Source organism: Pavona decussata, unplaced genomic scaffold (assembly GCF_977016875.1).
Source record: "Pavona decussata unplaced genomic scaffold, jaPavDecu1.1 SCAFFOLD_128, whole genome shotgun sequence".
Lineage (NCBI taxonomy): Eukaryota > Metazoa > Cnidaria > Anthozoa > Scleractinia > Agariciidae > Pavona > Pavona decussata.
In genome coordinates, this window is record NW_028145542.1 from 510,627 (window position 1) to 582,715 (window position 72,089).

General features: G+C 39.4%; 3 protein-coding genes across 4 annotated transcripts in view; 1 reads left to right on the plus strand and 2 right to left on the minus strand.

The window, feature by feature from the left end:
* The window catches only part of LOC146468819 (uncharacterized), a 349,521-nt gene extending 337,224 nt beyond the window's left edge, over positions 1-12,297 (minus strand). The window contains exons 1-2 of one of the 2 annotated variants that reach the window (XM_085123920.1): positions 12,202-12,291; positions 10,093-10,114 (exon numbers count right to left, since the gene is read on the minus strand). In XM_085123920.1, coding sequence (XP_084980046.1) covers positions 10,093-10,114; positions 12,202-12,285 — 106 coding nt within the window. In that variant the 5' untranslated portion in view covers positions 12,286-12,291. Of the gene's footprint in view, positions 1-10,092; positions 10,115-12,201 lie in introns of both variants that reach the window. The other variant, XM_085123919.1, reaches the window with a different exon arrangement.
* Positions 12,298-23,820: 11,523 nt separating this feature from the next.
* LOC146468834 (uncharacterized) lies at positions 23,821-58,747 on the plus strand. Its single transcript, XM_085124084.1, has 11 exons — positions 23,821-24,114; positions 25,140-25,256; positions 31,297-31,368; positions 32,617-32,688; positions 36,661-36,732; positions 38,731-38,802; positions 48,976-49,047; positions 50,585-50,656; positions 53,980-54,136; positions 55,196-55,253; positions 58,616-58,747. The coding sequence occupies exons 2-11, from the start codon at positions 25,196-25,198 to the stop codon at positions 58,745-58,747; spliced, it is 840 nt and encodes a 279-aa protein (XP_084980210.1). The 5' UTR covers positions 23,821-24,114; positions 25,140-25,195.
* Positions 58,748-67,486: 8,739 nt separating this feature from the next.
* Positions 67,487-69,436, minus strand: LOC146468835 (uncharacterized). Its single transcript, XM_085123922.1, has 2 exons — positions 68,644-69,436; positions 67,487-67,976 (listed from the first exon to the last, which is right to left on the minus strand). Exons 1-2 carry the CDS (start codon positions 69,014-69,016, stop codon positions 67,897-67,899), a joined length of 453 nt encoding a protein of 150 aa, XP_084980048.1. The 5' UTR covers positions 69,017-69,436; the 3' UTR covers positions 67,487-67,896.
* Between the last annotated feature and the right edge of the window lie 2,653 nt (positions 69,437-72,089).

Genomic DNA, 72,089 nt, shown 5'->3' on the forward strand with positions numbered 1-72,089 from the left:
ATAGTCCTCCTATCCTAATACGAACTTTATGCCCACCCCGTGGTCCGCAGTTCTTCGTCTGTGACTCGTGTTTTATAGCGACGGCGTTGTTAACGTTGCAATTTCTTTCAAAGAATACTATTGCTACCAAAGTGACCACGATTTGGGGGATATATATCTATAGTGGGATACCGTATAGAGAGAGGAAATTTTTCAGCAAACCTTTAAAAACCCACTGGAATCGTACTAAAATGGCCAAAATATGGCGCACAAAACCTTGGCAAGAGATCAAGGAGACAAGGTAAGCAATTTTTGTTCAATTCATGCCCTTTACTTTCGACTCCAAAACACATTCGTAAATTCCCATGCAAACCCTTATAATTTACGCCATTGCGTAACACTCATCGTGACATCAAAATATAAAGGTCAAACAAAGGTCATAGAGTTTCGGCTGCCTGTGATATATGCAGTAGACATTGCGTTTATACAGTGTCAATGAGATACCCGTGTTTCTGTTGTTGACATTCGACAAAGATAAATGCATTCCCTACAGCCAATGTGGACTGTAGGTAGAAACTAAGTTATTATTTTGTTAAACGGAAATTGGCACACAGGTTTTGAAGCGTGTATCCGTGCATGTGTGATATTTCATACCAGTAATTACGTTAAAATATGGCGTGCCAGCTGACATTGTTTTTCAGCCACTTGCGAAGGTACAGTATCAAACAACACGAACAGAGAGTTCTTTTGACTGACCCAATTCTGGGTGATCATTATTTGGAAGGCCACTGAAGAAGTTTGGACTAGCTATTTGAAAAAGCATGCATTCCAGTAAACAAACTTCATTTAATTAAAAATATTCACTTTGACCGACCCTATGTCCAACTTTCGCATCTCATTTGACAAGCATGTACTTTTAAACGTGATTCAAGTGTCATGTGAACGTTTTATTTTTATCAAAACCACTCATATGCCAGTAAATAAAGGTCTTTTTTCCAGTTGTTGTAATTGACAATTTCGCAGCACAAGTTGGTTTGTGGGCATTATATTCTAAGACTCATCGACAGCTACTGACGTGACGCAGGTAACGCAATAGCGAGTATCAGTTTGGCACTATTATTTAAAGGTTAAGATTCGACAATAATTGGTTAAAATCGAATTATTAAACGTTGTTTTGACTTCTTTTATGTGGGGTGTTTCGGTCAAATGGTCTCTTAACGAAACCTTCCCAATCAGATTCGTTTGCAGAAAGATTTATTGGAAGATTTGCATTGTGCAAATTTCCCACCAGAATTTGACGAATATTTTCTTGTCCGATCACGCATTTTTTTCCAGACCTTTTCTACCACGTTATTAAACAAGAAAGAGAAACAGACAAATGCAATGTGGGGTGAAATAACCATTTGAAGATAGCCTGGGTCAATGTTTTCACCGAGTCGCCACAACATAGCATTTTCTCAACCGGTCAGTGTAAAATGCAGACTGCAGACTGCAGACTGCAGACTGCAGACTGCAGACTGGGGGTAAAATGCAGACTCGGGGTAAAATGCAGACTGAACACTGCAGACCAGGGGTAAAATGCAGACTAAATTAAATTCGGTCAGTGTAAAATGCAGACTGCAGACTGGGGGAAATTTATGCGGGAACTCTGAAATCTCGTTGGCGATTTTGAAAACTGACATGTCGGAGACATGTAAATTTCAAAACTTCGTTCAAATTTGAAAAATATCGTTCACGCGTGACCAGCTGGGTTGACTGTAAAACACTCGAAGTGATTTTGGTCTGTATAGAAAGCTAATAAGTAAGTGTAGAATTCCAAAAAGATATATGTAGCGTTGTTAGCGAAAAAGGAATTTGAGGCTTGCGAATAGAACTTAGGATTTCATTGCATGACTTTTGGGGACGGCGCCCTACTTCTTCAAATACTTTCAAAAATTATTTCTCCAAGAATTCGCTTCGAAATAAAGAGAAAAACCGCTCAACAACATATTTAAATGTTTTAGTTTAAAAAAAAAAATGCATTTGACGATGGGCTTTCGAAATATATCGGTGAATTTTAAAGTATGCGGATGGATGTACCGTCCGCCGTGAATTAATTACGTTGTAAACAAACCGAGTACAGAAAACTCAAAAACTCGTATCTCGGTAAATATATGTCCTATCGAGCTCATTATTGTCTCTATAGAAAGCTGAGTAAATGTAGAATTCAAATATGAAAAGATTTCTGTTGCGCAGATAACGAGAAAGGAATTTAGCGCTTGCGAAAAAATCGTAGAAAATGAAAACAGTTCACACGGTTTAAAATGAATGAATACTTTCCGGGATACAACCTGCCCAACCGAACAAAATTTAATTTAATTTAGTCTGCATTTTACCCCTGGTCTGCAGTGTTCAGTCTGCATTTTACCCCGAGTCTGCATTTTACCCCCAGTCTGCAGTCTGCAGTCTGCAGTCTGCAGTCTGCATTTTACACTGACCGTTTTCTCAACAGTTGCGAATTATGCAAATTTGTTAACGAAGCCTCGCTAACTTTGGTTTTCGTCAGCGCGTGCATTGATTGCCCAGATTTTTTATTTCGTATTATTAAAGACGAAGACCCAAGCTTTATCACAATGTTCCTCTCGAGTCGATACCTGACATACCAAGATGCATTTTAAACCTTCAAACTTACTCAATTTTCGCCTCATCGCGAAGTCCTCAAAATGTCAATTTTTCAAAGAGCCATAAAACCCTCCAAAGTTCTACAAAAGTTTACATAGGTCCCATTAATAGAAAGTAGATGAGTTATGCTCTTATTCAAAACCGACTTCGCTTTCTAGCGTTGCGTACTGTTTCAACACAAGCGTATTGAACTTGGCTAATTTTGAGTGAGATTTTTGCATAATTAATGAGGCAAAACCCGTTATTTCGTTTTCTCCAAAATTCTCGAAAACTAAAAATTTCCAGAACATTCAAATAATATTTTCGAAGATAGTTCCCCAAAAGTAAACTTCAGGCAAATTATCAGGAGTTTCGATTTTTCAAGCTTGGCCAGCGATTCTCGAAAGTTACAGTCAGGCACTCTTAAAAACCTATTCACATTTCATTTCGATTAAAAAAAAAAGAATATTTTCAAGCAATAATGTTTTTGTAAAGAAAAAGAAAAAAACCAAATGTCATGAAGTTTAAAAAAAATGAAATTAGGCATTTTAAAATCAGTTCCACTTGATAAAAAGAAAAGAAAAAAAAATAAACAAAATACGCATCTCTCAAATGGCCCCTTCTGCAGTTTCAATGTTAATGTCCGCGTTCTTGATGTCACGTTGAATTCTTCGTAATGTCCTAGAACCTCTAAGACAGACGAGTGCAGACTTAACAGTGCGAATGAAATTCGGCTTCTGATCCATGACATGGTTTTAGCATATTGCTCCCCTTTCTTGATAGCAATCAGCTCCGCTAATCGACTATGGTATCTCAAGCATTCATTGCCCATTCCGCCGGTTGTAGTGAAGACCAAAGGTGTAAATGTTCCATGCTCAATGTCGAGAACTCTCCTTGAGAACAGGCGCTTTTTCTCATCCTCATGCGTACGATAGATCTGTTGCGGCTCCGGGTCCTTATACGATTCAGCATTGGGGTGGCAAACCCTTACATCAAAGAATGCCGATCGTCGTTGCTCCCAGAACCCACGTGCATGGATATCCAATCTCGCATCTTGGCTTTGTTGGATCCTCTTCTTAACTGTTCTCCAGAGATGTCTAGGAGAACTGGCTCAGTCTCAACGTCACTGCAAACTGTACTCAGGAGTTCAGCCTAAAGATCTCTGAGCTCATTGTGACGCTGAATGACGAAACCTCCTAGTTTACAGATCATGGAGTGGTCAACAGTAAAAACGTCCCCACAGGCACATGTGGAAGGGATGTCATCTATTGACCGTCATAGCGTAGTTTAACATCGTCGCGGAACTGCCTTTTATTGAGGTTAAAACCCAGATCTTTAAGAGAGAGGACTGTAAGCCACGCCGATGATCCTTTTTCCGCCGCCAGATTCAGTGCTCGCTTAGTCTTACATGGTGCCATCTCCTTAATACGCTCTGTTCTGTATACGAGTTCCTTTGATCTTTCCCTTGTTACTGCCTGTTGTGCTGATTTTACGAGGGAATCTTCTGGTAGCTCATGTGAATGAGATACGATTTGTTCAACGAGGGGTGTTGTTACTTTGACTGAGGAAGCGTACTCGCAGCTTGCTTCAAGGCATGGGTTTCCAAAACCAAGACCACCTAGGCGGACTGGCAGCGCAAGAATGGTCCTATCTAGCTGATTACACTTACGCTCAGTAATCGCAGGAATGAGCACCTGAGATATTGCATTCTCTAGTGGCTCTTGTAGATCCTGAATGTCGGGGAGAGTTCTTAAAAAAAACGTCCACCGATGTTTCAAGCCAAAGGTGTAGGCTGCGTAGCACGCTTGTGGTTGAGATAGAGCAAATTCTGCTAACGTCGACGCTACTTCATTGACCCAATTGGACACCTTTTCGCTGACATATTCCTCTAAATATCCTCGGGAACCTGTCACCGCCCCGAGATGTTTTTGCCCTTGCGCTGTGACATTAATGGACGTTTCCTTGAAGGCTTCTCTGACACTTTCTTCCTTGGCTGGTTTTGCGATAATCCAGCATTTTTTGTCGTTTGGAAAGTACCCAAAATCTGGACCAAGAGTGCTAAGGACATCCCACCACTTCTTAATTAATTAATTAATTAATTAATTAATTAATTAATTAATTAATTAATTAATTAATTAATAATAATAATAATAATAATAATGATTATGATAATGACGATGGCAACGATGACGATGATGACAACGAAGATGATAATGATGATTACGATAGTCTTAATTTGTATAATTAACAACATTGTTTGACAAGAGAGGATGAAGGTACTCTTGATATCATCCTCTATCCAAAAAATCTAGTGCAGAGAACTCTCTCAGAAGTGATTTTTAAAAATAGAAAACAGGCCCTTCAACAAAAACCTCGCACAAACAATAGAATCTTGCCTTTTGGCACGCAATACCACCCATCAGTTACTAACTTGAAACAAATACTAATGGAAAACTGGCATTTAAGAGTGGCCGTCTGTAATTTTCAACTAATGTGTTTTGGGTGAGAAAAAATAAAATTCCTCAAACTTTCTCAGGAGAAAGGACTAGATAAGTAATTCACATTCTTGTAACTTTCAGGTCAATCAAATAAATATTTTAGCTGTAGGACAAATAATTTGGTTTTTCAGCTCTCGGAAGGCACTCAGGGATCATTTTACTACACATCGGTAACTCCTGGGTTTGGATATAAAACGTAACTAGAACTAGACGCCAAGTTGGAACTTGAAATCAGAAGACATTTATGATTAATTCAGGACGGTTATTTCCAATTTTAATAAAAAGCTGAATATTTTATCGATTTTTTTACTCGTCTCTTTTGGGAGCTATTTCGGCAGGTACAAAAATCGGCTAAATTCAAATGAAAATATCGCCAATGGTACATTACTAGACTTCATAAAAGTACACCCCAGTTAAAGAGCAACGTCTTCCCTTCAAATATATGCAATAAAATTTTGGGGCCAACGTACCTACGAAATTTGACAGTTGAAATTACCAAGTGCACTTTTGTAAACAAACGCAATCTTTAATTAGCTCAACAACGACGAGTCAATGACATACGGAAGGAAAAACATTACAAAATCCACTTACATGCTGAAGATACTGTGACCTGGAGAAAAAGGAATGCTTTCAGTTACCTTCCCAGTGGGATGGCGGAATGGAAACATGTTTCCGCGGAATTTGTGGTGAAGTTTATACAGTCTTCGACAAAGAAGGCAAACTTTGACCATTCTTTGACTGTATCTCCCGCTGTTCGTCACGGAAAAACTGAATGTTTTGCGGTATTCGAAAGATCCAACGACTCTCGAGATCCTTACAATAATTGAGGTCGTCAAGCTAATGTTTTCTTTCCGACAATAGAAGTATCTTTTCTGTGGCGCATGAAGTAGCGAGAGATCTCCTGATCCAGCAGTTGGCAAGGCAAAAAAGATTGCGTTACATACACATTGTCGTCCCCAGATCACTCGGGTCGGGAATACGTGAGTGCCGAGCCGCGCAAATGATTATCTGATGTCAGTTTTAGAGAAAACGTTTTTTCATCACAGACATGTGAAGCGATATCAAATAAGAGGATATCAGATACAGACTACTTAGCTAAACAAGAAAGCAATCAAGCGCCTACTGCTGAAACTGAACATTCTATGTTTCCCCAAACCTGCGTTAATATATCGCCGATTTTCAGTCTGGATGTAGTCCGGCTTCAGCTGGATTTTACTAACTTTATTGGTAGCACCGCCTGGCTTTTTTTCTTTACAGGAGACTGGCAGCACATGTAGCAAGTTTCTTGGAAGGGGGTCTGAGTCATGACAAAAAATTCTGAAACGCCTTTGTTGTCTAATGATAGCCTAGTAGAGATATTCTAGTTCCGGTTCCTACATTCCGCCAACAAGTTGTCTACATCTCTCTACGTAATAACCATGAAAGGAAGTAAAGTACAACTCGAAGGCGTGGAAGACGTGAAAATACACCAAATGCTAACTGTTATATACCGTTTTGTTACAAGACTTATGCAAAGATTTTGCAATCATTTTTGGTGAAGTGCACAGCTGCACTCATGCACGAGACACCTTTGTAATTCGATGTACGGTGCCTTACATGCCGTTGAGAAATGGGTGACATCTATCAAATCAAAGTCAAGATTCACACATTTTGCGGAGCATGATGATGCTAAGCTTTTTGAATCCATTCGACGCATTTAAGTTAGAGAGGTTAAATGATTCGAAAGTGACTGGAAGGGATAACAGACACTGGTCAAGAATAGTTTGGTGAGTTAGTGAATAAGCAGCTTCGCCCGCCCTCAGCGGCAATTATGTCTTCTTCAGGGGTGTCTTCTTGGCTGTTCTTTAGCTTGTTGAGGAGTGAGGAAATCATCTACTGTAAACCTTCCATTTCCGCCTTTGTCCTTAGCAAACCTTATGTCACATGCTACGGCTGCTGCATGAAGCTTATGGCCGTTTTCCTGTCCAATGGGAAACTTTTCATCAAGGTAGCATTCTTACTTTTCGGTGAAACGTTTAGCCTGCTTTATCGTGCCCAGCCCGGCTTGTGTTTGAATCTCTTCAGCAGGGCCTCGAAGCGTAGATCTTGCCACTAGCTGGTTGAATATCAGAACCACGAAGAAGTTTGTCTCTGTAGGCGATTCTGGCCTTGTGGAATAAGTTCTCCCTTTCGAGGACAATTTCACATTTACCGTCCTGAAAATCGTTCTCTTAAGAACTGTAACGCTGGAAAAGTTTTACATATCCGTCAACCGGGCAAGTGAAGAGCTTTGTTGGTTGATCATCTTCATCGTGGGAATCGTTTTTCTTCTCTAATTCTACTGAGTGGAGCTTTCCTTAACCTCGGGTATTGCACAGCTACTAGCAAAGATATCAACGAAGTTGATGAACGAGCGGGGAAGGCTCGCGGGGGAGGGTAGCGAGTTAATGCATGGAGTGCTTAGGGGACCATAAAGTGCCGACTTTGGTTGTTTTTCGCCTTCCTCTCCAGACATTTTTCGTTCATTTCTCCTACTCCCTTGATAGGGAAACGACTTTTGCTTTTAAACTTTCCGCGCGCCCCATCATTTTGGAATTTATTGACGTCAAAGTAGTTTAAAATTCAGAAATATAAATCTTTAGGGCATTACCCTTACAATATTAAAGTAACCATTAAACATAAATCATTTTACTCTGAAATTGGTAGCCTACGTAGCAGTCGGGGAAGGCTCGCGAGGGAATGCACGGAGAGCGCATGGGACCAAAAATTTCCTACTTTAGTTGTTTTTTCGATTCCTCTCCAGGAGTTTGTGTTCACTTCTCCTGCTCGCCTGGTTAAAACTTTCCACACCTACCCGGGACACCTAAGACGATGAAACCACAGACCCTCCTCATCTCCCACCTTACCCTTTACCCCTCCCCCGGAGGGAATGGGAGTGCTACGTGAAAAGAAACATAACGCAACTCAAATAGCGGGCTAGTTTTAATCTTAATTCCTTGACCAAGTATTATGTTGGAATTGTCCTTTTTATCAAGCAGACTTGTAAATGTTTTGTTATAAATTGGGGATAGGAATAGTGTAACTTCAAACTATAAATTTTTTATTACCGCATTACTACTCTGGTTCAGTTGATTACCTGCTCTAGCTAGGAGTAACACTAACTGCGCCTCATTTTGCAAGGAAGCATCACGGACGTTGCATGATTTTAGACGTGCTTTTCTGTCCTTGACACAACTCTCTAGCGCTATACTCCTCACCACTGCAGGATTTGCTATTTTGCTGCACTAAAACTACATGTTCCACCGACGAAGGTTGAGTCACCGCATGTCGCCATGACCTGTATTAAGTAGTAATTGCTTTATGAAGGGGCCAATGATTGTCACGAGAAAAGAACGCGAAATTACTTGATCATCGATGGACAGACAGGTGGGCGGACAACTTTCTGTGCTTATGTCACGCAATCCAACGTGTTGACAGCTCGTAAATTTTTGCGAAACTCAGTTACGTGCGTTTCACAGATCCTCACCATCTGGCCTCAAAAGTACCATCCACTGCAAAGGTACGTTTCTCGTAGATAGCCTATGGCTCACGTATTGAATAGAAGTCAAATAATTTATCAATTTAGATTGTTTTTGAAGCGCGGATTTTGCTTATCTTTTGAACAGGTGGTGTGACAATAAAACAATACTTTTTCAAAACTTGTCTCGTTTCTTTCAAAATTCGCGGATGATTCATCGAAAAAATGTTTTTAATCCACAAAAAATATAACAGGAAGCAAAATATTTTGTTCACTTCGGGTATTTCATGACACGAGGGGATTTTAGATTGTTTTCCTCCGTATGTCATTGACTCGTCGTCGTTGAGCTATTTGAAAATTTAGTGTTTGTTTACAAAAGTGCACTTTGTAATTTCAACTGTCAAATTTCGTAGGTACGTTGGCCCCAAAATTTTATTGCATATATTTGAAGGGAAGACGTTGCTCTTTAACTGGGGTGTACTTTTATGAAGTCTAGTAATGTACCATTGGCGATATTTTCATTTGAATTTAGCCAATTTTTGTACCCGCCGAAATGGTTCACAAAAGAGACAAGTAAAAAAATCGATAAAATATTCAGCTTATTATTAAAATTGGAAATAACCGTCCTGAATTAATCATAAATGTCTTCTGATTTCGAGTTCCAACTTGGCGTCTAGTTTTAGTTACCTTTCATATCCAAACCCAGATGTTTACGATCTGTAGTAAAATGATCCCTGAGTGCCTTCCGAGAGGTGAAAAACCAAATTATTTGTCCTACAGCTAAAATATTTATTTGATTGACCCAAAAGTTATATAAATGTAAATCACTTACCTAGTCCTTTGTTTTGAGAAAGTTTGAGGAATTTTATTTTTTCTCACCCAAAACACATTAGTTGAAAATTACAGACGGCCACTCTTAATAGAACGACAACCATTGCTCAGAGAAATTTACAAGGAACTTCCTCTAATTTCTCTTAAGGATATACTCGTGAAAGCAAAACTCTAAAAACGGCTAAAGCACACACGTGAGAGTCACGCAGGCCTGTCACTATTTATAAAATCCTCTCTCTTGATCTCGACTGAAGTTTAATTCCTGTCAATTTAATATACGGTTTCGTCTGTAAATAAAGTATATGAAACTATGTATGGCATTTACATAATGTTTAAAACACGAGCGGAAGTGTTTAATCGGGATTTAAAACCACAAGGCGCAGCCGAGTGTTTTTGGACCCAATAAAATACGTGGTGCGCGTTTTTTGAACGGCTTGATATGCATTCCTGGAAAGGCTTGTGTCAGAAGAATTCAAAACAATGATGCTTTTGTGAACGTTGGATATTAGCATACTAGAAAAACATTAAACACCGCATACTAATAAGGAGGAGGTTTTATCGGGTTTTAAAACCTCTGCACGTGATGTTTTATCGACCATCTGATAGGTCAATGGGCTTATAATTTATTAATGACTTTTTGAAACTTACCATATGATCTTTTGTCTAAGATCTAAGAGAGAAAAGAACAAATAAATAAATAAATATTAAAACATTAGTGATGTATTTGTATTCTAAGCTATTTTCATGTCAGTTTTTTTTTACCCTGTCTACTTATTGATGGTAACATTCATCGCAACATTGTCCGTGGAGTGGATCCTAAACATCTTCAACAATGTATCGACCTGATATCGGCCAAAATTATTATTAACAAGAGAATAAAAGCACAAAAACATTAACATCAATTTTAGCTCATTTAGCAGTGAAGCTTACATTGGCACAGATCCGAACTACTGCCAATTATTATGTTTGGGGGAAATTATTAAAGTGGAAACTTAACACCCGAAGTTCATTGTGTTGGGATGGCTTGGAACTTTTCCTGGTTTTTCATTTGTTTTCATTCGTCGGAAAATATTCCAATAAAACGGGTATTGACTTATTAAGGGCGTGAATATAAGTCATGGTTCATATATTAAATTATAAAGAAACCAGACATAAGGAGGTTTTAACAAAATAGTTTTAAAATGATGCAGTTTATAAAGGGTGATTTGTGGGAGAAAAACTTCCTCATTCCTCATTCAATTTCCTCATTCAGAAAAAGAAATTACAAATTTTGTTGCCCTTGAATGGGACAAAACTAAAAACTTTACGATATTATCTGGGAAGGATGTGAAAATGTTTTGTATAACAAGCAATTTTTTTCAATACTGTATCCTGCATTTTTTCATTTTTTCTCGTGTGGTTGTTTATCAAGAACATTTCCACTAAGTTGGATTGCTTACTAGCGGTTTCACAACTTTAAAGGACGGTGCCTCTTTTTGCCGCTGCGCATACTTTCCGCGCATCCGGGATGGCCCGAGAACCAATAATATCTAGGAAGGCTATATACCTACTACTTCAAAATTGTTGATAACCATTTGTGAAAAGAAGATCTTAGCAAGTGCTATTGAAACTGAAAATGAGAATTGGGAGTAAACAAGCATTTGCTTGAGATAACGAAGCTTTAGTTTACAGAAAAGCGTCTTAGGCTCGACTCCTGTTGTGAAAACTTGAATTTCTTTTTTTTTTTTTCAGAGTATGCCTGTGTCACTGAATAAATAACAAATTCTTAATGCCATGCGTTGTTATGTATCTCAACGCCTTTTAGAATTATTGTTGCTTATTATCTCTAAATAATGTGTGGTTACCTCCAATTTCCTTTTACCATTTAAATAGCCCATGCTAAGATTTGCTTTCACACACAGTCTTAAACTGCGCAAAAATACTTTTATATTGGAAAAAAAAATGTTTAACTGTGATGTTACTAAATTTTCTTTCTTACGTATTGCCCAGATACACTGCATTGTGAACAAATATCAATAAAAGTGGTTCACGTTCTTGCTGATGTAGCAAGTTTCCTAGCTTAAGTAATAAACATTTCAGTAAAAGATTAACAATAATATTTACTCATGTTTTACACACCGACATTGCTACATGAAGATGTTTAAATCTGCCGAAACACTTAACCAATCAAAAACATCGTAACAAAAATATTGTGGTTCTTTATAAGTTATACTACCTATTGTACACAGAGGCTTAAGAAAGATTCGACTAATTTTGCTGTCATTAATTTGGTCGTTTTCTGAATACCTAACCAGTCAGTCGTTAATTTCTGTGAAATTTTTAAGGCTGGCCTCAAATTTTCGGAAATTCTTCTTGAACCTTACATCTGCATCTTAAAACGTTATCTCGGTGGAAATCTTTTCATTCCATGCCGAGGAATAGTCATTGCGGAAAATTCATCGTTAGAAATCTTTTTTTGAAGGTCTATTAAAATGCAGTATATATCTTACCTTCAAACGACTTTATTTTATCTCTCCACTAATGATTATGACACTGTTTTAAAAGTCAGTGCTAAAAATAAACTTTTTTATTCAGTTTCAAAGGCGGTATTCATTTCGTTTGGGGGAAATCTGGCCAATGTGTTTGCTCTCTGAAAATATGGACGTTCTGAACCCTCGTATTTCTAATAAAGTTCATCCGGAGGGTTCTTTTCTGTTCCAAACCCAAAAATATAGCAAAGAACTAAAAAAATGACAAAAGTGACTTAAAAAAACCAACCTTATGATTGATTCTGCCAGCAGATACATCTAGCACCGAAGCGGTAGAAATCAATAGAAACACGGCAAGGCTGTACACAACCATGTTGTCTCTTCGATTAACACAGTTGTGAGTTAGCAGTTATCATTAACCTGTTTTTAACACAAAAAATAATGAGATATTTCTAATTACAATCTATTATTATTTAAGAACGTCCATCACATTCACAGACAGTTTGACGGTTGAAAGCCATTCTCATTACTTGTTTTAAGCTGTCGTTTGAACAGTTGAATAAACTATAATGATACTTTTAGCTTCACGTAAATCTGTTATCATTTTCTGTTATTTGCTTTTCTTAATTTAATGACTGATTACCAAGAATTTGTCAAAGAATAATTTGAGGAAAATAGTATGACTTACGACTGTCTGATTTTCTGACTCTTTTATTCTAGTCTTAGATTTCATTTTTACGCTAATTTCAGACCTCATGTTGTAATTAAAATATTCTGGAAACAAAAATCATGAACTCATTTCCTTGACATTTATCAGTGTTTTCATTGCTGGCGGTATCGGCCTTAATATAATATTCTTTCCGTTGATTTAAGTGGAATTGTAAATAATGCGCGCTGGAAAATCATAAACGAGTTGCACAGGATATTGTTGTATTGGTCGTTCAACACATTTCCTATTCATCTGTGTCTAATTGATTAGATGTTGGAAATATCTGACGAATTTGATTCTTTGAAAAACAAATTTCCGTTTGCGCGGCTTCTATAACTGCATTATTGCTTCTAAAAGTGACTTAGTTTTAGATTCTCCTTTGACTTAATAATTACTATTGTGAACGTGTAACCGTGAGTCACGTGTTTAAAACAAATTAATATTCTCGCTAAAGGTTAATTACCATCACTACCATGACCACAAATTAAAAAACCCTTAAAATTGAAAGAAGCAGCTTTTTTTTACATTAAGCAAACAATTAAGGTATCCTTGAGAATATGGATAGATTTTGCTCGCAAATCATTTTTGCGTTTACGTCAAAGAAATCTAAACATTCGACATCCAATTAGGTTTAAAATTCATACATGTCCGAAATTGAATGTTTATTTTCTGTGTCAACACAATAGTGCTGGCCGCTTTTTCATTATTCGCACTGACGTAGGGTCTTTTATTGCTATTACATCTAAAGTCATAGTCTGGAATCACAAGTTATCAAATTTTAAAAAAGTATGTTTCGTCAGAATATTGCCGTCATTTTGGTGAAGATTTCCCACTTTTTGTTCGCTTACCTGCCATCTACACACACTCACACCTTTTCGTTTTATGTAAAGTGTAAGACACGAACAGCAGTGTTTTATGTAATGTTTAAAACACGAGCATCAGTTTTTTATCGGGATTTAAAACCACGAGGCACAGCCGAATGGTTTAAGACCTGATAAAACATGTGCTGCTAGTTTTTTGAACGGCTTCAAAAATATTCCTGGAAAAGCGTGTGTCAAGAGAGTTCATAACAATGATGCTTTTGTGAACGTCGGAAATAAGCATACGAGAAAAACATTAAAAACCGCATACTAATAAGGAGGAAATTTTATCGGGTTTTAAAACCACTGCACGTGATGTTTTATCGACCATTTGATAGGTCAATGGGCTTATGAATTGTTAACAAGTTGTTGAACTCTTCTTAAGGCATAGACGGAGTTCTTTTCGCAGAGTGGTCAGCATGGTTAAGAAAATAATAAGTCAAAATATTGTTATACTTCTAGTTCTCTCACATCCTGCGAAGAAGTACGTTAAACAAAAGATGTATAAAAAACTCCAATAATGGTGAGAAACATGGAAGATGATGTCTGTAAAATTTTTAGTGGTTCTCTGAATCAGTAGTCGAAATACAAAGACCTGAAAATACAGGAAGACCTGTAGATAGTTACTGACTACTCAAACTCTAGTGAGTATTGTTACTTTTGCAGTTGCAAGTATTTATTGCTAGTTCGCTATCCTGCAGATAAAAAGTGAGCAAGATTTTTACGATAGTCCTATAATTTGTGAAGAATAGAGGCATATGTCAAATTTAAGAATGAGATTGTGTGGAAAACTTGCCAAAAGCATTGATTGGATCACATTTGCTCCGCTGGATAGCGACTTATCCAGTGGAAAAAGTTATCCATTCTTTGAACAACTGGGGGCTGGTTTTCGTAAGTTTTTGTTGTTGCCAGTATCTCTTAGAAATAAAGTGACTAATGGCACTGCATCTTGTTATCCACTTGCTTGGTAAATACTAAAACAGCTTTTTACCTCAGTGTCTGACAACGAGGGTGAGTATTTATCTTACATCCTCACTCTTCCGCTCGTCTTCAACGAGCCTTACAGATGATTATGGTGTTCCACTGCTGAGTGTTTTGTTTAGTTCGACGTTCCGCTAACACGCAACACCCAAATCATGCCGAAGTTTGATCCCTTTTTCCAAAAATGAATTTTCAACTATTTGTCACAGTTCATTTTTAATCATGTTGAAATTGGAAAACGGTGTTATGACGACTTCAAAACGTCGTTCGATTTTATCGTTAATTTCGTTAATTTCCCTTTAACTTTATCTAGACCGGGGTTTTTCTGCCATGTGGGGCTGGGATGGGGTGGGGAGGGGGGGGGGGGGAGGTTGGCGTCTGGGATTCTGCCCCCTCCATAACTTTGCGAGAATACAAGCGCTATGACATTGAAACTAGGAGGAGAGATAGTACGTCCACAAAGGTCTCTTTAGACGTCCACAATGAGAAGTGATGACAGCACTTAGCGTTGTAATGACATCGTGATTGCCAAAAGGCGGCCGTCTTGAACTCGCTATCTTGGATTTTTGGAAATGGAAGTCAAGATGGCGTTCAATGACGCAATGCCCACGCCATTTGACGTCATCATACCATTTTGCGGAAGGAAACTGTTTTTACCTCTTAGGTTTTATTGCCATATCGTTAATGTGCTTTCAGTTTTGACGGCTGATCATAATGAAAGCAACAAAAGCCCATATTGTCAGGTTCGCTGTCGCCTTGCTGCTTCACACTTATACAACTGGAATTGGTTACAGTTTCCACGAGTAAAATGGAGTTGGAAAGCCCAACGAGGTCCTACCCACATGTTTGGCGTGTTCATATCGGTCTTTGAACCAATTTAGCTCCTTGTATGTTTTTAGCGGTTTAACATGATCATTTGGAGAATTGGGATGGTATGCAATCAACAAGAAGGTCGTGTCTGAAATAGGTTAGGAGAAATCATATATTTTGGTCTGAAATTTGGCAAGAGTTTCAAGAAGCGCGCTATCCCCGGTGGCAAAATACAAGTGTAGCCATTATTATTTGTCAGTAAATGACCCCTCACTGTCTCTGTGTCTTAACCATGAAAGAACTGTAAAGCTCTGTCTGAAAGCAATTAGAGCAAATTAGTAAAGAAACCAATTGGAGCGAGTGAAAGGAGGGACATGTGAAATGTAAGCGCAGCATTAACTTGCAAGTAAAGGAAGCGTTAGTGTTCCGGTGTGTTAACAATAAGCGAGCTGTTAGCTACGGGTTAAACACAAACTGTATTTTGGATGGCTTTAAGCTACACAAACGGTGTCCATTCTAGCAAAGGTACGTTTTGAAATCAGTTATTGATGTCCGAGTTTAAACAATAAAATTGAGGGTCTCTAGTGACAAGCAAAATATCCCCGTATATAGTATAGTTCGCTAAAATTCATGGCGGCTCGGTACCAAAAAAAAAAAAAACAAAACAAAGAAAAAGAAAAAAAAGGTTAACGGAGAATAACTTCCCACACATTTAGTCATCGACTTATTGAGAATATAATAACACGAGGTGTGATAATATCGGTGTACCTTATCAGAGTATGCTTAAAGGCGAGGAAAACAGAAAGGTCGAGGGAGAATGATTTCAATCTGCTCATAGTCATATTGGGAATATTTCAACAGATATTTCGTACTCAAATTAGAAGCTGATGCTAAAAAAGGAAAAGGTTTTCTTTACCAGAAATCACGATTTCGTTTAAGATTTACGCCTTAGTGATGATGCAAGATCTTTATCGCAGAAAAGACAGCCCCTTGCAATTGTAGTTTACTTGTATAACCTTGTACAAAAGGAAAGCAAGGTTCAGGGTGAATAATTTGGCTTGCTGCTGATCATTGGCATATTGGGAATATTAACTGACATTTTGTATCCAAATTTGAAACTGACATTCAGAAAAGGGAAGCATGTGTGGCGCAGTATTATGCTACATGCCCTCCGGGGATGAGGGCTTAGGTTCAAATCTACCTTGGAACCGAATCTCAAAGCGAAACCATCATTTTGGTAGAGCTTTGAATTCCTTATTGTTTCCTCATCGTTTGTCAGTTATTATCTTAAGCTTGGCACTTTCAAATAAAAAGCGGCTATGAACAATGGCCAATTTTTTTCTTCTCAAAGCGAAGCGAGTTTGTATTATGCTATTAAGGTTTTTTGAAGCGCTCAAGTGAACAACCTCGGCTTGTGGCAATCAGATTCCATCTTATCTAATATTCCTTACAGTCTCAGAGAGGAGTCATAAAGCTATTTACGTAAGTACCAACATAAAATTACAGATAAGCAATGGAGGACTTTTTCCGTGTTTACATAGCCTCATCTAAACACGAGGGGGTTGGGAGAATTCGAGACAGATATGCAAACCCGAGACGCAGTCGAGGGTTTGCATAACGTTCGAGAATTCTGCCAACTCCCCGAGTGTTTACATGAGGCTATGTAAACATGGGAAAAAAGTCCTATTGCTTTTGTAAAATATTTCTAAAAAAAATGATTCGACAAATGAAGGGAAATTTTATTTATTTATTTCTTGCTTGTATTAGATGTTCACAGTACACGCCCTGGACAAGCATATTTGCTACTAGCCAATGAAAACGCGCATCTCACAACACATGAACCAATCAAAATTTGCGTTTTAAAAGTCAACATCAAGTTGAAATTTGTGGCAAGCATCAGCGAGCCCCGTGTGGATGACGGCGATTTCAGCTTTGAATTCTCGTAAATCTTCCAGAAAAATACCGACCATTCGGTGAAAACTAGAAGAAATGTTCAAAATATGCGATTATGTAAGGAAAGAACTTCAAGATGGGGAGTTTATTGAAGCTTAAAATGAATGTCACTGTGCATGATCGCTCTTGAAAGTTACGTGAACTAGTCCGATGTGGCAGCCTGAGATGGCTGAGAAGTCGAATCGGTTATCGTGCCTTGTGAAGTTTTGCTGTTTAGGAATCATAGCACAAGCAGCGGATCCAGACTGTGAAGTTGATGCTGGTAATAGTAATCGTAACAGTAGATTATTACGGTGAAAAAGTCTCGGAGAAAATACATTTTATACAAATTTGACAGCCAAAACACGGCAACCAGCCGTAAAAAGTTTGATTTGAAACATTTATAGTCTGTTTTTGAAAAAAGAATGTCTTTTGGAAAATTAAATTATGGTACTCCGATGCAAAAATTACCTTGAAACACGTTTACTGCGTATTTGTTGTATATTTTGTCGTCTTCAAATGAGCTCTCTCGACGAGGTTGTCTAGCGAGGCAGGCAAAGCGCTGTGGTTCTTCTTTCCTTTGCTTTTTTCCCTCGGGATCAGGAGAAAGGAGATAGGCAAACCCGATCAAAATTTTGGGAAATTTTCTCCATTTCCTTAACAGTTGTACTGAAAATTTCTTTGCGAGTCTTGCGAAAGCTTTGAAATTGTGCCGGGAGACACAGAAAACGTGTCATCACAACCGTATTTACATACTCTCATCAGGAGCCCATTACCCGGAGCGTACAACTTTCATACCGAGTCTGTGAAAAGGCGTTTTCACAAGTAGAGTTATTTTTAAACTAGCCTTTCCCGTGAATTAGTTTTGGGTAACCAATCACAAGCGATTGTGTAAGAGACTGTTATTACGTAACTAGAATGACTCGTCCACATGTTAACAAGCCAACGCGACTCCTGCAGTTCGCAAATAGATTTGTAATAAAGCCTTCAATGGTAACTTAAAATAGCTTAGTGATGACGTTTATCTTGATCATAAAGGGAAAAACTCAAATATACTGAATGGAGGTTTTCTGAGCCATAAGGAGAAGTTTTTCATATGCCATTGGGTATGCTAGCTCTGTCGCATTTTGTTTAGGTTTACCGGCTCGGACTTTAAACTGCAAGATATCAGACGGCACATTAATAAATGCTATGAAGACATGGGATCCGTGGATTTCGTAATTCGTGATTTCATGCTTATCTGCAGTGAGATTGCAGGATGTTCGTTTATCACGTATATGAGTCCAATAAATCCGCGTCTTTAGGAGACAGCGCTAAATATATGTCATCTATGAAGACATAGGATTCGTGGAATTCGTTGCTCGTGATTTCATGCTCGTGCTATCTATCTACATTGAGACTGCAGGGTGTTCGTTTATCACGTATATGAGAGTCTAATATCTCCACGTCTTTACAAAGTTGATCATTGTTGTCTCTCGCTTTCGAGAGGTTTCGCCTCTTGCAGTTTTTCTTTTCAGCTCCGTTGCCTCCTGACTGAACGACAAGTATTATGTTTTATCTCCATTGTTTTGTGGGTAAGCTCGCATCTAGTAGATATTAAAAGCTAAGACAGTCGGTAACTGTCATGCGAGTCTCTAAGATGCTTCAGCGATTTCTTCTGACAAATGTTTAGTGTTTGTTTTTGCAAAACGATGCAAAACATTCTGGCAATCTGAATGTTCCACTTGTGATTTTACCGGCGGTGTTCCGGCGTAAATCGGACTATCCAGTCGCCACTCGCCGTCTGGAAAAATTGTAAGGCGAACAGCCTGAGCCAGTACTAGAATCGAACATAAGGGTCTTCGAGCGGTAATGAAAAGAGCCAACATCGGTTCATTTGTCGCGGGTCATTGTTCCACAAGAGATTCAAGGAAGGGGGACAAATCTGACACGAGAGATCGCACCTCGCAAAAATAACCCGCACTGCTTACAACTTGACTCCATTCCCGCAGCCGTTCATCTCTTTCCATAATTTTCTTCAGTGAAGATTCTTTCGATGCCGCCTGCAGAAATTTAAGTTCTTGTCTGAGCTCTAGGTTTAGTCGTTTCTTTACTGAAGCGCTCTTGTCGACTAAAGAATTGTTGTGACCCTCCGGACCTTCCTCGGCCGCCGGAGACGAACACGTAGCTGACTCTTCAACTTCTAAACGGGGTCATTTGTTTTAAAAGGATTTTCTACATCCTGATCGGTCCTCTTCATTGTTTTTGCAATACTATTTAAGGCCTATTTGACCATTGTGAAAACCGTCAGAGCAATATATCGAAGGGAGACTCGCGTATATTCGCACTCAGAGATAAGCTTATGCAAAGGTAGGCCGCAACTTCACATGTTGAAAGTGAAAATAAACGCATGGTATTGTGGGAAGGCCATCTGATAGAAGGGTGGATTGAAATGATGGAAAACGACAAGTGGAGAACGGAATAAAGTACCAAAAAAATCGTAGCTTCGCCGCCATTTTATTTCTAATCAGATTTGTTTCGATGCAGACGTCACCATAAAACAATAATTTTCGCAGGAAAGGCGTATCTAAAAATAAAACTACTTGTGAAAACGCCGTTGCACAAATATAAGGAAGTTGTACGCTCCGGGTAATGGTTTCCTGCTCTCATCTTAACACACCTATCGACCAATGAGAGCGCGCGTACTATCTCAAATATTTTATAATGTACTGTATTGTGAAACTATGTCAGTGTTTTTCTTTATCTTGGAGAGCGTTTTTCAAGTCATACTTTCTTGTGAGGTTCATACAAAGGTTGAGGCTACTAATTTGCATAATTGGGAAATGGTAGTATTTGGAAGAAGCGCCACGGTCTTGAAACCATTGACATATTGGGAATATTATGATAGACATTTCGTATTCAAATTAGAAACTGATACTAGAAAAGGAAAAATGTGTCTTTGCCAATAAACACGATTTCATTTAAGATTTCCGTCTTATTAATGATGCAAGATTTTTATCGCAGAAAAGACAGCCCCTTGCAATTGTAGTTTACTTGTATAACCTTCGGTACTAAAGAAAAGCAAGGTTTAAGGTGAATAATTTAGCTTGCTGCTGATTATTGGCATATCGTGAATATTAACTGACATTTTGTATCCAAATTTGAAACTGATATACAGAAAAGGGAAAAACTGTTTTCTTTTTCAACGAGCAACATGATTTCGTTTAAGATTCTCGTATCATTTATGGTGTAGAGTTTTTAATGGAAAAAGACTGAGCACTATAAAAGGAAAACAAGTTTGAGGGAGAATATAATTTGCGTAGCATGTGCTCGATGACATATAGGGAATATTGTTGGACATTTTTTGTCAAATTAAAAACGATGCTAATTATTTCTTTTCAGAGAGAATCATGCTTACGGTCTGAATACGTCTTTCATAAAATTGTGGGATAAAGTCATTTTTTAAATTAATAAATAGCTAAAACTATTTTGACGACTTGAACAAAAAGCTAAGCCTTTGTGGAAGTATCTTCAACTGCAGGAAAAAGGAACTATAAAATTTCATAAGAGTATTATTTCTTATCACAAATTTAACGCGGCCATTGTCATCCTTTGTACCATACATGGAAAGTTTTAATATCTTCTTTCTAATTCGCGACGTGTGGTCCTTTTTAATTACGAACCCATTAAAAATTTTAATATACAAGAGCTGAGTTATTGAGATCAAATGACCGAAATGTTGCCGGTCCAAACCACGACAAGTCCTGCGGCCATCTAGACCTAAAAAGCTAAATATTCATACCATTTGGCTAAACACACTTATAGCAAAAACGCTCCTATAGCTTATGTAGGAGAGTCGAATTTTGAAGTCCTACCCCTCCCCCTAGATCAACTGGCTAGCTTCCTTCGTAATATTGCTTTTTTGATATTTCATAATGGGAAGACACGTCTCTCAGAAATCGTCGTGTTTGACAATCTTTTAAGCTTAATGTCTCGGAGTCAGCGCTTTTATATTAAAATTAAATGCTAATACGTAATATACGTTCGTAATGAAAAACGAGCCCTCATGGTGAGTTGGAAAAAAAATATATTAAAACTTTCCATGCATGGCGCACAAAAGAACGTCTTGTTTAGATTTGTGAAGAACATAGATTTTGATCACTTTTAGCTGAATAGGGTGAGCCTGGTCTGGAATTGGTTATAGTTGTCACGAGTAAAATGGAGATGAAAGCCCTAGCGAAGTCCTACTCACATGTTCGACATATTCATATCGGTTGCTGAACCAATTTGGCTTCTCGTATGTTTGTAGCGGGTTAACATGATCATTTGGAGAATTTCGATGGTATGCAATCGACAGGATGGCTGTGTCTAAAATAGTTTAGGAAAAAAAATTTTGATCTGAAATTAGGCAAGAGTTTTAAGAAGCGCGATACCCCCGGTGGCAAGACGCAGTTGTAGCCATTATTATTTGTCAGTAAAAGACGCTTTACTGTCTCTGTGTCTTAACCATAAGCAAACTGTAAGGCTCTATGTGAAATCAATTAGGGCGAATTATCGAAGCAACCAATTGCAGCAAGTGAAAGGAGTTACATACAAAATGCAGGTGCAGCCTTAATTTGCAAGTAAAAGAAGCATTAGTGTTCCGGTGTCTTAACCATAAGCGAACTGTTAGCTACGGGTTAAACACATTCTGTATTTTGGATTGTTCGAAGCTTCACAAAAGGTGACCATTCTAGCAAAGGTACGTTTTGAAATCCGTTATTGACGGCCGAGTTTAAACAATGAATTGAGGGTTTCCAGTAACAAGAGAAATGTTAATGTATGTACGGTAAAAGTCATGGCGGTTCAGTACCAAAAAAAAAGAAGAAAAAAAGGTTCAGCGAGAATAATTTCCCACTCATTTCGCCATTGACTTATTGAGAGTATCATAACACGAGGTGTGATGTTAAAATATCAGAGCACCTTATCAGAGTATACTTAAAGGCAAGAAAAACAAAAAGGCTGAGGGAGAATGATTTCAATCTGCTCATTGACATATTGGAAATATTATAAAAGACATTTCGTATTCAAACTAGAAACTGATACTAGAAAAGGAAAAATGTTATCTTTGCCAAAACAAAACACGATTTCGTTTAAGATTTCCGTCTTATTAATGATGCAAGATCTTTATCGAAAAAAGACATCTACTTGTAATTGTAGTTAACTTGTATAGCCTTCTACAAAATGAAAGCAAGGTTCAGGGTGAATAATTTAGCTTGCTGCTGATCATTGGCATATTGGGAATATTAACTGACATTTTGTATCCAAATTTAAAACTAACATTCAGAAAAGGGAAAAACTGTTTTCTTTACCAAAGAGCAAAATGATTTCCTTTAAGATTCTTGTCTCGTTTATGGTTTAGAGATTTTAACGGAAAAAGATAGCACTATAAAAGGAAAACAAGTTTGAGAGAGAATATATTTGCCTAGCATCTGCTTGTTGACATATAGGGAATATTGTTGGACATTTTGTGTCAAATAAAAAACGATGCTAATTATTTCTTTTCAGAGAGCATCATGCTTACGGTTTGAAGACACCTTTAATAAAAATGTAAAATAAAATCAACTGAACTATTTTGACGACCTGCATCAAAATCTAATTCTTCAACTGGAGGAAAAAGGCACTATAAAATTTAATAAGAGTATTACTTTTTATAACAAATTTAACGTGGCCATTGTTATCCTTTGCACCATATATGGAACGTTTTAATATCTTCTTTTTAATTCGCCACGTGCGGTCCTTTTTCATTACGAACGCATTAAGAATTTTAATATAGAAGCGCTGAGTTATTGAGATCAAATGACCGAAATGTTGTCCAAAACACGACAATTCCTGAAGCCATCTAGACCTAAAAAGCTAAATATCCATACACTTTGGCTAAACACACTTATAGCAAAATCACTCCTATAGCTTATGTAGGAGAGTCGAATTTTGAAGTCCTCCCCTCCCCCCACCCCCCCCCCCCCCCCCAGCTCAACTGGCTTCTTTCCTTCGTAATATTGCTTTTTTTTAATATTCCATAATGGCAAGAAACGTCTCTCAGAAATCGTCATGTTTAACAATCCTTTAAGCTTAAAATCTCCGAGTCAGCGCTTTTGTATTAAAATTAACTGCTAATACGTAATACGTATTAGAAAAACGAGCCCTCATGGTGAGTTGGAAAAAAAAGATATTAAAACTTTCCATGCATGACGCAAAAAATAGCAACGTCTTCTATAAATTGGTGATTAACAAGGATAAGTCTTGTTTAACTTTAAGGGCGGTTTTGACCGCGGCAGCCTCCTTAGTTTGAAGAAGAGCATAGAATCTGACCACATTTGGCTGAATAGGGTGAGGCTGGTCTGGAATTGATTTTAGTTGTCACGAGTAAAATGGAGTTGAAGGCCCTAGCAAAGTCCTGCTGACATGTTTGACGTATTCATATCGGTCGTTGAACCAATTTAGCTTCTTGTATGTTTGTAGCGGATTACCATGATCATTTGGAGAATTTGGACGGTATGCAATCGACAAGAAGGTCGTGTCTGAAATAGGTTAGGAAAAATTTTGGTTTGAAATTTGGCAAGAGTTTCCAGAAGCGCGCTACTCCTTGGTGGCAAGATGCAGTTGTAGCCATTATTATTTGTCAGTTAAAGACGCCTGACTGTCTCTGTGTGTTAACCATAAGCAAACTGTAAGGCTCTATATGAAAGCAATTAGAGCGAATTAACGAAGAAACCAATTGGAGCAAGTGAAAGGAGTTACCTGTGAAATGCAGGTGCAGCCTTAATTTGCAAGTAAAAGAAGCATTAGTGTTCCGGTGTCTTAACCATAAGCGAACTGTTAGCTACGGGTTAAACACATTCTGTATTTTGGATTGTTCGAAGCTACACAAAGGGTGTCTATTCTAGCAAAGGTACGTTTTGAAATCAGCTATTGACGGCCGAGTTTAAATACTGAATTGAGGATTTCTAGTAACAAACAAAATATCCCTGTTGACTTCTTTCGAGAAACGGATTTTCCGCTGTCTTTAGTTTGTATGTTGTCCCGTGCGGAACTCTGTGAGCCCACGACAGAAGAATCTCCAGTGGAGATGTCGATGAGCAACTGGTCGACAACTTTCTTGCCGCCATTGCCGCCATGTGCTTCGGTCATGACTGATTGCAGCCTGTTGTGACCGTGTAATCGCAAAGAATAAGTCCAGTGGACTTTTAGTCGCAATGACAAGGATGTTACCTTTGCTTCTTTTCGCATTGATTTCTGGGATTGGATTGTGCAATCTCATGGGATCCCTACACTAAATGATGACGAAATAGAATACATGGCTGCTCAGTACCAGAAAAACAAGAAGAAAAAAGGTTAAGCGAGGATAATTTCCCACACATTTAGTCATTGACTTATCATAACACGAGGTGTAATATTAAAATATCAGAGTATCTTATCAGAGGGAGGCCGAGGGAGAATGATTTGAATCTGCTCATTGACATATTGGAAATTTTATAATAGACATTTCGTATTAATATTAGACACTGATACTAGAAAAAAAAATGTTTTCTTTGCCAAAAAACACGATTTCATTTAATATTTCCGTCTAATTAATGATGCAAGATCTTTATCGCAGTAATGACAGCTACTTGTAATTGTAGTTTACTTATATAACCGTCTACAAAAAAAAACTATGGGGAAACTATACATTGTTCAGGAAAATAAAGCTCCAAATTGGATAAAAATGCCATACATTACCTTGTATTTTACTGTCTTTTAGAATAACTGTTGCTTAATTATCTCTAAAAATTGCGTGGTTACACCCAATTTAATTTTTGGATTTCAAAAACCCTTGCTAGGATCTGCTGTCCCCGCATAGTCATAAACCGCACAAAAATACATTTTTTTTTATTAGTAGGCACCGTTCTTAGGGTATTTGCCTGTTCTTCTTTGCAGGTTTTCCTTTCTTTGCCAGGTAATACCAATGTTGTGATAATCAGTGTTTATCAAGGATGGACGAATGGTTTCTTAAAGCCCTTATTTTACACGTTTCCTTACTGTGGATAAGAGGAGGTAAGTGTCAAGCCGATTTTTCTCATGGGATAAAATTAGAGCATACATGATATTACCATTAAATTATTGTAAGTAAATTAGTAAACACAGAGAATATGCAGATTTGTTGAACTACTGCGGATAGTACAAAAAAATGAAACCCAGGGAGAGAAGGATGGGTAAAGCTAGGAAAGAAAGACCGCAGCTGACCTTTGAGCAACACTGTCACACTAAATAACCGAACGAAGAAACTTTACAAGATAAAAACCACGCAAGGGGGGTTGTGTCCCTTAATAATTGTTTTGACAAAGCCAATCCGATAAATTAAAAGACTGGCTAAGTCCTCAACGGCAAACGACTTTGTGTCATAAGATGTCAAGTAGTATCATGTGATGTAATATGATTATTGATAAGACATTATATCGATGACAAATGGTTGATCACATTGCTGTGTCTGGGAAGATTTGGTGTTATGCTTTTATTGCACTCCTTTGATGATAATCTTATAATCCAAAAAGTACGAGGGTTGTAGTTGTTTTGTTAAAAACAACAAGGAAATATATAAGGGTTATTGACCAAACGCGAAGTCAAGTTTTTGCAAGATTTATTATCGGTGGATTGAATTATTATGTAGTCATGAAAAACTGGGAATCATAGATTTTCTTCAGGATCTAGTTTTACAAAGGCAAAACCCCTTCTAGACTGGTCTTTTTTCCGTCTCCCTCAAAATATTTTAAGTTAGAAAGGTATGACAATTAACGGACAGTAACAGTAACGGACGATATCAAAATTGTTACAAGATAAATTTCCGAAAAAGTCCTGAATATCCTGGCCGTTTGCTCAAATGTTAAGAAAAATGAAGCTATTCAGGTTCCAAGTCACCGCAAGCAGATTCCAAACATCCCCTCCCCTGGTCTAGATACGGTTAAAGGAAGTAAACAATTATGAAGGTCGCAAAATTTTGATTTCATTACAACCCGTAAAACTCGTCATTTTTAGCCGATCGCGCGGTGGCGTAGGTAATAAACATTTTTGAAAAGATTTCGGCCTTCAATTAATAATTAATTAATAATTAATTAATTAAATAATTAATATTTGTATGGCGCAAATTAGCCTGTGTATATGATCAAAGGCGCCTAACAAATTGTATATGTAAAAAATAAAAAATAAATAATCAATAATCAATAATCAATAATTCTTAAATGAAACAATACATTTCGAAAACATTCGCAAACTGATTATTTATAAATGGAGATGATAAATTAGGAAACTACGCAAAACTTTGTGTTCCAAAGACTTAAAGTATTAAACAGAACTATGTCAAGGCCGCTAAATTAACATAAAATAGCAAGTGACATAGAGAAAATCTGGAAAGGCCTTCAGGAATTTTCGAGAAAGTTTTTAAATTTTCAGAAAAGTACGTGAGTGACGTCGACGTTAAGATCTAAAATTACCTATTGTCATCTCAAAACTCGGAACGTAATAGGATTACGTAATCTGTAGCACACTATAAGAAAAGACAATGAAACAGTTTTGCTGTCGTTATTACTGTCGTTATATTGTTCGCAGTTATTTTCATCATGTAATTATAGTGAAAAGTTAGAGCTTAATAGCGGATCGGAAAAAAACCTTGCAATCAAAGGATCGTGGTAATAAAGCATGAAAAGTGAAAAGGATCGTACGGTTATCTGGAAAACATTTAGTAGCTGAGCGAAGATTCATAACAGAACTGAATCAACATGATGAAGGAAAAAAAAACATAGATGAAGGAACGAGCAAAACGACAAAGGAGGCGAAAAGTACAGCTGTGTACTGGACAATTCCAGAGAGATTCTAAAACAGTCGAAATCGAGAAGCAAAGCAGCATTTACTCAGGCTAGGCACAAGCTCCTGCAACTACTTAATGGGATTTACCAAGCCTTCGACAAGTGCGTGAAGCAAGAGAGCGACCGGATGAATTTTTAGACCGCGTGGTGGCAGACATGACTTGTTATCGGATAAATACGTACAAAGAAACGGCATCACCAACGTCAAGAAATCAACCCAAGAAATGAAAATAATTGAGAAAGAATTCAGCCAAGCTCACAATGTGGAAACGGAATCACAGGAACGTGGACGAGACGAATCATCTAGTGTCGAATATTGTGCTTTTCAGAGATTTGAAGACTTACAAGTCGAAGAGCGAAAGGCTCGAGAGCGCGCCGGGAGATTAGAAGCTAAGCTATTTTTCTCAGTGAAGTACTAGCAATTGAAACGGAAAGAGGAAACCTGGAGACTCGAATCCCAATGATATCGCCACGGTTAACGTCAAAGAAAATCAGTCAGCTCTGGAGACAAAGATCAGCGAGGAGCTCGGCCTAGAAGCAGAATTAGACGACGAGAAGACTCGGAAAACACCGTCAGGCACCGACCACAGCCAGAGGGTCCACTAAGCAAAGCATCAGCGCCCATTTTTTTTTTCAAGCCCGTATCGACACAGCAACTGCAGCTCCCGAACACAAGCTACAGTAGCTCAGACAGTACTTATCGGGCGAAGCGTTAAGGGTTATTGAGAATTTGGATCATTAAACCTCTGCTTACGAAGCTACTAAGAGCCGATTAGAAAGTATGGAGGAGGAAGAGGACAGATCGCACTCTATTTGGAGGAACTTGGGGATCTTAAGCCAATCCGATGGGTAACGCCTAAGATATAGAGAGGTTCGCTGATATCCTAGACATCGCAGTTATCAACCTTAAAGAGGCTGGCCGACATGAGGAGTTGGGCAATGGATCACTATATGATTAGCAACAGAGGAAGATGGCAGAGTCAATACTAGCACAGTACCATTGATGGATTTTTGAACGACTGTGCGTAGAAAGATTACAAGAATGGGTTATACAAAAAGCAGATTTCCAGACAGTACCACCTGAGACGCTTCGAGGGATATGGAGCAATTCCAGTACCCGAGGAGAAATCAAACGTTTTCTTGGCCAGACCAGATCACTTGCAGGTACTCCACACCAGTGGCCTAGCAAGAGCCGCCGTACATTCAGAGTCTGGAGAAACAACCACCCCATTTGGTAAGACGAGTTTTAAGATATAGCCGTTGAAAACAGGTGACGGAAAACAGCGCAACAACGTTTTTGCTATAGATCCCTTGGAGAGGCCCATCACGGAATATCGTTCCCACAGTCACGATTTTGTGGTTTGAAGGGACGCACAACAGGGCGTTTTACATTGAAAAGAAAGGAGAGGCCGGAGATTGCAAGAAAGGGCAATATAAGTGAGAGCTACAATCGTCAGCCCCAAACCGTCCATCGTGATGAAACTAGAGTAGCTCCAGTTAGAGATACCACGGAGGCGGAGTCCACACAGGTCTTACCGGAGAGATCGCACACGACAGCAATGCACATGAAAGAAACTAAAGGTGAATATGTCGCACTGAGGTAAGCAACAGCAGTAATCAAAAATGGCGCAAGACGAGTGGTCGTCAATGCGCTACTGGACGACGCCAGTGGTAAGACGTACATCAACAGTTTAATTAGAACTTCAAGGGTAGAGCCGTGGAGTAATTGCTAAAGTTCTAAATGGTCACACCGACAGCCTCGAGACAAGAATCCTCGAGCTAAATCTTGAAAGCTTAGATGGAAAGATGTATGTAAATATAGCAGCTTTCACTGCAGAACGCGTTTCAGGGAACATTGGAGTAATCAACTGGGCAAAATACGCGACGAAGTGGGAGTATCTTAAAGGTTTTACTTTACCTTGGAGCACGCCCAATCATCGACGTTTTCGTGAGTATCAACCAGAGAGGGATGTTGGAGGAAAGCCAGTAAAAACAGCTGCACGGCTAACGACCTTCCGATAGACTTGTATCGGTGATGCAAATATAACTCATCAGGGAGGCTATCGAACAAGTTTGGCTCACACTTATTTTATACGTGCTGACGATAAGAGCAGCAACTAGATTGCAAACTGCAAACGTTCTTGGAGATGGAGGTGCTTAGTCACAGCATTGAGACTTCAAATGAGAAATACCGCACTCGAGAACTTAAGCGATCAATCAAATTTGAGAGCAGGCGGTTCGAAGTCGGATTGCTTTGGAAAGACGACCAGTCCGTGTGACCAGACAACTACGAGACAGCCCTGAGACGGTTGAGAAGTACAGAGAAACGAATTCTTAAAGAGCTAGAAGAAAGGTTGCGTAAGGAAGATCCCAAAAAAAAAGAAAAAGCCCCTTGAGTCTTTATACCTTCCGCCGGACAAAGCAACGACGACGACGAGCATTGTGTCTGCCGCGGCATCCCCGTGCGAGGGGATCTCCTTGAGCGATGTCATACACCAGGGACCTAGGTTGCAGCGAGAGCTTTTCAGCGTTTGATACGGTTCCCGGGCAACTAATAGAGTTAGTCTGTGGCATAGCAGAGATGTATCTCCGCGCAAGTCTTAAACCAGAAGATAGCCGGTATAATGGACTTTTATGGAGATTGCTCGATCAAACCAAGGTACCAGATGAATATGAATTTTTAAATGAGTGGCGTTCGGAATAAATTCGTCGCAACTTCAACCACAGTTCGTCGTACAAGAACATGCGAAGAAGTATCAATAAAATTTTCCACTGGTTACTGTGACAATACTATCTCTGGCAATATTATCTCTAACCATCTCTCAACATATATGTACGATAGCATGAATTCAGTTCCAGACGATAAGACAGCCATAGACTTGTATAATATACTTTCGACGCTGTGGAAGAATGCTGCTATTCACGCACGTAAATGGCTGTCTAATTCAGAAGAATTGTTGTGGGAGATACCAGCAGCGGAGAGTAGATCTAGATAATGGGGGAGCTGCCCTCTGTTAAGACACTTGGAGTACTATGGCTAGAGAGCAAAAACATGTTCATCTTCCGATTGCATCCACCTCGAGATGTGTACAAATGTAAGAACTAATAAAGCGCAGTTTCCTGAGAAGAATAACCACATTTTTCGAACCATTGGGATTTTGGACGCCATATACCTTTCGAGCAAAGGCTTTGTTTCAAGAAATCTGGACCACGAGCATCGACTAGTGAGGAGTCGCTTCAGTTGTAACAGGAAAAGAAGGCTAGGTGGTGGTTCAACAATGAACCAAAGCATTTAGTGAAAATTAAGATCGCGCTGTTTTCAGCCGGTGGACAGGAATTTAAAGTCCGCGAGCCCGTTTAGACAATCGTAGATTCCTCATCAAGTGTGTATGGAGCGGTAGTGTATTAAAAATATGAGCACAGTGGTAGAACTTTTTTCGGTCCACCTAGTGGCTTCCAAGTTAAGAGTTCCACCCCTTACAGCCACACGAATCCCTCGTTTAGAGCAGATGGGCGCAATTCTAGGATTAAGACAAGTGTATCGATATGGAAAGCATTGAAGATTGCAACTCGCAAAATCACGTTTTGGTCGGATATCATGAAAGTGTTATTTTAGATACATGTCCGAAGTAGGACATATAAGCCATTTGTTGGAAACAGAATTGGAGAAGTAAAGTCTCACACAAGTCCGCAACAGTAAAGATATTGTTAACTGAAGAGAACTCAGCTGATCGTCTAACAAGAGGCTTATCAGTAGAGGAGTTAGCGAGTAAGGACACATGGTGGGAAGGACCTTTGTATTTGGAGAGGAAAAAATATGAATGGGCAGTAGATCATATCATGAAACAGCAACGAAAGAGGTCAGGAAACAAGCACGCCTACAAGCAGACTGCAGCAATAGAGGGACAACTGTGTTAGCTATCAAAAACAATGCTACGCAGCGGCTTAAAACGAAAAACTGCGAAGATCTTTCTTCTGTTTCATCTTCCATCCGCAGTTCAAATATGTGTTTTATGTATTTATATTAATATTTTTCTAGAAAAATGTTGGTCGCTCCCTCGGGTCACAAATGTTTGGAAGTCTTCAACAGATTCTCTTAAAGGTGCCGTTGATCCATAATTAAATACAGGTAGTTTTCTGACAGGTATCATGGATAAGTTTGCAAGCACACCACCTTGAAAAACTTGTTTACAAGATGCCTCTATTTATTGTGTTTCTTTATTGATTCTTAACAGCTACTTTGACTCCACGGACAAACCCACCAACCACAAACAGATTAGCGTCTCAGAAACCGATTCCGGCAACAGGTAATATATGACTTGTATTTTTTGAAGTATATATTACTAAATTTCGGTTTTCAAAATGTAATGTTACATTTGCCGACAACTTTCACATGGAAACTGAGCGACGATGAATAATTTGAAATTTTAAGGACTTTTAAGAGAGCAAGCCATTACAGTTCAGTTTTAAAAAAGTACCATTTCGATTAAAAACAATTTCTCCATTAATGTAGTTTCTATTAATATGCTAAAAGAGATTTTCTTATCATTATGAGCCATTATTAGCTTCTCTATTCAATTTTGTACGCATGCGCTGTGGCATTTGCTAATTGTGGCATTTGCTAATTCTCTTTTCATTATTAGCCATTATTCATTATTAGCTTCTCTATTCCATTTTGTACGCATGCGCTGTGGCATTTGCTAATTGGTTTATTGGCTTGGATTTTTCGTCGGTGACCCTTGTAGGTTTAAAAAATTCGACTTGATCCTTTGTCAGCGACATCAAAGGCGAAATTACGACAGCTATGGATTGTAAGTTCTACCGTTTCACGACATCAAAAACCATTGGTGCAGCTTGGAAAATTAAAGACTTCCCCAATCGTGTCGGTAAAATAATATAACGAATACATCTTACATGTTTAGCCAACTTTTTCAACCATTCCCGTTGCACAGCGTTAAGATTTTGAATCTTAAACTTCTCAATAACACGATCGCATACTATCCACTTAATCCACCATATCCCCCTTGCAGCTAATTTATGTAACTTAAGTTGCCTGGTCGATTCAGGCAAACAAGATTATCATTGGTTGCAATTAACAATGCCAAGGTGACGCGTCCAACTGTCTCTTCGGGGATGAGCGTGCACTCATTTCGCGAACAGCAGCTAGTAATCGATCCTAAGCTCACAAATGTTTGGAGAACTTTAACAGATTCTCAGAAAGTGAGCGTTCTTCTTTTAAAATAAATGGAACTACTTGAAAATATAATAAACATGTGCCGGTTATTGAGAGGCCCTCTATGACATTTAGATACATGTAGAGAAAATACCTAACCAATATTTGACTGATCGCCCCTGATTGCCCCCGATACTGAGGATTATAGAACATCTGTTTGTACTTGTCAAGAACTGCCACATTTAAATTCCCCGTCGATTCGCAATCAAATACCAGGCGGTTTTCTGACAAGCATCCCGGATAAGTTTGCAACTGCACTACCTTGACAAACTGGTTTACAAGATTTCTCTATTTATTTCTTTTTCAATTTGATTCTTAATAGCCAATGTGACTCCGTGGACAACCACACCAACCACAAACGGAGCAGTGTCCCCGACACCGAGTAGAGCAACAGGTAATATGTGACTTGTATGTCTGAAGTATATATTACTGGAATAAGGTTTACAATCTAACGAAACACTTGTCGACAACTTTAGGATACAAAATTGCGCGACGGTGAGGAATTGAAGATTTAAGGGAGCTTAACATCACCGGTTAGTTTAAAATGGACCAATTCAGTGAAAAGCAGGTTTACCTAGGTCTCCATTAATGCATTTTATAACACACTTCTTAAACATTATAATGCCTGCTTAGAAAAACCCACCGACAACACAAAGACCACCATTCATTATCTTACTGCTACTGCGTTGGCTACTAGGTGACTGTATTTCTTTTTCTTCTCTTAGTATATATTGTTAATATAAATATTTTTTTAATTTAATTTATTTTCTAACGCCTTCATGTCTGCGGAACAAAGCATTTTAATCGGAGCAACGTAGTAAGTCAATACTGGTTTAAACTTGGTGGAGAGGGAAGGCTCCAAAACCTGGTTTCTTAATGAACTCGGTTGCGATGATGAGAGTTTTATTGCACTTTTTCACTCTCCAAAGATTGATTCTGCTAGCCAAGTACATGCATTTGTTTCGTGAAACTTTGGTAACATCTTTGATAACATCATGTATATAGAGGATACCAATTTAAGTAGTCTTTCTTAAATACTTTACCCCTATCTAGTCCGAGGAGTGGTTGGGAGTGCTGATTGTTGCCACGGCGACTTTCAACCTAAATGTCTTTAAAATATTTGAGCCAACTATCTTAAACTTTAGGATTGTTTCAGAAATTTATCCAGAAAAAAATTTAATGTGGCCGTTAGTGTTCGTAGCCTTGCGTAGATGCGTGGCAACCATTTTTTACAGGCATTTTTTTTTTTGAGAAAATAGAAAAAATCCTTTTTAAAATGAAGAAACAACACTTTTTTTCCCGTATTTTTAAATATGTTTAGCTCATAACGTTGTTTGTGTTTTGGTTTTGATTACTTTTCGTTCAATTTCGCGGCTTTCCTGAAGGTTTTTTAAGAATCCAGAAATCCAAGATGGCCGCCATTTGGCAATTATGACCTTTCTTACCACATGGAATGACGTCATCACTTCGCGTTGTGGACCTCAAAGGAGACGTCTTTAAACGTACTATCTATTCTTTAAGTCTCACTGTCATATACTCCCACTGTTATAGAGGGGGGACAATCACCTTCCCCCCACCTCCAGACCTTCCCAGCCACAGAAGACAAAAAATAAAAGAAGCCCAGTCTAGACAAGGTTAATATAAGATTTTCCGAATGTACATTAAACGAGGCTTTCGAATGACTTGTGTATCTAACAACACATGTAATGTGTAATTTGTCTTTACTCCAAAGTTCCCGATTGTCATAAACTATGTATTCCAGCCCCAACTGATACTAACAACATGCCAAGCTCACCTAATTAAAGTGCTCCTAACGACCCAATTTTTTTCTACAAAAATCCTCATATTTTGGCGAATATCTGCGAATCATCTAGTGTCGTATATTGTGCTTCCCAGAGATGTGAAGACTTACACGTCGAAGAGAGAAAGGCTCGAGAGCGCGCTGAGAGATTAGCAGCTAAGGGTTTTTAGTTTAGAGCTAGCCATTGGGGCGAAGAAGGAAGGAGGTCGAAGAAGAATTTGCTCAAGAAATTAAGAGAGCTTGAGAGTCGGTCCCGAAATGATAAAAAGGCATAACAGATCGCCAAGGAAAACGTCAAAGAAAACCAGTTAGCTCTGAAGATAGAGATCAGTGAGGAGCTCGGACTAGAAGCAGAATTAGACGACAGGAAGACTCGGAAAACACCATCAGGTACCGACCACAGCCAGAGGGTCCACTAAGCAAAGGATCAGCACCCAGTATTTTTCAAGCCCGTATCGACACAGCAACTGCGGTTCCCAAACACAAGCTACTGTAGCTCAGACAGTACTTATCGTGCGAAGGGTTAAGGGTTATTGAGAATTTGGATCATTCAACGTCTGCTTATGAAGCTGCTAAGAGCAGATTAGAAAGTATGGAGGAAGAAGACGACAGATCGTATTCTACTTGGAAGCTAATCCGTGCCGGTAACGTCAAATATATAGATAAGTTCGCTGTTATCCTAGACATCGCAGTTATTAACTTTTAAGAGGCTGACCAACATTAGGACTTGGGAAATAGATCGTTTATGATAAGCTACAGAGGAAGTACCATCGATGGATTTTTGAACACAAGAAACAGCAGCTTGTTGAAAGATTACGACAATGGGTTATACAAGAATCGGAATTCCAGATAGTACTAGCTGAGACGCTTCGAAAGATATGGGGCAATTCCAGTACCCCTAAGAGAAATCTGGCCTAGTAAGAGGCGCCGCAAATGGAGAGTCTCTGGAAATAACCACCCCATTTAGTGCGACGAGTTTTAAGTTATAACCGTTGAAAAAAAGGTGGCTGAAAGCGGCGCAACGACGTTTTTGCTACAGATGCCTAGGAGAGACCCACCACGGAATATAGTTCCCACAGTCCCGATTTTGTGGTTTGAACGGACGCACAACAGGCGCGCTACATTGTAAAGCAAAGGGGAGGCCGGGGATTGCAAGAAACGGTAATAGGAGTGACAGCTACAATCGTCAGCCCTAACAAGTCCATCGAGATGAAACAAAAGAAGCTCCAGTTAGAGATACCACGGAGGGGAGTCCACACGGGTCTTACCGCAGAGATCGCACATAACAGCAATGCACATGAAAAAAAAAATAGAAGCGAATATGTTTCACTGAGTAAAGTAACACTAGTATTCAAAAATGGCACAAGACAACGCTAGTAGTAAGACATACATCAACAGTGATGTAGCAGCTGAATTAGGACTTCAAGGGGAGGACCGTAGAGTAACTGTTAACGTTCTAAATGGTCACACCGACAGCTTCGAGACAAAAATCTTCGAACTAAAACTTCAAAGCGTAGATGGAAAGATAAATGTAAGTTAGCAGCTTTCATCGCAGAACGCGTTACAGGGAACATTGGAGTAATCAACTGGGCTAAATACGCGAGGAAGTGGGAGCATCTAAAAGGAATTACTTAACCTTGGACCACGCCCAATCGTCGGCATTTTCATCGGTATCAATCAGTGAGGGATGTTAGAGGGAAGCCAGGAAAAACAGTTCCATGGTTAACGGCCCTCGGATGGACATGTATCGGGGATGTAAATAGTACTGATCAGGGAGGCTATCGAACACGTTTCCCTTGGAAAGACGACCGGTCAGTGTTACCGTACAGCTATGAGACAGCCCGGAGACGCTTGAGCGGTACAGAGAAATGCATTCCTAAGGAACCAGAAGAAAGGTTGGGTAATGAAGATCCCAAAAACAGAGAAAAAAGCAATTGGGTCCTGCCACATACCACACTTTCCTGTTATAAGGCCGGAAAAAGCAACGACGGAGACGTGCGCTGTTTCTGACGCGTCAGCCAAGTGCGAGGGGATCTCTTTGAGCGATGTCATACAGCAGGGACCTAAGTTGCAACGGGAGCTTTTCAACGTTTTGCTGCGGTTCCACAAGCAAGCAATAGCGTTAGTGTGTGACATATAGCAGTGATGTATCTCCACGGAAGTCTTGTATCAGCACATAGTCAAAAATAATGGACTTTTATGGTGAGCGCTCGACCAAACCAAGGTACTAGATGAATATGGATTGATTTTAGTGGTATTCAATGCTACGTAGCGGCTTGAAACGAAAAAGGGCGAGGATTTTTCTTCTGTTTAATCTTTCACCCGCAGCTCAAATATATGTTTCATATATTTATATTAATATATTTCTACAAAAATGTAGGTCACTCCCTCGGGTCACAAATATTTGGAAGTCTTCAACAGATTCTCAGAAAGTTGCCGTTAATCCGCAATTAAATACAGGCGGTTTTCTGCAGGTATCATGGATAAGTCTGGAAGTAAATCACCTTGAAAAACTGATTTACAAGATGTCTCAGTTTATTGTGTTTCTTAATTGATTCTCAACAGCTACTTTGACTCCGTGGACAAACCCACCAACCACAAACAGACCAGCGTCCCCGACACCGAGTCAAGCAACAGGTAATATATGACTTGTATTTTTTGAAGTATATATTACTAGATTTAGGTTTTCAAGCTGTAACGTTACATTTGTCGACGACTTTCACATACAAACTGCGTGACGATGAGTAATTGAAGATTTGAGGGAGCCAGCCATTACAGTTCAGTTTAAAAATGTACCATTTCGATGAAAAACAGGTTCTCCATTAATGTAGTTTAAAACACACTTCTTAAGAAGAAACATTACAATGCTTCCTTGGACAAACCAAAAGACAACACAAAGAACACGATTCAATATTTTCTTACTACTAAATTGACTAGTAGGTGACTGTATTTCTTTTTCTTCTCTTTTTTTTCTTTCCTCCCCAAGAAGAAATGGTGGGACCCGTGCGCGGCCGACCATGTCTGTGACGTAAATTCAAAATTAAATTTATGCGGCTCAACTGGTCACCTTAAATGACATCCGACGGCAATCCCATTCTAAATTAGCTCAACAAAAAAGAACGAGAGAGGGACCAAAACTCTGAAGATTGAAAGTATAATTTTGGGCGATTACTGAGATAGTTTCTTCTAGCCCGACAGGTGTTCAAACGCCTATGAAGACTATGGGTTCTACCCTCTCCGTGTGTCTGCTTTGTGGTACAGAAATTCAGTAATCGTCGAAAGAGAACTGTAGTTTAAAAGGCAAAAGGCTAAAAGGTTAGCCAATGCTTTGGATTTCCAGCTTAATAGTGTCGACGTCGAACGATTCTTGTGCAACGATCGATCGTTGCCACAAAAACCTCTTTAAAAATGCCCAGAGGAGGCGAGCGTAGTGGAGAATGAAATCAAGAGTACTTTCGTTTCGGTAAACCTGCTTTTAAAAATATGGCATGAGGTGTGATTCTTACATTTCACCACGCAATTTTGTGCCAACCAAGACAAATTGTCATTTAACAAACGCGAGACCAAAGATGCCCGTTAAATTTTACAACTAATTTTAAAGAACAGGAACAGCATGTAAAAACGTAGCGGATAGACCTACGCGACTCACGCTGTGTCCATTGTATTGATAAAACGTTTACATTTTGGTTTTACAAGCATGTCTTCAAGCGTTTTATTCTTATCATTCTGAGCCATTTGTATTAGCTTCTCTATCCCATTGTGTACGCTAGCACTGTGGCATTTGATAATTAGTTTATCGGCTCGGATTATTCGACGTTGACCTCTGTAGATTTCAAAAATTCGACTTGATCCTGTGTCAGCGACATCAAGGGCGGAATAAACGGCAGCTATAGATTGACAGTTCGACCGTTTCACGGCATCAAAAACCATCGGCGCAGCTTGGAAAATTAGAGACTTTCCCAATCGAGTCGTTTGAATAACGAGCACGTCTTGCATGGTAACCAACTTTTTCAACGATTACCGTTGCACAGCTTTGAGATTTTAAATCTTAAACTTCTCAATAACACGATCGCATACTATCCACTTAATCCACCATAACCCTCTCAAAGCAAATTTACGTAATTTATGTTGCCTGGGAGATTCAGGCAGATACGTTTCTCATTACTGGAAATTAACAGTGCCAAGGTCACGTGTCCAACTATCTCTTCGGAGATGAGCGTGTGCTCATTTCACGAACAGCGGGTTTTTATCGAATGCTAAGCTCACAAATGATTGCAGAACTTCAGCAGATTCTCAGAAAGTGCGTATTCTCCTCTGAAAACAAACGGAACTACTTGAAAATATAATAAAAATTTGCTGGTTGTTGAGAGGCCCTCCATGACCTTTGAATACATGTAGAGAAAATTACTAGCCAATGTTTGACTGATCTCCCCCAATTGTTCCTGATACTGAGAATTATAAAACATTCGTTTGTACTTGTCAAAAACTGCCACATTCTAATTTCCCATCCATCCGCAATTAAATACCAGGCGGTTTTCTCACAAGCATCGTAGATAAATCGGCAAGTGCATCACCTTGACAAACTGGTTTACAAAATGTCTCTATTTACGTCGCCTTTAATTTCATTCTCAACAGTCAATGTGACTCCGTCGATAAACCCATCAACCACAAACAGACCAGCGTCCGCGACACCAAGTCCAGCACAAGGTAATAAATGACTTGTGTTTTTGAAGTATATATTACTGGAATAAGGTTTCCAATCATACGTTAGACTTGTCGACAACTTTAGCATACAAATTGTTCAACGATGAGGAATTGAAGATTTAAGGGAGCTTACCATTACCGGTCAGTTTAAAAATTGACCAATTCAGTTAAAAACAGGTTCACCTAGGTCTCCATTTTAATGTAGTTTATGACACACTTCTTAACAAGAAACATAACAATGCCTACTTGGTCAAACCCACCGACAACACAAAGACAACAATTAACTATCTTCCAACTACTGCGTTGACTACTAGGTGATTGTATTTCTTTTTCTTCTCGTAGTATACGTTGTTAATATAGGTTTTTGAAAATGTAATTCAACTGCCCCCTTCATGTCTCTTCATGTCTCCCCCAACCCCTCGACCTTCCCAGAGCCAGAAAACAAAAAAGAATCCCGGTCTAGATAGGGTTAAATTAAGATTTTCCGGGCAAGAATTAACATTAAACTAGGCTTCCGAATGACTTGTGTAATTAAAAACACATAGATTGTGTAATTTTTTTCTTTATTCCAAAGTTCCCGATTGTCATAAACCTTATATGCCAGCCCCAACTGATAGTAACAATTAGGGAAGCTCACTTAAGTAAAGTGCACCTCCCCCCCCCCCCCCCCCCCCCTCCATTTTTCTACAAAAATCTTCATATTTTGCCCAATATCTGCAAATCATCTATTATCGTATTTTGTGCTTCCCGGAGATGTGAAGGCTTACACGTCGAAAAGCGAAAGGCTCGAGAGCGCGCCGAGAGATAAGTAGCTAAGTGTTTTAGTGAATAGCTAGCCATTGAGGCTTGAGAAGGAAAGGGTCGAAGAAAAATTTGCCCGAAAAATAAGAGAGTGAAGAAAAGATAAACGGGCAAAAAAGATCGCCAAGGAAAATGTCAAAGAAACCCATTTAGCCCTGGAGAGAGAGATCAGCGAGGAGCTCGGCCTAGAAGAAGAATTAAACGACAAGAAGACTCGGAAAACACCATCAGGCACTGACCACAGCTTGAGGGTCCACTAAGCAAAGCATCAACGCCCAGTTTTTTCAAACCCGTATCGACAAAGCAACTGCGGTACCCGAACGAAAGCTAATGTAGCCCGGACAGTAGTTATCGGGCGAAAGGTTATTGAGAATTTGTATCATTCCATCTCTGCTTACCTCTACAAGTATGGAGGAAGAAGAGGACAGATCGCACTCTATTTGGAGGAACTTGAAGATTTTAAGCCAATCCGTGTCGGTAACGCCAAAGATATAGAGAAGTTCGCTGATATCCAAAACATCGAAGTTATCAACCTTTATCAGGAGTCCTTTTTGTTCTAGGAATCGAAGTTTTTGGAAGAGCTTTAAAAACAATTCGTCCATCAAAGGAATTCTGGTAAACAATCATGAAATAAAAGTAACACAATATGCTAATGATACAACTGTTTTCGTCCGTGATCGACATTCGGTCGTCCAACTGTTAGACCTCCTTCAAAATTTTAGCCTCCTTTCTGGATTGGAAATAAACACTACCAAAACTGAGACAATGTGGCTTGGGCAATGGAAAAATAACGAAGACACGCCCTTTGGTTTTAAATGGCCAAAGGAGCCAATACTCTCTCTCGGAATCTTTTTTCTCGCATAATCGTACACCTGCGGAAGAGCTAAATTTTGGTGCTAAAGTACGAGAATTGGAACAAACTTTAAACACCTGGAAAAGAAGAAAACTAACGCTCTATGGAAAAATTAACATAGTTAAAACACTAGGCCTGTCAAAACTGATATATTACGCTTCTGTTTTAAATGTCCCCAAGCAATACGTAGAAGAAATAAATAAGATTACTTTTAATTTCATCTGGGACGGGAAGCCCGCGAAAATTAAAAGAAGCACAATCATGGAGAAAGCTTTGAAAATTGCGTGGATTAAAAGAATCCAAAACGAGGTACCCTCCTCTTGGAAAATTATTCCTGATGTTATGGCCCAACAACACGGTAACCTCTTTTTCTTAACCAGATGCAATTACGATCCTAAGATGCTCTCGCTGGAAAACCTTTCCCCTTTCTACCGTTCAATTCTGTTGTATTGGCATGACTTCAAAAAGTCGAAGAAAAATGAAGTAGACTATAAAACTGAAATTCTTTGGAACAATCGCAATATTTTAATTGATAAGAAACCGGTTTTCTGCAAAAGATGGTTTTCCCACAACATCGTCTACGTATGTGGTTTATTTAACAGACACGGAAATCTCTACAGCTACTCTGAGTTTCAGACTTTGTATAACCTACAGGTGCCCTTTACAACATTTTATGGTTTGTTAGATGCCTTTCCATCTTTGTGGAAAAAACAATAACTCCGCAGAATCATACCAACGCTGAAGAAAACTCCGTGACAAACTTGTCCACTGGCTCTATCTACTCGTCAATCTTAACAGATACAATTGAACCACCAACCTCCCAGAATAAAATTTTGAGACATGGCTTTACCGAAAAAACACTTGAAAAAAGTATACCAGTTACCGTTTAAAATTACAAAAGAGGTCAAACTAATGATGTTTCAGTATAAAATTATACATAACATACTACCCACCCAGTTTAGCTTACACTGCGATGGAATAGCCGAAAGTGACATCTGTCCTCTGTGCAAAAATGAGAGACAAACCTTATACCACTTGTTCGTCCTCTGCACCGAAGTGCACTTCTTCTGGAATACAATTCAAGACTGGTGGCTACAAAAGACCCATGTTAAGCTTTCTTTAAATCAAAGTAATATACTTTACGGCTTTTTCGAAAAATCTTCATATTGGCAGGCTTTAAAATACCACATCTTCTGTACAAGCAAAGACGGGGGTGTACTGAGCTTCCAGAGCTTCCTTTTACGACTTTCCGATAAAATTCAGACTCTACAACAGATTGCTGTCGCTAATAAGTGTTTGTCAAATTTCAGAATTAGATGGGCGTTTCTTTTTCCTTAAAAATTGCTTTATATAAATATATATTTTTTCTTTTAATTTAGTAAGAATCTTCAGCAGCTGCTTTCTAGCTTTATCATTTTATACGGAATCACTGTAAAATTTGTAAAAATGGTATTTGATGTATATTTCTCTGGGTAACCGTTAAGGGGAAGGATGTCATCGAATGCGCCCAGGTGTTGTTTTGTAGATGTATTTGAGGAGCATCTGCCTTCAATGCGTTTTCTCTCGTTGCGAATGAAGTTGAGTTTGGATTTGGTTGGCATGGCTGACTGATAGTGGACAAATAGTGGTTTCTTGGCTGGCTTTTCGTAGAATTCAAAAGAGCTGTTGCCATCCTGTGAAATGTGACTTTGAAGTCCAGCAACGACAGCGACTGGCCATTCGGTGTTGTTTGTGGTTTTTCGATTTCAAATTTCAAGTTAGGGTGCACATTGTTTATTATCTTGTGGAAGTGGTCAGCTGTTTCTTCATTAGTCGTTTGGAGATAGATGTCGTCTACATATCTCTTGTAAGGGTTTATCATTAGGTGCGAGGAGAGGGCGATGGATTCAAGTTTATCCATAAATAGGATGGCCAATATGCTTGAAATGCTAGAATCCATAGGTAGGCCTTCTTTTTGGCGAACAACTTGATCTCTGAAGGAGAAGTACATGTTGTTTAGCGTGACTTGGAGGAGGTCTGAGACGTCTTGTTTGGAGAGGTGGAGTACTGAGTTTTGGATTCTGTCTGTAGCGTTGGTGATGGCTTCTTGTATAGTTATTGTGGTGTATAAGGACACCACATCGAGGCTACATGGATAAGGTAGCGCTTTGTTTGTGGTGAGATCGCCAGCTTGGATGCATCTAATAAGTTCGAGACTGTTTTCTAAATGGGCTAGGACATGTTTTAGCATAGGTTTGAGGGCGTTGGCGAAAAGCCATGAAATCCGTTGGGTAGGTCCGTTGAAATTGGATACGATAGGTCGTATTCTGATATCGGGACCTGAGATGGACCTGAGATAGTAGAATTTGGGCAGGTCTGTGTTTGACGCAAGGAAGCTCTTTTGGACAAAGGGAGGGAATTCATTTTGTCGGCAGATCTTCTTCCAGGCTGTGTTTACTTTATTTTCGACTGTCTTGGCTGACATGCGGGACACTTTTTGGTAGGTGTTGGCGTCATTAAGGTAGTCAAGGGCGACCCGTGTGTATGTGTCCTGTTGTATGACGCAGAATTCAGTATCTTTATCGCTGGGAAGGCATACGTAGTTCTTCTCTTTAAGTTCTTTTATGGTTTTCTTGTCTGTTTTGTCAGAAGCAGCATCCCAGATCCGCTCCCAAAGATACCTGGCATACAACACCTCCAGCAACCTACACAGCATCGCCCTCTCCTCGCACCTAATGATAAACCCTTACAAGAGATATGTAGACGACATCTATCTCCAAACGACTAATGAAGAAACAGCTGACCACTTCTACAAGATAATAAACAATGTGCACCCTAACTTGAAATTTGAAATCGAAAAACCACAAACAACACCGAATGGCCAGTCGCTGTCGTTGCTGGACTTCAAAGTCACATTTCACAGGATGGCAACAGCTCTTTTGAATTCTACAAAAAGCCAGCCAAGAAACCACTATTTGTCCACTATCAGTCAGCCATGCCAACCAAATCCAAACTCAACTTCATTCGCAACGAGAGAAAACGCATTGAAGACAGATGCTCTTCAAATACATCTACCAAACAACACCTGGGCGCATTCGATGACATCCTTCCCCTTAACGGTTACCCAGAGAACAGTATAGAGCAGGCAAAATGCCCGCAAAATCTTCAACGAAACTCTCAGCCTACCGGCATGGAGTGGTCCTACCTTAAGATCCCTTACATTTCTGAACGACTCAATCACAAGATCACTAACATTTTTAGAAAGGAAAACATCCCAGTACGCGTTGCCCACAAGTCCTACACGCTCAGACAAGCCCTATCCCACACCTCCACGGAGCGCAAATGCACCAGAGACAACTGCCCCATCGCTAACACCGGATTGTGTTTACGAAGAAATGCAGTGTACCAGCTCACCTGCAACAGCTGCGATCAACAATACATTGGTAGCACAACAGGCTTCATCCATGACCGCGTAAGAGAACATCTCAATAACGATAACTCCTCCGTTAAAAAACACATCTCTTCCTGCCAGAACAACGACCATAAAGGCATTAACATCAAAATTATTATGAGCGAAAACGATCCCGCTAATCTACGCCTCTACGAAGCATTTTAGATCAGAAAATACAAGCCCACACTCAATTCCCGAGAGGAATGTACTGAATTCGCGGAACTGCTATTTTAATATTTCATTTTAGAGACTACAATCCATCATTAGAACGTTGTATAACGCTCACAGTTTATTTCTATAGCTTTCACACATACGCCACATTTTTTACACATTTCACCCTTCACCCTACACTCTCTTTGCATATATATACAGCGCGCGCGGAATATTTTCTCATCCCTGATGATGCCGTTGATAGGCGAAAGCTTGGATTCTAGTTTTTACTTTTAAACAGCAGTTTAAGGCCTCAATTGGACAGTTTTTTATATTTTTAACCATGCTGCTGAAGGACAACATGAACGGATTAATGTAATAGTGCTCAGTATTGTAAATCTCATGTCATGTATGCAAATAAAATTTGTTAAAAAAAAAGACGAAGTTATTAACCTTAAAGAGGCTGGCCGACATAAGGAGTTGGGCAACGGATCGCTCTATGATAAGCTACAGAGGAAGATGACATAGTAAATGCTAGCGCAGTACCATCGACGGATTTTTGAACACAAGAAACCACAGTGCGTAGAAGCATTACGACATTGGGTTATACAAGAAGCAGAATTCCAGACACTACAAGCTGAGACGCTTCGAGGGATATGGGGCAATTGCAGTACCCCAAGGAGAAATCAATCGTTTTCTTGGCCAGATCAGTTCACTCGCGGGCAATCCAGGCCAATGGCCTTGGAAGAGCCGCTGAACATGCAAAGTTTGTGGAAATAACCACCCCTTTGGTGTGACGAGTCTTAAGGTATAACCGTTGAAAAGAGGTGGTGGAAAGCAGCCCAACAACGTTGTTGCTATAGATGCCAAGGAGAGACCCAACACGGAATATCGTTCCCACGGTCCCGATTTTTTGGCTTGTAGGGACGCACAACAGTCGTACTACATTGTAAAGAAAGGAGAGGCCGGAGATTGCAAGAAACGGCAATAGGAGTGACAGCTACAATCTTGAGCCCTTAAACGTCCATCGGGATGAAACTAAAGTAGCTCCAGTTGGAGATATTACGGAAGGGGAGTCCACACTGGTCTGACCGGAGACATCGAACACAACAGCAATGCACATGAAAGAAACTAGACGCGAATATGTTGCAATTCGGAAAGTAACAGCAGTAATGAAAAATGGTGCAAGACGAGTGGTCGTTAATGCGCTATTGGACGATGCTAGCAGTAAGACATACATCAACAGTTGAATTAGGACTTTAATGGGAGAACCGTAGAGTAACTGTTTACGTTCTAAATGGTCGAACCGACAGCTTCGAGACAAAAATCTTCCAACTAAATCTTGAAAGCTTAGATGGAAAGATAGATGTAAAGATAGTAGCTTTCACTGCAGAACGCATTTCAGGGAACATTGGAGCAATCAACTGGGCAAAATACGCGAAGACGTTAGAGCATCTAAAGGGTATTACTTTACCTTGGACCACGCCCAATCATCGACATTTTTGTCGGTATCAATCAGAGAGGGATGTTATAAGAAAACCAGTAAAAACAGTTGCACGGTTAATGGCCTTCGGATGGACACGATCGGCGATCCAAATAGTACTGATGAGGGACGCTATCGAACAAGTTTCGCTCACACTTATTTTATACGTGTCGACGATAAGAGCAGCAACTAAATTGCAAACTCCAAAAGGTCTTGGAGATAGAATTGCTAAGTCACAGCTTTGAGACTCCAAATAAGAAATTCGCGCTCGAGAAACTTAAGCGGTCTATCAGATTTGAGAGCGGGCGGTACGAAGTCCTAGTTCTTTGGAAAGACGACCGATCAGTGTTACCGGACAACTACAAGACAGCCCTAAGATGCTTGAGAAGAACAGAGAAACGCATTCTCAAGGAGCCAGAAGAAAGGTTGCGTAAGGAAGATCTCAAAAACAGAGAAAAGCCCATTAAGTCCTGCTGCCTACCACACTTATCTGTTATGAGGCCGGACGAGGCAACGACGGAGAAGAACATTGTGTCTGACGCGTCAGCCAAGCGCAAGGGGATCTTTTAGCGATGTCGTACAACAGGGACCTAAGTTGTTTAATTCAGAACAATTGTTGTGGGAGATACCAGCAGCGAAAAGTGGACCTAGATAAGGGTAAGCTGCCCTCTGTTCAGAAGTTCGGAGTACTATGGGAAGAGAAGGAAAACATGTTCATCTTCCGAGTCCATCCACCACGAGATGTGTACAGATGTTACACCTACTAAAGCGCAATTTCCTGAGAAGAAGAACAACATTTTTCGCGCCTTTGGGATTTCGGACGCCATATACCATTCGTGTAAAGGCTTTGTTCCAAGAAATCTGGACCACGGGCAACGACTAGTGAGCAGTCGCTTCAGTTGTAACAAGAAAAGGGGGCTATTCGGTGATTCAACAATGAACTAGAGCATTTAGTAAAAAATTAAGATCGTGTTGTCTATAGCCGGTAGACAGGGATGTGAAGTCCGCGAGTCTACACACATTCGTGGATGCCTCATCGAATGTGTATGGAGCAGTCGTGTATTACAGACATGAGCACATTGATGGAACTGTTTCGCTCCATCTAGTGGCTTCTAAATCAAGAGTTGCACCACTTACAGCTACAAGTATCCTTCGTTTAGAGCTGATGGGCGCAATTCTAGGATTCAGACTAAGTGCATCGATATCGTAAGCATTGAAGATGGCAACTAGCGAAATCCCGTCTTGGTCGGATAGCATGAACGTGTTATGGTAGATAAATCGCCTAACCAACCAGGACATTTAAGGCGTTTGTTGTAAACAGAATTGGAGAAATACAGTCTCACACAAGTCCTCGACGGTGGATGCATTTTTCCACTGACAATAATTCAGCTGATTGTCTCACAAGAGTCTAATCAGTCGAGGAGTTAGCTAGCAAGGACACCTGGTGGGACGGACCTTTTTGTCTTTACAGAGGAAAAATATCTAAATGGGCAATAGATCGAATCATGAAACAGCAACGAAAGAGGTCAAAAAACAGGCACGCCTACAGACTGACTGCAGCATTAAAGGGACAACGATGTTGGCTATCCAAAACCATGCTACGTAGTGGCTTGAAACGAGACGCTTTTCTACCTGGATTAGTCTCATCAGAACACTGGCCTGGGTTTATCGCCTCGTACACAATTGTCTGAGTTTACGTGGAGAGAAACGCATTAAAAGTGGGCTGACTACCAACGACATCGAAGACGCGCGCATTCAAGTAATGAAGTCAGCACAAGCGGAATCATTTGGAGAAGAGTACTCATAATTGACAAGGGATAAAACACTTCCAGGTGGTAACAAGTTACTCGCCCTAAAACCAAGAATTGATGAAGATGGATTTATGAGATCTGGTGCTCGTCTAGAGAATGCTTAGTATTTACCACATGACGTTAAGTACCTTATCATCTTACCATGAAAGACGAGAGAACTGAATAACAAAGCTGATCATGGGACATTATCATGGAAAAAGGGAATCACACCTCAAACATTGCTAATGTTGTCCTCTTTCGTTTCTGGTTAATGTAGAGACGAGAAGAAATCCGAGATTGTGAAGCTTAGTGCTATGAATACCGTAAGAGAAAAGCCAAATTGTCGCAACAAATCACAGCGGCTCACCCAAGAATTTGGCTTTAGACTCCACTTCTTGAGTTCGGTCGTATGCTTGTAGATTTGAAGGGCCTTTCATAACATTCCAAGCAGAGGACAACAAATAGCTAAGGCATAACTTTGTCTGTTTGCATGTATAACCACCAGAGCGGTACACTTCAAAATGGCAATTGCACTGGACAACGATTCCTTCCTTAACCTATTTTAGGGTTAGCGAATCGCAGACGATTGCCGAAAGAAATGAATTCAGACAATGGGACTCATTTCGGGGGAGCAAATCGACAACTGGAAGAACTTGTTGTAGACAAGCTAGACGAAAACAAGATTAGAGTAACTACAGCCGACAAAGAAGTACAATGGCATTTAAATCCCCATTTGACTCCACACTTTGGCGTTGCACACGGGTCTAAGATAAAGGGGTCCAAACGAGCTTTATATGGGATGATGTGACGGACGAAGAACTGATAACGGCCTTTACTGGTGCAGTCAGTGAATCCTGCAGATGATGTTCCGTTAATACAAATAATTTTCTACATGGGAAAGTCGGTGGACAGTTCGCGCCTTAATCTGTAGTCGGAATTAAGTCCTAAAAGGCAATGGAGACGCGTTCAAGAGTTAGGCCCACTATTTATGAGGTGTGCAATACAAAACGACACTAAAAGACTTTAACACTAGTTAACAATAAGCTTACTTACAATATTACATAACGATACTGACGTATATGTAAGCAGTAATATTACTTAATATGATTTATAGTATTACTTAAATAGAAGAAAGATTCTCGCAGTTATCTTAGCAACTTATGCAGTTGCGAAAAGAATTCCAGAAAGAATTCATGCTTGAACGGGATTTGAACCCATGACCACTGCGATGCCGGTGGAGTTCTCTAGCAACTGAGCTATCAAGCCAACTGGGAGATGGTCAAATTGTGATTTCGTGATATACCCGTGAAGCGTGAATAAATTAATAGGAATATATGAAACATAGATATTTATTTTCGCAACTGGTTAGGTTGTGTTAAAACTGCGAGTATCTTTCTTCTATTGAATATTTAACCCGAAGTTCAAATATATGTTTCATATATTTATATAAATATAATCCTACAAAAATGTAGCCTTGAATTCCGTCGATCCCTCGGGTCACAAATGTTTCGAGGTCTTCAACAGATTCTCAGAAAGTTGTTATTGCTCCCTAATTAAATAAAGGCGGTTTTCTGACAAGTGTCACGGATAAGTTTGGAAGTACACCACCGAGACAAACTGGTTTACAAGATGTCTCTATTTATTGTCTTTCTAAATTGATTCTTAACAGCTACTTTGACTCCGTGGACAAACCCATCAACCACAAACAGACCAGCGTCCCCGACACCGAGTCAAGCAACAGGTAAGATATCACTTGTGTTTTTTGAAGTATATATAACTAGATTTAGGTTTTCAAACTGTAACGTTACATTTTTCGACAACAAATTAACTTTCACATACAAACTGCGCGACGATAAGTAATTGAAGATTTAAGGGAGCCAGCCATTACAGCTCAGTTTAAAAAAATACCATAATATGATTTCGCTGAAAAACAGGTTTTGCATTAATGCAGTTTGAAGCACGTTTCTTAACAAGAAACAATACAATACTTCCTTGGACAAACCCACAGACAACACAAAGACCACCAGTCACCATTTCCTTCTACTAAACTGACTACTAGGTGACTGTATTTTTTTCTTCTCTTAATTCTTTCCTTCCCGAGAAGAGACGGCGAGACGCGTGCGCGGCGGACCATGTTTGTGACGTAAATTCAAAATTAAATTTATGCGGCTCAACTGGTCACCTTAAGTAACATCCGACGGCAATCCTATGCTAAACTAGATCGACAAGCAGAAAAATGCCCAGAGGAGGTGAGAGTTGTGAAGAATAAAATCAAAAATAGTTTTGATTCGGTAAACCTGCTTATACGTGGCGTAAGGTGTGATTCTTATAGTTCACCGCGCAATGTTGTGCCAACCAAGACCGCTTGTCATTTAACAAATGCGAGACCAAAGATGCCCGTTTAAGAGTTTAAATTTTACAACTAACTATAAAGAACAGGAGCAACATGTAAAAAATGAAGCGGACAGACCTCCGCGACAATCGCTGTGTCCATTGTATTGATAAAAACGTTTACATTTGGTTTTACAAGCATGTCTTCAAGCGTGTTTTGCTTTGCTATAAGAGATTTTTCTGAGCCATTTGGATTAGCTTTTCTATCCCATTGTGTACGATAGCACCGTGGCATTTGCTAATTGATTTATTGGCTCGGATTATTCTGCGGTGACCACTACAGATTTCAAAAATTTGAGTTGAGCGTGGGCTCATTTCTTGAACAGTGGCTGGTAATCAAGCCTAACTTCACAAACGTTTCGAGATCTTTAAAACATTATCAGAAAGTGGGCGTTCTTCTTTGAAAAAAATTGGAACTACTGCAAAATATTTTAAAAAAATCTACTGGTCATTGAGGGCAGGCCCTCGATGAGTTTTGGACACACGTAGACGAGAAAAATTGCCAAAGTTTGCGTGATCACCCCTGATCCCTGATTGCTCCTGATACTGAGGATTATAAAACATTCGCTTGTATTTGTCAACAACCGCCATATTCAAATTGTGTATCGATCTGCAATTAAACCCCAGGCGATTTTCTGACAGGCAAAATGGATCAGTTTGGAAGTTTCTTTTCTCTCGACCCCAGAACCGGAGTTTTATTCACCCATCGTCGTTAATACAGTACTGTATTAGATATAGAGGTGTAAGCTATATCAGAAGGCTCTACTGAGCGTTTCAGGGGAGATTCCAAGTGTCGTTACTGTTACACCACCTTGAAGTGCACCACCTTGACAAACTGGCTTACAAGTTGTCTCTATTTATTTCCTTTTTAAATTGATTCTTAACAGCCACTTCTACTCCGTCGACAAACCTACCGACCACAAATAGCTCAGCATCCCCGACACCAAGTCAAGCACCAGGTAAGATATGACTTGTATGTTTGAAGTATATATTACTAGAATTAGGTTTTTAATCTAACGTTACATTTGTGACAATTGTCGCATACAAATGGAGCGACGATAAGGAATTGAAAATTAGGGAGCTTTCCATTACCGGTCAGTTTAAAAATGTACTAACTCTGTTAAAAACAGGTTCACTTAGGTCTCCATTAATGCAGTTTATAACTACAACTCCTCCTTGGACAAACCCACCGACAACACAAAGACCGCCATTCACTAGCTTCTTACAACTACATTGACTACCAGGCGACTGCATTTCTCTTTCTTCTCTAAGTATACATTGTTAATTTAATTTTTGAAAATTTAATCTTCCAACGCCTTCATGTCTGCAGAACAAAGAGTTTTAGTCGGCGTAATTTATTTAGTGGATATTTTCGTAAACTTGGTGGAGAAATAAGTTTCTTAAAGCTGGTTTCTTATTGTATTTGGTTGCGGTAATCTTCATTCGATTGTCACTTTCTAGAAATTGATTCTGCTAGCCAAGTACATGCATTCTTTTGTAAAACTTTATTAACGTCTTATGTGAATAGAGGATATTAATTTAACAATATGCTGAGCTCACTCAATTAATGTGCACCTAAACCCTTCCTCCCCCATTTTTTTCTCCCACAAAAATTCCTATGTTTTGGTAAGAAACTCTGCGGAAGTATTTCTTTTTTGATTTGGCGAAATCTTCGCTATTTTGTGCCATGTTGAAATACGGAAAATCGCCTTAAATCATCACCATTTTCTTACATGACCGATTTTTAAGGAGGATTGGTCTAATGGCGCTGTCGTCATTGAGAACACGACAACATCATGCATACTCCACTTGTTTCTTTTAGAAAGTTAGATTAACCGTATGTAGATAGGAGGGGGGAATTCTCTCCACGGCGATTTTGAACCTGGATAACGTTTTTTAATATTCGCGGAAACACCATGAAACTTCAGGACGCTTTCAGATATTTAACTAAAAAAAGTTTATGTGGTCGTTTACTGTTTATTGACTTTGATGCTGCCATGGTGACCAATTTGTTTTAGAAAATGAGCAACCCCTTTTTCAAAATGAAGAAAAAAATACCTTCTAAATACAACTTTGTTTTTCTTTTTAGGTAAGATTAATGTTTCTTTAATGGTTCTGATTAGTTTTCACTCAATTTCGGTGCTTTATGCACCTAATCACAAACAACAGCAGCAATATCCTTTTGATCATACTCTTTTGAGAATATTGCCCTGAATGTTTCATCTCCAGTCAACGACAGCGGGATTCCATAGAATAAAGTAACCCCCCCCCTCCCCATCTTTTCATGCAATTTTTCTTGATCTTTGGTCTTGTATTACCCTGTGAAAGCAGCTTCAATTTCTTGCACCTGAGTCAATTTACCTTGTACTCAACAATTTGACAAGAGAGGTGAAATTACAACAACCAACAGATAATTGTCCGAAAACATCTCTTTTCCTCACAATTTTACGATAATGAATTTAAGTTCAGCTCTTAACTGGACTACAGGAAATAGAGAGAAGCTTTCCTCCAACGCTCGATGGAGATGTTCCTCAAAGTTAGCATTCCCTACAACTTTGGTCATTAATTGGTAAGCTAAGGGAGTTTTGGTTTCGCGCGAAAAGAAGAAAGTGCGTAGATTTAATACACTGTAGCTGGCCGGTCGTTCAAATGCTCGATCAATATAGTTGCGTGGTCCGTACAACGGAGATTCACACCCCGTCAAAAGCGTCGGACGCATCAACAAATTAGCTAAGAAATATCGTCAAGTATCATTGTTTACTCTACTAGCTATATATACAACACTGGAGAAAGCGCGCATTACCTATAAAAATTTACGATACTACGATACATTCCAAAAGTCCGCCGTGAAAATTTCTCGGTGAGTGTTTGTTTACCCGTAACCATTTTAAACTTTGCGATTTTCTCTACTTCGCTGAGTTTTTTTTTCTGAAGCTGTCGTCGAGAATCTTCCCGTTGAAAGGCCCTCGCACCTGTAGCGATCGATGAGGAAGACAATTCGTGTGAGAAGGCATCAGAGTCGCCCGGCTGGTCCTCTTCGCTGATTATTTTCTGGCCAATCGAAATCGGGGAATTCAAATGCATCTGGAACTGGTTCGGTAAGAGTAATTGCCCAGGGGCTCTTCTCGTTCTTACAGTAAACTTTCACCCACGAAAATCCCTGCTACCCGACTAACTGCCCCTGGGTGACCGAGGATGGACCAAAGCACGCGCGAAATTAATGTGAACACGCGATAATCTTGCAATTCCAAGAGTTCTATATTGCCCTTTAATCGGTCCTTTAGAATACTTTCCGAGATCTTCGTTAACCTTCATTTGCCCTTGCTATTTCGTCGTCCTTTTTTCGTCCGCCAGAGGGTCGTTAGCATAAGCAGCATCTTCGTCATCGCTAGATTCACTCGAGGTTTGTGGTGATCTCTGTGGTGATACATGGGATAAATCCTGACCGGCTTTCTTTTCGTATTATCGAGAAAATCGATTTCTAAGTTATCTGGCTCAAAGCTCGCCTCCAAATGCGATGACGTGGATGACATTGTAAATTTCAATAGAATTCAGATGGCTATGGAGCCCGAATCGAACTGATTTTGTTACAAAAAGCCTTTAAAAGTTTGAAAATAAAGAGAGCTGACTAAGAATCGCTTGCGCGTCGTGAACCATTCGGAACTCAACTATAAAGATGACAAGAAAGCGAAGATTCAACCAAATCAATTTTTTTTCGCAGATATACTCACCAAAATATGAAAATTAGTTTTGGACAAAAAACTCTAGGAGTTAGGAGCACTTTAAGGGTAAATAGAAAGAAATCAGAACCTCGTTTGCTGATTCGTAGTCCTTCAGGTGAAAAATAAATGAACTGTGTTAAAACAAGTGTTTCTCTGTAAAATATTCAAATGCTGATATGTAATTAGAGTGGAAGAAAAAATACCAAAAAAATGTACCAAAGCTATACACTAATTAATTTATACACGTTGTGCTGATTTTTTGTAGAGTTTACTTTATTAAAATTGGATTGATATTAATTGTCTTTCTTTGGAATTTAATGAAAAGTAGAGCAATCATTTTTAGTTAAAAAAGATATTTCACTCAGTTTTTCACTTTCCTTTAACCTTGATACAATGCTTATTTAAAAATAAATGTGTTCGTAATGCAACAGGATGTGGTATGCGAGTAATGATTTTAAAATAGGAAATTTTTTTCTTATTTTATTTCACTCAATTTTTCTCTTCCCTTTAACCTTAATATGATGCTTATTAAAAAAATAAATGTCCACGTAATCCAACAGGATGTGGTGCCGTTGTCAACAACGTACTGAAAAGTCCTGGATATCCAAACAACTATCCAAACAACATGGACTGTGTTTATCGAGTTTATATTCCACATGGCCTGGCTGTGAAGATTTACTTTTCTTATTTTACCCTGGAGAGTCATTCATCTTGCAGGTACAAAACTATCGAATCAGTGTTTAGATTACACATTGCTTACCCTCCATTGAATGATTATGGGCGGTAATGATTCTTCCCTTGTTTTGTCTACATTTGCTGTGATTGATAAATGGTATGTACTACTGAAATTAAAAAGTTAGTGAGACATCCCAAAAAACAAAGTTACCTGCTAGTCTCATTACACTAAAATGAGCTACTTTTATCTCTAAAATCATTCACCTGTTCTTTGTTTGTTTTTGTTGTTTTTTGTTCACGTTGTTGTTGTTTTAATCTGCAGATAAGGATGAAATTAATAACTAGACTGCCTTGTCAGTTATTGTCATGACACATTTGAAAAAAACTAGTCTTGCATGCATGTGATCTGCTTTACTTTTTTTTTTTTCGCGTCTTTCTGTACTTCATCCTGGCCTGATTATCGGGTGTTTTTGAACTTTTGCTTTGTTTTTTCTACAAAATGAATAAGTAAACTATGTGTAAGATTTGTTTGTCTGAGTCGTCGTATTTGCATTACTTATTATTAGGCTATACATTACTTAAGGAATGTCTTCGGTAACCTTGTGGACTAATCATTATATAGTTTAAGTAATGTTTAAAAAACGATCAGGAGTGTTTAATCGGGTTTGAAACCATGAGGTGCAGCCGAGTGGTTTTAGACCCTATAAAACACGTACTGCAAGTTTTTTGAACAGCCTCAAAAACATCCCTGGAAAAGCGTGTGTCAATATGGTTCATATCAATTATGCTTTTGTGAACTTTGAGAATTGGCAATCGTGAAAAACACCGCATACTAATGAGGAGGAAGTTTATCGAGATAAAGTCACTCCACGTGATCTATTATCGACCATTTGATAGGGCAATGGGCTTATGAGGTAGTGATGAGTTTTTGAAGTAAGTTATTGTAATGCTTGCAGTATTTTAATGTTTATATGTCGACTTCATTGTTAGTAATGTGACTTTGTCTCATCTTATCTTGTCAAGTTGTGTTAGCTCACGTCATTTAAGTGTATGTTATCTCATCATAAATAAACTAAACAAATACGTCTTTCATGTTTGCAGTTATGACTACTTGAAGATTTCCAATGATAACAACCATACCGTAGAGACATACTGTGGGGTGAGGTCTGGATTGAAAATCAGTTTCACTGGACGCTATGCTGTGCTAACCTTTCACTCAGACGGCAGTGTCACGCGCAGAGGATACAAGTTAGATTTCTCCTTTGTTTCTCTTCTCGGTAAGTAGAAAGAGTCGGACGTGATACTCTCCAAAGTAAATGTCAATTTGCTTTTCAGGGATTGTCTGTTATGATAAATTATAATTCACCGATTATAATATACGCGTTACTATTGGACAAAAAAAATTGTCAAGTGGTATAAAATTGAGCGCGCGGTTTTTTAGCAAATTCACTCCTCAGGCGGTTACCATATCAGACAATATTGTTCGAGGCGAAAGACTGTACGAAAAATGCACAGTTGGCCGAGAAACGAAGGTTTAAGGGAAACTGTGAATTTTCTAGGACAATCGTTAACAGGTTATTCCAAACCTATGCGGGCTGCTTTTATAGAAACCTTAAAAACGTTAACTATATATTACGGTAAAGCTATTAAGCTGTAAAATCTGAAAATAACGCTTTCGATTTTGTAAGCTGATCAAAGCACTGAGACCCAAAACTGTCAGTTTGTGCTTTGACTGCATCAACTACCAGCTCTCACATTAATGCACATATCGCAACAAGCTAGACTATATCCTTCAGGAGATAATGGGCTAACAAAGCGTGTCAGGCTTTCTCGATCTGCCCACTGTGTACTAAGAAAATGTATTGTAAAGTTTAATAATTATAACGAGTCTCATGCGCTAAGAAGACCCAAGAAAGCTTTTTCGATTTTCGCAAGAGCTTGAATCACTTAGGTGCATTAGTGTGTGACGAACATCTTGCCGGCCAAATTTCGTTCAAATCTGGAAAATATATCATCCCTATTATATTCATTTGAATGGAAGGAATACTCGTAGAAGTAAGCCCTGAGTTTTCGGCCTCCAGAGATTTGCACAGTTTTCGCACACCATTGCAGCAGATGTCAAGGAGGTCATGCCGCCGACCAATGGAAAACAACACAGGAGATCCCTACAGAGACTCATCTTCCATCTGTGAAGTTGAAGGTTGTTCGAACCAGAAGCCCTGTTTACTCTCTGCTTGAGTTTTCTTTTTCTCATCGCTATATTTGAGTTTTTACTTACTTATGCGATCTAGGTTGTCCAAGCTTTTCCTTTATAGAACGTTTCATGGAGAAAAGCCTCCTCCTATCTTCGCGAGACTTTTTCACAAGTATGTAACTCGAATCTGAAAAAACAAAAAAGCTTGCTAATAAGCCACAAAAGAAGCCTGAAGATGAGCTCGTTAGGTCACTTCGATGGCAAATTAACTTTTTTATAACAGTTTCTTTAAGATTATCTCGCACGGATTTTAAGATTAATTTTTTTTTCTACTTTCAGAAATTATTAAATTAGCAAATTAATTTTTATGCTAAATATTTCTAATTAACAACTTGTATTGCCCCTTTTAACATAAAATGACCAAAGGCGCGTTACATTATGGAAATTAAGCTAGGTATGATAAATTAGAGTTATACTTGGCATCAAAAGCTAACTTAAAAAGATAAGTTTTCAGTGAGGATTTAGAACAATGCAGTGATCTAGATTCTGTATGGCAGGAGGTAAAGCATTCCACAGGGTGGGAACCCGGCGATAAAAGACCTACCACCAAATTATAATCGATACATTTTTTCCAGGAGGGAATTCTCGTAAAATTGCATCATTTCAGCGTGAGTGATAGGCAGATTGTTTGATTATTGACATTAAATTATTGATATATTGAGGTGACCGACCAAGCAAAGTCTCATCGCAAAGCTCAGAACGTTCCTAAATGACGTAATGTAATTTCCCAAAATAGGTATGAGGAACACTTTAAGAGCAGAAAACGAAACAGCTTTGGAAAGGACAGTCAAATCCCACAGCTCGCTGGCATGCTTCTGAGCAAATTTGTCGAGCGTGTTTTGTTTTCGGCAAAATGAAACTTGATCCACGCTGTTCTGGTTACCTAGCACGTGACATAGATCTGCCTTTGATAAGAATTTCGGATGTGTTTCTTCACTGTAAAAAAGTGAAAATAGCAAGGTTTCTATTACAGTTCGAGCTCACTTTGTTTCTCGATACAGTTGAATCTGGTGTGGTTTATCAGAGTCAATCATAATGAGAAATTTATCGGAAGTGTAAACAAGAGAATTCACTAAAGTATGAGTCGCGTGAGCGCTGCAAAAACGGGTACAAAATCGAAGAAAATTAATGTTTCAGTTCTAAAATCTGACGGGAAAAATATTATGCAAGTTTAAGCGCCTCTGTCACGTCACTTGTGTCACGGCAAATTGGATGACATTTTGGTTCGTTGGAAACTAGAAGCAGCTCAGCTGTCTTCGCAGGAGCCTATAATCGTTTGGAAAATGTTCAATAAGCTTTGAAAATGACGTGCCTGATATCCGTACACTTCTTCAATCTTCGGCAATATAGACGTAATAGTTGCGCTGTACCTTCGAGATCAAGGTTTAAGTAAGTAAAATGAAATTTTTTCCTACTTTGACCTTCGTTGTTAATTCAAAGTTCGAAAGGGATCGCACATTGAACGCAAATCAGTGGCGTTTATTTATAAACTTTGCTCAAACTTTCGTCTCAACAATGACAGCTGAAATGACTTGGTGTTGTTTCTGTTATTATTCAAGCGTGTTCTTGAAAGTTTTAGCGTGTTAAAAACGCACGCTAAGCGTGACATCGAGCACACTTATCGAAACAAAAGGTTTAGCGCGCTAACTATTTCCAAACAAAAGGTAGTGTGTTCTCTTATTGTTCTGCAAATTAGTATGCGCATATCCGTGAATCTAGACACGCTAAGCGTGCTGTGTTACCGTGTTGTGAGCGTGCTATCACCTTTGTCCCTGTTTTCCCGTTGAGGGTCACATATTGTTCGCAGCCTTATTGTCGCCGTTTAAGTATAAGTAAGGGTTAGACTATGAACGCGAGTGTTCTATGGGATATAGTGCCTCGAACATAGATATAAGGCCATGTGTGCGTAGCCCGAGTGGTACTTTTTGGTCAGTGGGTAGACGCCAGGAATGACTCTGGAGAGTTCGAAAAAACATTTTTTTTGATTGGCTGCTCTGTTTCCGCTTCGTAACGATTTCCATTGTACCCCAGAGTCCTCCTGTTGACTAACCGCTGGCCAAAGAGCCTGAGGACTCTGGGTACGAGATTGATGCGTTCATTGTCTAATCGTGAACATGGTCAAACCATATTTTATGCAGATTCTATTGATGAGCGTATTTTAATTTTGTCATTCACACTTAGGAATCAAGTTGTTATTTTTTTTTTTTTTTGGATGTCGCTGTAATGTTGGTAGAATTTTATGAATAACACTGCTTTTCTGTCTTTAGAGCTTTGTTTATTCTTTGTTGTTTGATGGCTCATTTGCTCCGGCTATGAGCCAGTTTACAGATCTTGAGGAACCTGAGGCCGTCCTTGCCACTCAAGAGCTACTTGTTTATGAGAGCGTAGACATATCCTAGTGCTTGGGGGATAAATTTCGATAAAAGTGCATGTTTCCAAAAGCCTACCACAGTGAACGAAATTGAGCAAAGAGAAAGAGACAGAATTTAAAAACGTCTATCGAGTAATCGTTTATCGAGTCTGAAATGAATACCGAAACACACAAATTAAAATCCTTAGAGATGAGTATAGGTCCGTTCCAGTTGATTTGGGCACCATCCCTGTGGAACAAGTAAATTAATTGTTACAGAATTCATATTGAAAGTCATGAGAGGTGATGGCAAGCCGTACCCGTACCCGTGCTCTATATACTCATTAGTATGCTCTATATAGAGCATACTAATGAGTAGTCATTTTACCCCACAATTTCCCTTTGCTTATAAGCCTAGGACTCTTTACATAATTTAAGACAGTTTGTGGGATATAGAGCACACAAATACTGGGCACTGATTGGCTGAGCGGATGTAAACATGTTCTTATGAGAAGTTAGAGCGTAAAAGTGGATCGAAAAAATCGTTGAAATCGGAAGATCGTGCAGTGCACGTGGTAATACAACAAACATGGTGAAAGAGAACGCACGGTTTATCTCGAATAGGTCTATTTGGCAACTTAGATACCCTCGATTGCAAAAACGTTGACACCCAAAAGCATAAACCGTAAACGATGAGACTTAATGGCTTTATGGGTATAAGTGTACTAAATTTAGTTGCATAATATTATATAATGGAAATAAGGTTATTGTTTAAACACTACCCACAAATCCGTTGGGTCTCATCGTTCACGGTTTATGCTTTTTAGGTCTGAACGTTTTTGCAATTGAGTGTATTAGCTTGTATTCAAGGACATTCACAACTGTTTACATATCACTTGGACCGGAGTGGTGCCAAATACTGTAAAATGGCCAAGTCTTGCTAAAAATGGGCTTCATGCCGGTTATCCTGTCATTCAGTTAAGATAATTAATCTTTCAAGAAAAGTTAACAAAATCCAATATTTATTTGGATACGCTCTTGGAAATCGAGACAGATATAGCGGCAATGAGCCATTAAAGCATGCCCGAAAAATAGCGACCGCTAAATTATCTCCTGCATGGTTGCTCTTGCAATGCAAAATAAGCAAGATCTAGCAATATCTATCTATTGTTTTTAATAAAACAATTATTCTACTTCCTATCATCTTATCTCAAACGCGCGCTTGTGGAATAATTGTTAAATATATCCAGTCTCATGTGATTATAGAGATTCTGTTCATCTGATTGGTCGAGGATTGCGTCATATTCTACTATAATCACCACGTGCGAGATGATTCTAGCGGGAGCACTAATTTTCAAAATGGCCGCTTAGCGATTTGTTGACGTTGCTGAGAAAGAAGTAAATAGGATGAAAGAAAATGTACTTCCGAAAGGCACTAAAGATGCAGACAAGTCCGGAGTGACACTTTTCGAATGCAAGACATGGAACTTCTGCCAGCTGTGATTAAAAAAAAAATAGTCCATGGGCCAGAAAGTGAAACCCTCCCCCCATCTCGGGATTTTTGCAGACATGTATCATTTTAAACCTCTACCCAAGGGTATTCAAAAAATCGATGTTTGCACCTGATTGATTGGTGGGTGTGGCCGTACGGCGCCATTCTTTATTTTAATCAAAGTGCCACAGGATACCCAACCCGGAATTTTACAAACAATCTTAGTAAAAGCTATTATCCATGGAATTAACACACAAAACTACGCATACTTACTCTTCTCCATCCCCTCTGTTAGATGATACCTCAACTTTGACCTTTAAGCTCCAAAGTTGACTACTGCGCATGTCACAAAGTTCATTCACCCTGTGCAAGGGGTATATGTGAAGTGATGCATAAGAATTACTCATGTTTCCTTGCTGTAAATAAAACAGAGCAGTTACGCATCTTTACTAGATTTAGTAGATTGCAACCTCTTCAGATTCACTGGAAACAATCAGTATGATTTGCTTTTCTCTCGATGTAGTCACTGGCTGTGGTCCGCAACGTATTGACTTCTTATTGCTAGTCTTCATCAGGTGATTGGGTCGACTGGTTACGCGTTACCATCGTAAGCAGACCATTGTGCTACAAATAGTAAAAGTGATCAATGTTCGTCATCCAGTTTGTCCATGGTAAATTTAAGAACAGATCCGCGCTTTCAATTACAGCATCAGACATGTTGTCGTAATCGAGACTGCTGTCATGTTCATCGTCGGGCGTGACCAGGGGGCTGGCTAATACATCTGCCAGTTCTTGAGGCATCAGATTGCCGGCAGTCCAGAATATTTCAAGTTGTCCGTTATTGTCAATGGTCCAGCCATGTCCATCAGGTCCGGCCGGGGGGATACTTGGTGTTGGGTCGTCTGCTTTTCGTCCATATAAGAGTTTGATAGTAAACTCTTCGGATATGCATTCGTAGGCTCTCGCGACAAGGAGAAGAAGACTTATATCCACTCCGTCGTAGCTTGTCATCACCATTCCTGGCTTCGTACTGGACCTCTCAATAAACTTTTCCTGTCTTGGGTAGCTGATGTCAGCCGACTTGCTGCCATACATTAGCTATAGGCACGTAAACTTCTCCAGATCTTCAAATACGCACTACGTCAACAGATGTTCCCAAAGCATGGAATGTGGGCAGAAACTCGGGATGCTTTTTAAGGAGTTTCAGGGGCGTCACTTTCCCATTTCCTGCGAACGCGCTTGTAGTATCGCAACCAGTAAATGCGTGCAGGGCTGTGAGGGCAAGATTGACATCAACTCCGAGATCTCTTGCAACTGCATGGATATTCAAGAGACGTCACTTGTCACCCGTAGCTTGTTTACTTCGTTACACAAAAACCTCTTCCAGTCACGAGGAACTTTGGTAGACGGTCCTTTCACTAGGTGTGCCTTAGCAGAACCACTTTGAGATCGTTCTACTCCTTTAATTGAACAGGGATGATAGGAGTCCTTCACAAAGTCAACACGCTGTGCCCGTCGGCGTGGGAGCTGATTAAAAACACTTTTATCATGAGTCTGAGGCTCAGGGGACTGGTTGACCAGCCCCTATGTATTTGACATTAAATAAATTATCTTATCTAGCTCTCCAAATGTGCTTGGAAGGGAAACCATTGCCTGCTGAACCGCATTCCCGTCTATGATGTAGCAATCAAATGCCATGGTGGGCCTCTGTACCAAGTGCGATTTCTCTCCTCGGGAATGCATCAACTTCGACTTGTCAGTCTTTATCAGAGCACCATCTGCAGTAGCCAGTGCCCAAGGGACCTGGCCCAACGGATAACTCAGCACGTTTTCCAAGCTAACTTGATGCTCTAGCGCCAGTATTACCAGTTGCCCAAAGACGTTTCTCTCTGCTGTTTTTTCTATGTTTCTTCTTTTCTTTCCGCAGACCATTGATGATTTTGCTTGGGTAGCAAATGTTTTGAGATTCTGTTTCTTTACTGGAGAGTGAAAGGTGGTCTTCTTCTCTACTAGTCTTTTCTGGACAAATTCCCGATGGGCCTTCTTTCCGATGTCATTAGCCATCAGTATGTCACTTTCGACATCTTGGGGCACAATAGCGCCGAATGAAAGACATTATAGCGCATCTTCGTTTTCGATGGTTAATGGATTAGTGAAATTACTAATGGTTTGTAAAACACTGCATGTGTCTTGATCGCTCTTCGCAATTTGCGATCCTCTCACTTCCTTGTGCGATGTAGCCTCCTGGCTGTCCATACTTGCAATCTCTTTAGTCGCTTGCAGATAGCTCGTTCTTGTGTGCCGTGTACGACAGCATCTGCAGTACACCGAATGATTCCTGCTAAAACCAACAATACCGCCGTGAGGCGGTTGATTGTTTGCTCGATGGTGATGTCAACATTGTTCCTGGATGATGGTACATCCGATCTGTTGACACTGAAGCCATTGCGTTTCAACAATTCCTCCGCTCCGGGATGTGAATTTTCCAGGTTTAACATAATTACCAGGTAGAGTGTGGAGTACCTTGCATAGTTGGGATGATCGAGGCTGAAAAACAAGCTTCACATCTTCTGAAGGCTTGCAAGATGAAGCATTAGATGTCTTACAAGACTTTGAAAAGGACTGATTTATCGACTGAGGTGAGATTATTTGCTATAACATCTAATTGTTATATAGATGTAATACATTTAATCAATCATGAAATATCTTAGGAAATGAAAGAAAGCAGCATCAGAGAACAAAAACTTACCTGTCCGCTTTTCCAAAATGGCTGATTAGAAATCCGACTGTTAAAAGGATCATTGGATGGCGGAAAACTGAGCAATGCGTCTTGGAAGCCGCATGAAAAGTATTTGAGGCACTAAATTGTCGGGCGAGGTTTTTTTTTGTGCCAGATCTCCTCCAAATCCCTCGCAAACCTTGAACAACTGTAGTTTTGTTTAAATTTATTGGCATTCCCTAGAAAGCGTAGTAATCATCTCGGGTGCATATTTAAGACACCAATAGCCACGAACTATCGTGGAAAGCAGTTCCGGTGCTTAATAATGCCGCGTTGTTTACGAAATTCCCACATCTAATAAATTTGAGTGATTATGCAGAGTTTCTGTGCGACACGATCGTATACATAATCTTATACAGTATAGGTATAAGCTGAATGAAATTTGTGACATGCGCAGTAGTCAACTTTGGAGCTTAAAAGTCAAAGTTGAGGTATCATCTAACAGAGGGGATGGAGAAGAGTAATTATGCGTAGTTTTGTGTATTAATTCCATGGATAATAGCTTTTACGAAGATTGTTTGTAAAATTCCGGGTTGGGTATCCTGTGGCACTTTGATGAAAATAAAGAATGGTGCCGTACGGCCACACCCACCAATCGATCGAGTGCAAACATCGATTTTTGGAATACCCTTGGGTAGAGGTTTAAAATGATACATGTCTGCAAAAATCCCGAGATGGGGGGAGGGTTTCACTTTCTGGCCCATGGACTAAAACCTCGTAATTTGAAGTGGAAATGTTGTCGATGTCGATGGTTAAAACGAAAACAACAAATCAAGTTAGATTTGCGCAAGATTTTCTTTATTTAACAGAATGATTTCACACAAAACTTATTTAAGACAGAATTTGAAACCATGGAATTAAACGAGATGAATAAATGCCTCTCTAAGTTTTACGTTTCAGTGAGGAGAAAAGACGGCAGCTTGTTTCAGTTGTCGGCTCGAGCGGCTCTCGACCACCGTATAAGGTCACCAACACCTCACAACGAAAAAAAAAAATTAATCTGCGACAACCGTGTACTTGTTTAGTGAAGGGAATAAAGGACTTCAAGGGGAAGTATCATGGGGTTTTTGACCTCTTTTGTTAAAAATGGTGAAATAATACCTTCACTAAGCTACAAAATAATTATAGAACAACGAGAGGAGAGAAGTCAACTAGAAACTAATTTTTTGTTTCTGTTGTCAGCCAAAGATTTTGGGGGTTATGAAATGACATCAAATTTTTGTGATACTTCCCCTTTAAATCCTACCTGAAGCAGTTTATATTCGAGGCCAATTTATGAAAGTCCGTTAACCGGCGAAGCCATCAACAAGAAATTGTGAGATAAATTAGAGTGCTATCGCTAACACTTGTGATCCTCGAGTTTTACACCAAACAGCCTGGTTCATCTCCATCTATTTTGTTCAACGGGTCGGAGAAACCCAACATTCATTCACAGAAGTCAATGCTTCGTTTCAGTGAAGCGGCAGTTAAATAATACTGACATTCGGCTGGGTATCTGTAAATCGCGGACCGGATGGCTGCGGATGACGGATGCGGATGGCGGATGGGAAAATGCGGATGGAAAAATGCGGATGACAAAATAAAATTAAAAAAAGAAATTTAAAAAAAAATTAAATAAAATAAAAAGTATAAATATATAAATATACAGATTAACAAGAAGAAAAAAATTGAGTGGAAAATGACAACAACAATTAACAAAGGACTAACGTTGCCCGAAAAAAAAACCCCAGTAAACAAAGAACGGTGCTGGGACTTAAAGAGACCACTAAAGCAGAGGGAATTTTTAAATATTAAAAACACATATTATGATGGTCAACTGAAGTTAGCCCTATGAAACCACCATGGTTTTTTTTAAAGATAACTTCGAGTACATCCATCATGTGGGAAGATTCTTACCTTATTCCACAAAACTCAATGAGACAAGAAGTCCCTGAAAATTTAAGGTCAATAGCTTAAATTCTTCTTGAGTTATCTTTTCTCAAGCGAAAAAGTACCACAGTTTGAGAAATTTAACTTTAAAGTTCAGAAATAGAATGAAAAAGCAATATTGTTTGCAATTTACAGTGGTAATTGCTGAAAACAAACAAAATAAAAACTCTCGTTGCCATTGAAACGGTATTTAAGCGTCACACCTGTTGCTGAGAAATGCCCCGTTTCCTCTAAAATATCGCAAAAACTCGCCCAAAACGCTTCGCAATGTAAACTTTAATGGTTAAAGTTTCTAATTTTAAAGAAAACGAAAAAAAGCCTTTTTTGACAAAATTCAGGTAGACCCCAGCCTTAATTATATCAGGAATACCCTCTCAGGGTAAAAAAAAAGATGTGAAATAAAGAAGAGAGCGCCACGCTCTTTGGTTCTCAATCCGCCTACATTACACGGACAAACCTAAATTCACCCTAAGAAATGCACGATGTTGGTCCGAGAAATAACTCATCGCCTCATGAGGTATTTAACAAAAAACGCCAAGGAAATAAGGCTGCCTTGCCTGAACACACTTTACATTGCAGTGGAAATACACACTCGATTGCTTTCGATATTCCATATTACTTGAGTGAAAGATCTCATCATGTTGGAGACAATAACTAAATCTCCTGGGAACGGGGCTATTTTTCCACCAGGCTTCAGTGGTGCCGAACAGCCGTAACAAGTGCTAACCTGCGGAGGACATAAGGCCCGGGGATAAACTACGAAGAACCCGTAACTTGGTGATGAGTATGCCGTTTTTCTGTGAGGGCTAAGAAGGCTTGGCGTTGGTCCATGAAGGTGGGTCACGGTGGCCGCAGGTGGGTGTGGTGTGATTGTTGGTCGTGTGGACAGCGGTGTTATACCGTTAGAACAGGCTGCGCCTGTCTTACCATGCGCAGACTGTTGCTCTGTTGATTGATTTGCCCGTGAGAACGCCATATCTGCCCTCTGCACTGTAGTCGCTGTCTCAGTTCGAGATGGCTTGGACCTAACTTCCTTTCCTCGCACTGTTGATGGCCTTTCCTGGTCACCTTTTCTTCCAACTGTCTTGGAACTGTGACTTGTTACGAAGCCTGTGGCTGTTATTGTTTGGGGACTTCGTCTGTACCAGGTCAGGAACTTGTCAAGTGCACCGCATTTTTCGGCCACAGCTAAACTGAGTGTAAGCAAATCTTTGCAGACTTGTACCTTTCGCACTGATCGCAAACGACTTTTCCATTTGATTGTTGAAACACGTAGTATGGTGTTCCACCGCTGTCATTTCTAACAACAAAGGAGTGTTCCTGCTGTCATGGCGCTTGAACTATCACTCTTTCGCTCCCCGACAAGTTTGACGCCTGAGTGTACATGTCTTTTAACAACAGGAGAGGTATGCCCGCCAGCCCTAACGTTTCAGGATCAACTGAAAGAGGACAAGACTGCTGTGACTGATCCAATTCAGGGTATCCCTGGTCTCTTGCTGCGAGGTCATCATCTTGGTTCAGTTACAGTAGTTGAATTTTTCAGAATTTCTGCAAAGCGACTTCCCTTTGGTTAATGTTCATCTTAAACCATTTCTCTGGTGGAATCTGCAAACTTTTGAATTCCTCCGAAAGCATATATGAGCCCCGGTTGAGAATAGCTGCCTCGCAATCTCGCTTCTGCTGCGTAATCAATTCCTCCATCTCCATGCAAAAATGTGAAAATGTGACATTTCATTCGGCTGGTAGTTCAGTGCTCTTTTGATCACCGCGTTTCCTGACTCGAGTAGATTGTTAAAATACGGCTCTGGTGGATCTCCAAGGCTTGCATTTCTTCGAACAGGCTTGAGCAAGTTTGCCATGATAGAGCTTGCCTTTTAAAACAAGGTATAGGTAAATTATCTTTGTTCGAGTTCTTACAAAGTCGTGAAAAATCGTAAATAAGTTTTCTAGGTTCTCAAAGTTGAAAATTCCGAAGGTAGGACACCAAACCACCTTAAATTTAGAGTGGCTGGTAAACCATGCTAAAGAAATTTCCTTAAAATTCGTTGAAAAAGTTGTTATTGTTGAATAGCTAAACTGCATTAAAAGGACAAAAAGGGCCACGTTGTCTTGTGGTTATAGACCTCAAAAGGTCAATAGTATGGTCTATTTGACCATTCTTCGTGTCGTCATGACTACTACTTCTTAACTCATTCACATTTTCAGGATAAAAGGCATAGAGCCTTTAAGATTTTAAGAAACGATTGGGGAAGATTCTATCGAACCGCCTCATTCGTTGATTTGAATGTTTAAATTTTCACCATTAATTTTAAGGATTAACAAGCGTTACTTTGTTTGAAATGTAAACATGGAACTTTGGCGACTGGCTGGGAGGGAGATGTTCTTTCTCTCTTGTGTTCCAGAAATCTTTGAAACACTCCAATTGAGTAAGGAATTCCTCTTCTGTTACTGCATTGACAAGTCCTGTGAATTGAGAAAATGCTAAAACTAACGTGTTGACATGATCATCCTTGTCTTTGTTTTTAAACATTTATCAACAACAACAACAACAACAACAAGCTTTATTTGAATGACTATAACAAATACAGTGTTGCAAAAGCTATTCATAGCTAATTATTGATTCGTTAACTAATTCCTAAGATAACTTAAAATATAAGAAAATAAAAAAAAATTAAAAATAATAAATAAAGTAACTGAAGTCTTTGCTTATTTTAAACTATTCATACAGTAGAAGTAATCATTCCGCAGAGAAGTTTTAATTATCTCTCAATTCGAAGCGCGAGGAAACAAATGAAGTTAATTGAGTGCTTATATGCGATAGTAAAGTTTCTTTTACTAATAGTTGTGTAAATGGAAGGCCAGGTTCTATTTTAATAAAGAACATATCTCTCAAAGAAGAGTAACTTGGGCAATCTAATAAAAAATGAATTTCGTCTTCAATGGTTTTACAGTTGCAAACATTACACACCCTTTCATAACGGGGTATGTTGTCCTATCTTCATGTTTCAATCCAAAGCTTGAGGCTACTTATTCTTAGTTTCACTAATGCTTTCCTAGTAGCGTTTTTCCTTGTGAGATCTAGGTGAGCAGAGGGGCCATAATTTTTTTAATTGTGTAATAAAAGTTGAGTTTTTGTGAGTGTTGAAGGGATTGGTGCCAATAAGAGATATATTTCTTTTTCATAAGATCTATATATTGTTTGTTGTTATTTTCATTCAATGTGTAATAATTAAAGTTGGGGAGATTCTAGTGTTCACTCATCTTCGTGAGACTGGAGTAAAAACTAGTTTGACCGTTATAATGAAGGTCAAGACATTCTTAGGGATTGTTTCACTATAACATGTTTATCCTTTCTTTAGAGGTAGTGTACGTAATTAAGTATCTTTTTATTATATGTCAACGATTAGAGGAAATCTGCCAAGTTCAGCTCTACATGCAACGTTGGTTGACTTATTATGTACTTCTAAATAGCGTGTACAGAAATGTTAATTTTTTTTTTTTTTAATTCCGGAGCCTTCTGATTTAACAAAGGCACTCCACACCTCACTATTGTAGGTTAGAATTGGCTGAATCATTGTTAATCAATGTTAAGCCCTAAGGTGGGAGGCGGGGTAAGGATTTCGATGTCCATTTATTTAAATCTGTTTCGGAACAAAAATTTCGCGCTCATTTGTTGCACGTGGGTAGGGAATTTGTAAAGTCTGGCTCCAAAGCAAAAATGTCAAAGCCCACATACAATACATACCTTCTTCCTTGATCTTGTTCTTTATTCCACCAAAAACATCTGCCAGAAACTCTGCTTGCACTCCGTGCGGGATTAACTTTAACTGCTCTTTACAGTTGTCTTTAAAATGGGTGAAGCACCTTAGGTGAAGAGCATGATAAAAATTTCTCTGCAATGCCTGGGCCAAGGCTTCTTTGCCATCGGTTCCGAATGCAAGGACTGCGGCCATATCTTTGTTCATCCCCACTAACTTTGAAAAGAAGAAGTTATAACTTTCAAACGTTTTACGTTGATGAAGGAACATCGGCCCCATCATCATGGAGTGTTTCCCTGTTTTACGATCCACCAACATGAGGCTACTATATGTAGTGACTGTCAGATGAAATTTCCCCATGTTAAATGTGGGATCGACTCCAAGTACAGAGAACTTTGTGCAGTTGGTACAGAACCTTACTGTCTCTCAGTTGCCAATTGAAGCCAAGCACCAGACGAAGTTGTGGTCCAGTAACTTCTCGTATGAATGCATTTTCCGGACTACCCAACTGCTGCCTTTTGCTATTCATTAGCATCAGTATGAGCGAGTCAACCTGCTTTGAGGATATCCCACGAGGTTGATTTTGAGCCTGCTCCCTGTTTCGTGGTAAGTCGCTCTCCGATTGTGCATTCACGATGCCACCTTTTGCCCATCTTCTTTATGGAAGGCTTGCTTTGGTTTCTTGGTTGCAGAGACTTCTTTGAGATCTCCTACTACGCTTCTCTCAGTTCTCAGGTACCGGGCAGCATTAGAATTCTTACTATTCCCGTGGGGCACTACTTTAACTTCATGTTCTGTTCCGTCGAAGACTTATGGAATCGGTAAAGATGAGGTTTTTCTGAAGCCAAGAGTATATTGACCGATTAAATTGAAAAGTGTGTTATGACACACTATTTAGCAGGAAAAAATACACCGTCACTGTCATCTCAGATAAGACGAGATTCAAAGTGGGACCTCGCCTTTTTCATTTTCGTTATTTGTTTTTGCTGACGTCTCTAAGAAATGCTGTTCCTTGGTGGCCAACAAACTTCCTGGTGGTGTGTACCAAACTTTTCAGCTGGTCGCATCATTTGTTATAAATATTTACCCCGAAATACCCTCTTGCATATGTTTAAGTCGAATCCTCCTCACCCACCTTTCCTCAAATTTAACCACCATTTTCCTTTAGTACCCGCTTTAAAAGGACAGTATATGGTGACATTCGCTATGTGATACCTACCTTGAATTAAAAAAAGAAAATCGTTTTAAAATCTGGCGACGATTTGTTCTTGTAGTACGTCCGACGCAGATTATATATTACCCAGTCTGGCGGCGGCATATCGTGGTAATAAAGGTATAATACACTTCCTTCATCATCCATAATAAATTTCTCCCAAGATCGTCGCTTTTTATGTTTTCTTCATGTCTTAGTTAAGAAAAATCAACCAAAAAGACGACATTGTTAAACAATGCACGCGGCGAAGCGATGCAAAGGGTGTTGAGATTTACTAGCGCTAGTAGTGTTTGGACCGCTGTTGTAGCAGATAATATTTGTCGAGTCCACTTATACGCCGGCGTTTCCTCATTACCATTATAGGGAATACCTGTTAACCTATAAAGAACAAAAAATGCAATTAAATCCGTTTTTATTCAACAGTGAAATATCGAATAGATAAGATAAGATAGGTAATTTATTTGATGTCAAATACAAAGGGGGTGGTCTCCCACTCCCCCGAGCCACAGGCTCATAATAAAAGCGTTTGACAATATAAAAGAAAGCTAATATCGTCAAGGCGCATGGAATGGGCCGGCGTGAATTGTTAAAAGAAATTGGGATCTCAGACCCTGTTTTTTCTTAACCTATGTACAGGCTCCGGTTGCAGGGGCACGGGGTTGGAGGGGGGGGGGGGGGTAAGTTGAAGACAGCGGCGGAGACTCTTTCCCTTTCCCCTTCCCCTTCCCCCGCCTTTCTCCCAATCCTCTCCCCCTCTTCACTATTTTCTCCCGTTTTCCACTTCGCCCCATCCTCGACTAAAGAGCCTACGGGGTTTCTCCTGGGGCATGTGTTAGTGTGTACCCAACTATCGAGCACCCAATCAAGATAGATAGATATCTATTAATTATCCCATCACTACGGAAGTACATTAATTGCACAAACTCACCGGTCTTTTCCAATTACTTCTCGTGTAAAGTGATCAACCTGGGAGCAGTCAGGGTTGTTTATGCTTGTGTCATTTGGCCTCCCTCTATCAGATATATCAATCTAAATATGGGGTTAAAACAAAGATTAGGTAGCTTCATGGTTTGAATTTTCACTTATGCGTAAGCTCGCAACTGAATTATTTAGGATTTATTTTTTTCTTAAAAGGGCGTTTTAGCCTAGGAAAATAATAAAATGAAATAAGAAACTAAGGAGGGCATCCTAAAGAGACTTGCTGAATGAAAGGATCTGAAGGTAACAGCCTCGTCCCAGGCACGTTTCTCTTTATGGGCGCGAAGCTGCTTTGAAAATGCCTAGAATAGGTGTTGCTTACCTTAACTTTGGCTTTTATTGGGCTATCATCTGGCACAGGGATAGGATTCGTCGGCGTGCCCGCTCTGACCGTTCTGTAATAGAGAGCAAATGATCTTGAGGGATGGTTGTTTAAACAAATTACATCATAAGACGTGTTAATACTCCTTGAGTCCCGTTCGTTTTATCGCTTTCTTTGCTTCCCGGTTTTCTCTGGTATTTCGTCTAACCTAATGGCGTTAACTCAAAAAAAGACACACATGCACAAACGCCATTAAGTGCAGGTATAACTATGTTATTGAATCTATAACTAGCGCTCCTCTATCAAACCCTATATTTGCAGCCATGTTTGGATTGCCTGTGGCTCTCGTAGGAACGGGACCTCGATTTTCATTATGGTTTCTCAACCGTGGAATTTTTCCCGCCGAAATTATTCAAACAGATTCATACGGTCGTTAAAAACGCTTTAATCATGGCTCACAGCTTTACATTAATCGCACGAGTCTCCCGCACGCAACGGCTACTTGGCACTTATCACATAGACCTTATCATGGTTTAAGACGCCACCTCGGCGGGCGGCAAACGTTACAGGAATTCAGTCCGTTGAAAAAACAAACAAGCGAACAGAACGTTTATTGGAAAATAGAAAAGAATGTACAGGGACACCCAAAGGGATATTTCGGTAAGATATATATCTGTTCGGATGGAAGGCTCGCTAAAAATTTCGAAAGTTTTCGCCTAGCGATCCCCTAGACTGTTCGAGGTTTTTCGGAAAAACAAACAAGGCTCCCTAGAATTTTCGGAAATGATGTGCACACGTTTTCTAACTCACATAATTTTCGGATGGTGTTTTTGTCCTCTAAAACTTTCGTCCGTCGTAGCTATTCTAAAAGCTGCTAAAATTTTCGGTAAGAAAATGAGGTATTATCAGGGATTTACATT

Excerpts from the sequence above, each read along its gene's own strand:
- LOC146468834 (XM_085124084.1), top strand. The coding sequence starts at position 25,196 with ATGGACGAATGGTTTCTTAAAGCCCTTATTTTACACGTTTCCTTACTG. Across the intron at positions 25,257-31,296 it reads CTTACTGTGGATAAGAGGAG|CTACTTTGACTCCACGGACA; the intron begins GTAAGTGTCAAG and ends GATTCTTAACAG. Across the intron at positions 50,657-53,979 it reads GACACCAAGTCAAGCACCAG|GATGTGGTGCCGTTGTCAAC; the intron begins GTAAGATATGAC and ends GTAATCCAACAG.
- LOC146468835 (XM_085123922.1), bottom strand. The coding sequence starts at position 69,016 with ATGGGGAAATTTCATCTGACAGTCACTACATATAGTAGCCTCATGTTG. Across the intron at positions 67,977-68,643 it reads GAACAAGATCAAGGAAGAAG|ATCTCACAAGGAAAAACGCT; the intron begins GTATGTATTGTA and ends CTGCTCACCTAG.